Source organism: Grus americana, chromosome 1, assembly GCF_028858705.1.
Source record: "Grus americana isolate bGruAme1 chromosome 1, bGruAme1.mat, whole genome shotgun sequence".
In the NCBI taxonomy this organism is placed as follows: domain Eukaryota; kingdom Metazoa; phylum Chordata; class Aves; order Gruiformes; family Gruidae; genus Grus; species Grus americana.
The window spans coordinates 132265192-132329330 of NC_072852.1; the positions used below are offsets into that span (position 1 = coordinate 132265192).

The window sequence follows — 64139 nt, forward strand, 5'->3', positions numbered from 1 at the left end:
AGCGTGACTCTCAGGCAAGCGCTCCCTGGGCCATTGTGTTTCCTTCCCAGCCCACTGCCATACTACTTCCCTGGCTGTCTGCCTCTCCTGAGCGCTCCCACTCCTCTCAGGCATGTTTTTCGCTGTTACTACCAGTTTACGGCTTCCAGTCTGCCTTTTCCTGTGTCCTCCTGATAAACTGTCCTGAGCCTCGGTTTGTGAGAAGTTACTCAGAAGGGCATCTCTCTCTGGAAAATGCTTATTCCATCCAACCTTCAGCTCCATTGTGTTAGTTCGTGGGTTCACAGACCATTCTGTGGAAGAGCTGGGACTGCCGTTAGGAGAAGGGTTAACAAAACCAGTCGTTGAGAAATGATGCAAATATGGTTAATTCTACACCTTATTGGTTGAAAACTCAAGTTGTTCCATAGACCAACATGCATTTAATATAAATATACAAAATTTGTATAGCGGTGGCCTTTGGAAGCAATGGAGGGGAATCGCATTCAAAAGGTTAAGAACACGAGTACTTTTGTGAGTGGCATAGCTTCACTGAAATCACACATAGTAAAACAGGCATGTTTAAAGGATCCAGTTGATAAACAGCTTTTGTAACATTGTATTTTTCTATGTTCACTTAGTATACTGTGTACAATACAGACCTAAATTTTATTGAGTTGGCATGGAAATTGGCAGTGCAACTAAAAAGGAATGCAACTAAAATACACACTCTGTATTTTATTGCTAGAAAGTTTATCACAAGAAAACCATCAAAGAAAAAGACAATTTTATAGAATGCAGAAGATAGATATTCTAAGTGAACTGCCAGCTCTACTGTTTTTACTTGCATAACTTGAATTTGCCCCTGACAGAAAGGCAAAGTTAATCCTTGTTCCCATGGAATGAAACTGTTGCGGACTGTGAAGTGTTGCAGGGAGAGATCGCATTTTGCGTTTTGAAAATTAAGGCATTTGGGATTAAAGAGTTCCACTTTAAAATGGTTCAGGAGGTAGTACAGGTACTGATATGCTTTTTACCACTGCTTGTTTTTTCTTACAGCCACATATTAAGCTAAAGTAGTGACTAAGGCAAAATGCCGTACAGTAATCGGATTAGTGCACGGTATCCATACGTTGTTACATAACAGTGTAACTATCAGAGTTTAGAAGTCAGGGCTGAGGTGTACCTTAATGGGAGGGTATGGGTGGACCTCAAAAGGGCATATATCAATGAATGTTAGTAAAGGATATAGATCAGTCATCATGCAAAACTATCTAAACCCATGCAAAAACTTTTGACAGAAGAAAAATCTCATAAGCATAATAATACAGATTAAATGTAATTTTGCAAGTAAATACAAAAAAGAATGTGTTAATAATACATTAATTAAGATATTACCAAATTCAGTTAGCGGCTTAATAGCATAGGCGTATTTTTCTAGACATAATAAATACACTTATCTTAAAATTAATTATCGACATGTCTAATAATTAATATCTTCAACTTTGATCTATTATTGAAGTAGATATGTGATTATTCAGCTATTACCATAGAAGACACATTGCAAAATAAAAGTAAAACCAGTCTTAGCAACACTTTCAAAAGCTCTGATGTTAGAAGGGTTTGCAGGGCTTCAGGGAAATTGTACCTGATCACAGCTCATTGCAGGCTCACACCTAAAATCAGCTAAGATATGGATTTTGACATGAAGAGGTGATAAATTTTGCCAGTTTGAAGACAATACAATCAGAACATGGCTTGGTTGGGTAAGTGTTTCAGCCTTGAGGAGAGCAAACAGGTTTTTAGATATGTTTTGAGTAGTATTCTAGTAGTCACTAGATTTTTGGGCATTGCGATGGGCTAAACAGAAGAAAGGAAGGCTGGAATAAAACATGATTCTGCAAACGTTTATGTGCCAGTGTAACTTGAAATGAAGGGGTGCTTTCATGGAGTACCTCAATGTTTACAGAATGAGCGCCCAAGTCTAGCTGAGAATTTAAAGTATATACAAGGATGCACGAAAGAAGAAATAGATGAATAAAGATGAAATAGATGGTCCATTAAGCACTTATGCAGGTTAGGAGATTGCTTCTGGAGGGAATATAAACATCAGAGTAAAGAAGAAATCTGAGACACAAGAGGACAGATACAGAGACTGGCACACCACAGAAATATATATAGCACTGGTTGAAAATGAAAGACAAATATGTTTTCATTTACCTTACTAATATTATGAAAAAAATCTCAATATATGGGGAAAATTCAGTTAATGGGAATTATGGAGGAATGTAATATATGTGATCTTTTAAACTGAAACCCAAACAAGAAAAGAGGAAAAGCTTCCATCCTTGCTGTGCCTAGAAAAGAAAAGAGCAGTGTTACACAATTTTCTTGATAGATTTTTATGTTCCAATTACAGTACAAAAGAGTCTTGCTTTATTTAAATAGAAATGAGGTCAAAATATTCTGTTAAGGTTCAGAATTTGTTTGCAGTATTTAACCTGGTTACCAAAAATACATGCTGGAAAGGCGGGATTTTGACTCTTCAGACAAAAGAAATTTGTTTTTAAGTCACTGTTCATATGAACAATGTAAGTAAAGGAAAAGCACAAACATTCATAGAAATGTGCCTTTACTAGGTTAATCTGCTACATAAAGCAGTTGTACATGCTTTTTAACAATTTGTTAATTACTAGTGCTGATCTATTAGAAAACAAATGACAGGTTTTTCTTAATTGCTATCAATTTCCAGCATTTACCCATCCATTGTAATTCTGTTAGGCACATTACAACTGGAATTACATCTGAAAGAAGGTCCTCCAAAGCTGTTGCACTCCAAGGGGAAATGAGTGTTGGACTCTAAAGAAAACAGAGGAAAAGGAGAAACTTGAGAAATGTGGCTCGATATTATTCTAGAATACAGTTCTGTAAGAATATTGGTTTGGGGCTTCAGCTACTCATTTTAGCTGATAGTCTTGCTTGCTCACCTGTTGGGTTTTGCATCCTCTGCAGTTGTTTAGAAGTTATATGTGAGAAAAAGCATGGAATATCTACTGCAGAGTAGCTATTCAGCATTAGTTCCTATGTTGGGATCCCTTTACAACTTTAAAAGTCTGTCCTTGAAAAAGGGTTTACCTAAATGGCAGGAAAAAAAGAACTCAGTCAGTGAAGGAGGAGAGCACACAAGGGAAGCTAATGACAAACAGTTGTTGTGGAGGGTTTTTTTGTTTTAAATTACCTGTGAAGCCCCTATGTACATGATCCCCTATTCTACTGCAGAATGCAAAATAAATATAAAATAGTTTCAGTCTAACAAGTATTGTTTCATGCTGATTGTAACCTGAAGTAAATGCACATTATAGCACTAGACCTATCAAGTCTGAACCCCAAAACTTGTAGGTCAGCCTTGAATCCTGGGGAAAGAAGTGCACTTATCTTAAGTCAAAGTGAGATAACACTTTGGAGAAGACAAAGTAGCTTGTAGTTCATTGTTTAACAGACTGTTAAAGCCTGTAGCATTTCTATTCACCTATGCATATGTGTTATTTAGCTCTTCTGAATAATAAGAATGTCTTGCACAGGATGAACTGATGAGGATATCACCATAACGGTCCACCTGGACTCTACAGATGGTTGAAGTAGCCCCTGAATTGCTTCATCATACAGCGTAGCGCTCAGTTAAACCAGCACTGATGTTGTTCTGCCTCAAGAACCTGGCTGTAAGGAGCTGCTTCATGATCACATAGCTCTCCATGCAGTGGATAAACTGTAATCTTGACCAGCGTCCCAGTGCTACAAATCCCCTCTGCCCCTTGTCAGCCAGAGCACCTCTGGCTCAGAACTACCCATGACAAAGCAGTGGTTTTGCCTTACAGAGATCAGTTTATATTAGCAACCTGAGCTAAGAACATTTCCTTTCTTCCTCATAAAAATAATCAGTTTGAGAGTTGGCTGCAATAAAGCTGTGAACATCTTCATGGATACTCTAGTCAGAGTATGAAGATTATGGCCTAGCACCTCACTGATAGTTGGTGGGCATGGGAAACACAGAGCAGCCTGCAGTTCTCAAAAGTCATTTTCAGGACAGATGATTTTCAAGCACCACTTTTAGCTTCAGATCTTGAGAACTGAACTGTACTTCAAGGGGCTACCATCTGTATTGCACAGCCTGATGGGACTGAATGAAGCAGCCTAATAGTTATAGTTTCTTTTTTCAGATTTGTTATTATCCTTGGATAGAAGATATTGCCAGTCCACAGTCCTACTTTGTATGGGTGTAAAGTACGATGTGAAGATTTTGAAAAATATTTTGTATACTTTCCTAAGAGAAACTGTTTATGCTATTTTTAATACTTGATATTTGATATTGCATCAGGAAACATCTAGAAATTAGCAGGTGGAGGACTTTACTGGTATTTCTGTGCCAACACTGATTTCTTTGGCAATTTCTCTCTGAACAGGTACAATATTTGTATGGCAGGAGGCCACAGATGATTGAAAAATGTTCCTGTAGCAGATCTGATTCAATAAAAGTAAGGTTTGATATAGATCATGTTTGACTACTTGATAGATAGCTATGACTAGTAGATTTATTCATATCTTCACCATGGAAAGTTTTCATTCTTAATTGTCTTATTTTTCAGAACATCGGAGGTATGAGAAGCTAAGGATTTTTTTCTATATGACTCATGAGAACTAAGATAAGTGTCCTGATATTGATTCAAACTTTAAAAATCTTCACACCCACAGTTTATCAATCTTCATCTTTTATTTTCTGTTCAGCAGATACAAACCAAAGATAGCAACTGATCAATCACATATGATTCAGCAGGTTGGTGCAGTTGTCCTTGAATTTGGTCATTTTTTATGTAAAGGCATTCATTTCTTCGTAAGGCCCTTGATATTCTGCTTCCTCAAGCCCATTGCCTCATCTCCCTTGTTCTGGGTGCATCTTTCTACCAGGCAGATTTTTCATATCTCAACCACGTCTTTATTCCTGTTAATATGCCATTTAGATGAGGAATCATCAGAAATTAGTCTTTATTCTCTTTGTTAGACTTCAGATGATTGCTCTACTCAAGTCTACTACATTTGCTCTCACAGCAGGACCATAGCTGTGTGTGACTTGATTACCTGCACAGCTGCAATTTTGTTTCATGCTTTATTACAAGAGATAAGTACATTGCTTTGTCTGATGCTGAGTCCCCGAGTCCTCTGGTATATCTGTACCTAGTTCCGGTACACCTTTGGGTCAGATGGGTACAACGACAGAATTCCTTACTGTACATCAGGTGAGGTCTTAATCTGACCGTTGAAGACAAGGGCTAATAGTGTTCAGCAGAGGTAATCAACTGCGGGGATGGCCTTCATCAAAAGAAGTCTGTTATGGGATTGAAAAAGATAATAGATGCCTATTCAAGTTATCCTGATTTGTGAAAACGATGAGTAGTCTTTCTGTTCAAAATTTCACCAATGATTCAGTCAGTTCCTATTTTGTCAAGCTTGTTTGCCCAGAACAATACCTGATGGTGCAATGTCATGTTTTTTGTTTCTTTTCCAAATGGTGCTGAATCATTATAGCAGACAGGATGTTTACAAAATCAGCATGTCATTTAAAATTCATATTCCCTTCAAAATCTGCCAGTACCCTTGCTCTTTCTAATGGTATCAGCTTTGCCAGATATAGTGGCTAAAATTTCCCAGGAGAAAAGTGGAAACAAATTTGTTGCTTGTACGTCATCATCACGTTTCAGTTACTCAAAACATTTTGGTAAGTAAGAATTTTACAGAATATGAAGCATCAGAGAATATGGCTTTTGGGTAGTTCAGTGGTCAAAGCTATGATGTTCTAGCATTTGTGTGGGTTATAGTCATAATGCAGTTTTTAGAACTTAATACAAATTCTTAGATGATGCTAACAACGCTATTAAAAGATGCTGGAACTCTGAAATTTAGAACAAGGTCACTGGCAGCCTCTAATGAGACCATCTTCTTAATACAAGGCTAATTATTTCTTGATGGAACAGTCTGTGATAATAATCACCATGCTTTTATATGGAAAAGAAAGAGAGCATGCAGGAGTTGAATTAATATTTAGCAGCTCAGAAATGTCACAGAAACAAAATCAGCTAATTTAGATATGTTTGTTGATTTCCTGTCCACTAGATAACAGCAAACATTTTTGCATGCTAATTTATGTCATTTATTATTTAAATAGCCCGATGTTACTGTTGTTGGCACTTTCAAGAGACAGTGCTTATTTTTTTCTTGATATTGAGAAACATGTAGATTGGGGAAACTGGGAGAAACAATCGAACAGTAGATGATACTTCCTCAAACAACTGTTCTTTTGACAAAACAGCTGAGGTCTGATATTCTTTCTGCAATCTAGGATTCAAAATTATTTTCACTTTAAAGTAACAGTAAGATTGGTCTCTGATGCCTGGTAATTGTTAGGTCCACTGTATTTAAAATTTTTCTAGTTCTGTCTAAGCTCACAGGATGGGGTACCATTGCTAAAAGTCTCTGTCTTTCATCAAGCCTATGTGCCAAATCATTCTTACATGGAGTAGATACATACTAAAGGGAAAAGAGCCCAAAAGTGCAAACAAAATCTGTGTGAGTTAGAAAATGGATGGTGTTATTTTTTTCCAGGATCCTCTATGTTAGTCCTCTGATAAATCTGTCTGATAGCAGGTTTCTTATTTTTAAATCTTAGTCAATAACTTAGGTGTGTTGAATGAAGAGAATAGTTGCAACAATTGTACTGTGACTTTGATTTTCATATTCTTCACCAAAGAATTCAAATGAAGGCAGTGAGAGGAATTAACCAAATACTTGGTATTGTGGGCCCACTGTTCTTACCTGGTAATAAACTGTAATTTCTAGAGCTAAAATTAAGATAGGGAAGCAAAGTTTTGCATTGCCAAAGATCTATAATACGTTGCAACTACTTGGTAATTTGAAGCAGAACTCCAGGAATGTATTTTTTAACTTTTTACTTTAAAGAAATATTGTTTGAAGTGAGCTGATGTTGTGACTGCTCCTTTGCTGACTTGCATTTTCAATTGTATTACATTGTTTGCATTACATTAAAACATTTTGGACTCTAATAGAAAAAATATTTTTCTTTTGGGAGTCTCAGGGAAGTTATATCTGTGCTTACAAGGTTTCTCAAAAAGCAAAACATTTAAGTAAGTGTATTAAGTAGTGACAGCTTAAAGAAACAATTCTGACATTAGACAGTGAACTATCTCAGTCAAGAAGTAAGATACATACATGTTTCTCTTAACCATCAACTTTGCTTTCAAAACTAATTAGCTGTTCCAGGAAGCATGTTAATTAGACAAGCTTCTAGGAGGGCAACAAAAGTATATTTTTGACTATATTGGGATTTTCCTACTTTAAATAAATACATTGTTACTATGTCTTTTGGATCGCTGCACATGAGACATCATAATTTTATGCAGTGCGTGTCAATGTACCTGGTCCTAACTTGCCAGGCATTGAATCCATCATCTGAAATGCACATATGCCTCATTATTTACTTACTAAATCATCTGCTGCACATATTTAGCAGATGAATCTGCAAGTCATGGGGCTGTGCATCCCAATGGTTATTCAAAGGAAATGGTACTCGGCAAAATAATGGTAAACGTGTCTATTTTTCCCTTTTAAATCTACTCAGATCTGCATTTTCTGATATTAGTGATAAATTTGGGTTTACTCCTTATATCCCCACAATTTAATACAGTTTAGGTGTGGTAGTTTATGGGTGTTAGGTATGTGACAGAGGTAGATTCTTCTCCTGTTCACACGCCACTGAGACTATCTATTAAATTACTTGTCACTGCTATGAAAATTTGTTGAAGGAAACCGCGTTAGGCTGGTATTTCTTAGGCATAGTTGCAAGATGATGAGATTATAAAATGTAAGCAATGGCCTACCTTTGCTAAATTAATGACACATGGAAGAAAGAACTGTGTCTTCCAGAGCTGGTTTGTAATATAAATTGAAATAAATTCATATACAAGACCATGTTACAAAAATCTATTGCCTCTTTCATTGCCTTCTAGTACTTTTGTTGTAAATATGAACCTTCACAAGGAGGTTTGTAAAGTCACTTCTCTGACTCCAGCTTTGCTTTAACATGGTCTCAAACACCCAGAAGGCAGGAAGGACTTTAGACTGTAGCAGCAAACTCCTCCATTCTAGGCAAAAGACAGGTCTGTGAGCCCTGTTGTGACCTCTGCCATGTTTCAAGTGCAAGAGTCTTCCTGTGCCTCAAAATATTTGACGTCAGCCACGCTCAGCCTTTCTGAGGAACAGGCCAAGGGCTCTCCTTGGAATGAGCTGATTGCTATATGTACCTCTGTCAGGCTTGACCTAGCACAAATGCATATGCCTGTTGCATGCCTAGTTGTGTGTCCATCTTGTCATGAGTAGTCTGCAAGCTGCTGCAGCAAGTCTTCAGCTTTATCAGCTGCTTCCAGAGCACAGCACTTTTGGGAAAGAGGGCAGCAGAGAGTGAGTCACAGGCTTAAGGAAGTGATCTAGGTGGTCATCTTCCTCTTTGAGATACTTGAAATAAAAAGAGTGATTGGTCAAATAAGTTAAAGTCAAGGGAAATCCTCTCTGAAATCACTATTCCAACCACTAGTTGTTATAAATATCTTTGACACTATTTTTGAAAATTGTTGATCTTCTCCTAAAAGCTGCAAGTAGCAGCAGCAAGTGGCCAGTACAGTATTGCCCATAGTGACACTGCCATTGTCACCGTTAGTGCTGTGGGTCAGGTGGAGAACAGGTACAGCAGAGGAGTGAATAAGAGGAAGGTTCACTCTGGTGAAGCTGCAGTGAAGAGGGGGCTGCCCTGCTGGGAATGGAGACATGAGGCTGTGCCCCATACATGACGTGCTGTGGCAGATCTTCGGTAGCCTTCACTGAAGACGGTACTCCAGTCGGCGTGTGCACGACTGTGTAATAATGTTTCACTTCCCTCATGAGCTATAGCAACTCGCCCCCACACTCTCCCTTTAGCATCTCTTCATCCATGCACCATAAGGCTCAGCAGCTGGCCGTGATGGCTTCATGCAGCCAGAAGCCCTCCTCCCCATGCGCATGGCTGTCCCACATGGAGGAACGCTACACCGAGACAAGTTGAGAAGTTGAGAAGTTGAGTATGAGCCAGCAGTGTGCTCTCATGGCCAAGAAGGCCAATGGTATCCTGGGGTGCATTAAGAAGAGCTTGGCCAGCAGGTCGAGGGAGGTTATCCTCCCCCTCTACTCTGCCCTGGTGAGGCCACATCTGGAATATTGTGTCCAGTTCTGGGCTCCCCAGGTCAAGAAAGACAGGGAACTACTGGAGAGAGACCAGCGGAGGGCTACAAGGATGATGAGGGGACTGGAGCATCTCCCTCATGAGGAAAGGCTGAGAGAGCTGGGTCTGTTTAGCCTGGAGAAGAGAAGACTGAGAGGGGGATCTGATCAACACTTATAAATATCTAAAGGGTGAATGTTAAGAGGATGAGGCCAGACTCTTCTCAGTGGTGCCGAGTGACAGGACAAGGGGCGGCAGGCACAAACTGGAACACAGGAAGTTCCATCTCAATATGAGGAAAAACTTCTTGACTTTCAGGGTGACTGAGCACTGGAACAGGCTGCCCAGAGAGGCTGTGGAGTCCCCTTCTCTGGAGATCTTCTCTGCACAATCCTGTGCAACCTGCTGTAGGTGATCCTGCTTTAGCAGGGGGGTTGGACTAGATGATCTCCAGAGGTCCCTTCCAACCCCTACCACTCTGTGATTCTGTGGGACCCCAGGGCAGCTGCTGAGTGAGTTTGCTCCTGACCTGGCAGCAATACAGTCGCGTTGGTGTGGCATTCACCTCCCCTTGTTAGTTCCTACAAGGTGAGTTCTTCGTGATTATGTCTCCATAATTCTTTCTTTCTCCGGTGTGGCAGTAGGGAAGCACACACTGCCCCAAACACCATGGGAGGAGTTGTGCGTTACCTTCTGCCGCCATACGCCTGGCGCTTGTGAAAAGCCCAGAACGACAGGGAGAGGGAGGGCAGGAAAAAGACCCAAAGGTGTGTTCCCTCAACACCTCCTGCTTGACACTTGAGCCCTGGTTTTATGATGGTCAAGTGTCACAGGGGACCAAGTTACAGGGTGAATCAAACTCTATATTTAGCAAGAACAACTGGAAGCTATGACAGGAATTCCCTTTTACACTTTGCTTCTCAGCCGAGTCCCACTCCAGCCCGGAGCAGCTCTCCGTGCCGTCCGGGCTGAAAGCATCGGAGCTATTTCAGACACATTAAAAGGATCACAGTCAATACCTCAGCTGGTAGAAGAAGGTACCTCTTTCAGCATCGAAAGGAGGTGCACGTACTCACTTGACGGTTTGGAGCTTTTCTTATATAAATAAATTAGTAAGCTAATCTTGAAGGGGGTCAATTAAAAACTTGAAAGACCCTTATGAAAAGTCTTTAATAAGTGCTGCGAGGTGACTACAATAGTGGTGGGTTTCTGCTTATTTTAATGTCTCGTGCAGCGTACCAGCGTATTCAGAGCAGATTCTTATAGTTATTGCTTCATAGTCTGTGGGGATCTTTAAAGATTTAAACCAGAAAATCGCTTAAATACCTAGTGACTCAGAAGCGTAACTGTGTGTTAACTCGAATACTGTAGTACAGGGGTACATGCTTATTGTTTTCTCTATGTTTGTTATAGCTTGTGAAATATTACATGGGGGGTTTGATGGTAAGAGAGGTGTTCTTTCACTGTAAGCTTGACAGGTAACTGCAGCGGAGACAACTGCATTACAGAAAATGTGATCGCATTTGCCTAGAGCGTGTAGTAAGTTTTTGTGTAACAGGCTGGAAGCTGCAAAGTGGGGGTTTCTCTTCTTTCTTTGTACTAGCTGGGTCTCACAGTAGTGTAGTTCCTGTCAAAGCCTTTTAATAAGAGAATACACTGCAGTTCTGTGTCCAAAACGCCCGTTGTGCTTGATGCCGTGAGTGCGGCGGGGGGAAAGGACAGCTTCCAGCTGGGGCGGGGGGAGGGCTCTTTCTGCTGTTTGTGTGCTACTGTACATCTCTTGTGCGGATTACAAAAGGTGGCATTATGATATCTCATCGTATTTCAAGCAAATTGAATAATTCGGCTTATTATCTTCCTTCAGCCCTGTCAGAAATTATTTTTAGCAGAGGGACAGAAGATAGGTCCTTTGTTTCACAAAGTTTCTTTTCAAAACACTCATTTATTTCACTGTAGTTGTCCTGTATTTCACAAGTAGTCCTGTTTGTGAGCACCTTCACTGCGAAGCAAGGGAATTTGCAGGGGGAATTCTGGCATAAACCGGGTCCAAACTGAACGAACGTTGCCGCTGCTTTCTAAGCGTGGCTCGGCATGCAGCCCATAAAAGGTAAAAGGTAAGGTGCGGGGAGGCCAGAAGGACACCGGGGAGCACAGGCTGCGTGCGTCTGCGTTCCTCTGGCTGCCTACGTGTGAAACCCTGCTGTGGAAATGAGGGTGAAGAGTGATTTTTTTCAAGTTTGCAGAGCTGATTGGAATGCCAGAAATAACTTAATACAATCAGCGCAGCGCTCTCGACTCTCTCTCTGAGACGCGTGGCAAAAGAACAAAGGAATTTATAAAAGTGAAGTAATCACTTCAGTAATAGATGCATCTGTTATCCAAGGTTCATTTTCCTGGGGCTGATGGTCAGTATTGCTCTGAAGGGAAACTCAAGGAAGGGAGGGAAGGGGAGAGAGCCAGAGAAGATTGTCTATTTTTACTCGGTAGCGTGCTGTTGTCCTGATTTCTCTGACGGTAATGAGGACAGCACGAACTGGTAGGAAAATCACCTCCTCCAAAAGCAGTCCTACACAATTGTATCATGCACCCGTCTTTAGGAACCGGTGTCTGATTGCAATCATTTCGAACGCAGACTTCTTGTGAACCCAGAGCACCTCACTGAGGAGCACTATTGCTGTGCTTGCTTTTGGAGTTGAGATTCAATGTAAATCTTTGCCCGTTTAGCTCTAGGTGGTCCAAGAAGTGTATATCGGTGTTTTTGCAATGCACAGGCACGCAAGATGGAGAAGTACATCTTAGCGTGAATTTCTTTGTGACGGTGTTTAGAAAGTAGATCCATGGTGGTTAAAATGTTTTATGTTAATTTCCTGTGCTTTTGTTTCCATTTTTCATTCTGATTAGAAAGAGGAGAAGATGATAAGAAAAATTAATTAAACTTTTCTGTATTATGAGTCCTATCTTTCCAATAAACCAGGGGAATGTTTTGTATTTATCTTTGGAATACAAGCGCTGGTTAACAGCACAGGTTCTATGCATAGTAAAGACTTTCAAAAACTAAAGAGATAAAGTGCAGTAAATCTTTTTGACTCTTTGAAATGTGTGCAAATTCTGTCATGAACTTCAGTGGCTGAGATTTCATTGCCCAAAGTGAATTCTGAAGTTTTTAAAACTACCTCTCATTTTAAGATCGTAAATGTAAATGTGAAGCCACAATATAAACCTCACTGGAAGCATGCTGGGTTTATTTTGTACGGTGGCAATTTTTCTGATTTATTACTTTAGTGGAAGCAATTTAAACCCGAAGCAACCGATGAAGGTGACGTCCTCTGACAATGCTGTGTTGGTTTGGACAGCACTCTTTCCAGCTGAGAGTGCGATCAGAGGGAGACCTCTTATGGCAGGTCATTTTTTACATTAAGTTCTGTTCAGCATAATGCGCAGATTTGAAGCCAATGTGAGAATAAGCAAGAGCAAGTCTTCCATGCAGCTCTGATGATACAATTTCAGGCTGATATTCCAGGCTGAAGCCAACCTACAACAACATCTATACTTTTCTTCGGTACTGCCTCCACATGACAGTTATGCTCTTTGGAGTACCAAAGTCTTTGACCCACTTTTGATTTCTCAGTGTATTTCTACCACTCTCTCCTATGTCATTTATTACTTTTCTCAATATTTTCCTTCTCATCTCAGGTTAAATACAGTAGCAAAAATATGCTGTAGTTTGGTTGCGATCAATGAGTTCTCTGGTGAACTCATTTCTCACCTTTTAGTATTGCTATCTTAGTTTGTATTTTAATGGTTAAATAACCAGACTTTGATGAAGGTCTAGTCCAGTTAAAATCTTAGTTGTTCTCAGTGAAAGAATAAAAGGCTGAGATGATGTTTCAATTAATCTGACAATAAAATTTCTTGCTTGGTTTTTTTTTAACCTTTACAGAATCTTTTGACTTTGGTGTATTTCCCTTTCTTATTGTATATTAATACTGTATCAGCTGATATTTCTCCACCTGCATAAAATTATATGAAAAACTCTGTTCTTTTTTATCTTGATGAATCTATATGACCTAGAACTTTGAAGAGAGGCTACTTTGTGCCCTAGCAACTGTCAAAGAGAACTTTACAGTTTGACCATCTTGATCATTTTCAGTGTATAGGCATTAAAGATTTGCAAGGATTTGGGAGGCGGAAAATGGTCGTGTCTGCATTTATCAATGTTTCATAGCAAGTTATACTTTATTTGAAAGGAGGTTTAAACTGAGAGGTCTAATAATTCCCACGTACACACTGTGACAGAGATAATCATACATTGTTTATCCTCCAATGCTTCCCTCAATTCTTGCTCATTTCACAATGCCGTTAAGGTTTGAGAGATTCCTTATCTCTACTCATTATTGTTTTTAATGTGAAAGAGATAGCTCCATTTGTGGCTATGAAAGATTAATTGGAGAAGCTCAGGTGTTCTGTCTCCTCCTGATATTCAGAAGGAATACCTAAGCAACTCTGAAACTGAGATGGAAACAGGAGCTGGGCAGATGAAATGGATGCCTGTCAAGAGGCAGCATGGGTTAAGTTCTAGCTTATCTCCCTTAGCTATCGGAATGTCGGAGCCTGTAACACTTTCCCATTTTGCTTGCAGGGATAAGCCTCTGTCTTAAAAATGTCAAAACAGCCAGCGTCACATGTCAAAGCCATTCAGGTAAGAGACAGTATTTATGTTTCTAATATAATAAAATAATAAATCTCAACCTCCATTTCTTGGCAAACTGCATTTTTGCTCAGACAAAACACCGCAGAAGTGCTAACTGGGGATTATTCTTTTAAAGTGAAAAGCTTGGTAGATATGAAAGCACTGAAAAAGTTTGACCTGAAGAGTATCTTATAATCTGAGCTGTTAAAAAACTGAATCAGATACATTGGTTGATCGCTTGCTTGCATTATCTTTCCAGTGTTAGGTCACGCTTGTTGGTGGATCAGCTAAGCAAAACACGTTCATACATCTGCATGACTGATCAGCATTATGAGTAAAACTAATTCTTGCAACTGTCAGATTTTCCACAGAGTTAATATAATGCTGGAAGAATTATAGCCTAAAAAGATGGCATAGGTATTGTGAAGTTGTTCATGTCTGCATTCTTTTAGGAGAAGAACCCCACAACTTCCAATATTTGTTTAAGAAACAAGAGAATTTAAGACAAATGTTGATGTTTTCATTTAAAACATTCTTGTATGTCACATATATCCTCAAAGGGTATATGCTCATAAGGATGAAGTTGGTTGTTACATACTTGTAAAAGAAACAGCTGGAGAATTATCCCAACATCAGCGTGAAGTATCATCATGAAGAGTGTATTTAGCTCATGCTATCATTGATTCTTGTCAAAAGGCCAAATTACCTCCTGAACTGCAAAATTTTACAGAATTTTCATGTATTTTATAAAATGCACTTGCAATGAAATTTTACACTGACTTCAGGTTCCCTTGAAATTACATAAGAAACACAAAATGGAATTTCTAAAGTCTGAACTGTCTTCTGTTTCTTCAAGATAATACTAACTCAATGGATTGGAGTATCAAGAAGATTAATTACCCAGTAGCTAGACAGCATACTGAAGTTACAAGGCACTGTAAAAATGCTAATTCTCTTTATCATCATCAGCTCTACTGGAACAAGCATGCAAACTACTGGACTCTAATTCAGTTGAAATTAGCAGAAGTTTGCCATTGATTTCACTCAGTTCAAATTTTCATCCCTCTTTTACAGTGATTACTGAAATGTTTGTATGATTAATGAAAAAATGTAGATAATTTATAGCTCAAAAGTATTTACATTTAAACTCCATAGGCACATACAAGCATTTTTAAGGAATGAATTTGGTTTACTTTTTTCCTTAAAGTAAAGAAGTAGTTATAGACTCCTTTTTATTTTTATGATGACTTTCCAACTTCTAAATGCAAAAAAAATAAAAAAAAGCTTCTACCTTGTCCACTTAAAAAGTGCATTAAGTTAAGCACTAAGTTCAATATTCTAAGAAACTTTAATTTTTGCAAAGGTAATTTGAATCATGAGAAAAATTACAGCACAAACATTAAAATAAATCTATTAAACATTTTGTCAAAGGTTGCTCCAGCAGGGAGACTTGCACTTCAATTGATGCCTGTTATGCTCTGAGCACTCTCAGAACCATGACTCAAAATGTCACATTAATTTTATACATTGTGATTCATATATTATGATCCTTTGCCAGTATGTGCTATTATAGTAGAACCAACATCCCTTGGAGAATGTCCATCGTGCTGCAGCGATGGAAATGTAATGACACTTTACTAACTGAAGTATTTCATGGTACTCCATGTCAGAAGTGGCTTCTTGCTGATGCTAAAATCTTCACTTGCCAACAGCCACTAAATACAGATGTGGGAGAGTTAAAGGTAGCGACTGGTTCCCAAGAGTGGTTCGGGGTGACAGAGGACCAAAGTACTGTTAATTCCTGGTAACATTCATTGCTGGCTTCCCCCTCTCAGTGTGTTAAAGCTTGTGTACAGCTCTGGCTGAAAATTATTTTACCTACAAACACCACTCTTAGCTTTCCCTAGAGGTAAGGGGTTTCCTTTTTTTTTTCTGAATTACATTCAGTTTTCTCTGTAGTTCCTTTATTATTTTTTTTTAACTTGAATATGTTTATACTGAAGTGGCTTCCCAGCTCATCCAGTTGTCCTTCTGGACAGCTAGGAATGGCTGTGATGCTGTGGAGAACTTAGCCGTGACACTCCTCAACTCATGCAGGACTGCCGGTAATTCCAAGGCCCGACACCAGTTCCTGATCTGAATGCCCTGTCTCTAGTAAATAGAAAGAAGACCACAAACACATCTCTAAATACCAGTTTAATCGAGTCAAACCATCCATATATGTTGTATGTCATGCTTACAGATATTTTTCCTTCAATCTGTTGAGGAAGACCTTAGTCCAGTACATCAGTACGCATAGGTACTCATTATGAAAACTGCAATGACATCCAAAATATAGAATCATAGAATCTTTAAGGTTGGAAAAGACCTCTAAGATCATCAAGTCCAACCGTCAACCCAACACCACCATGTCTACTAAACCATGTCCCAACGTGCCAAATATGGTAGGCACTTTCCAGAAACAAAGGAAGATGCAAACCCAGTAGTTTTAATAATTAGTATGATTAAAAATAATAATCACACCTAGAAAGTCTGTCTAAAGCAATTATAATTTAGGATTTCAGGATTTTGGAACAAAAAATTTCCTGTTTAGCATTTCACTGGATGGGGAGCAAGCAAGAAAGAGATTGCTGAAGCTCCCACCTCCATCCGAGCAAACAGGTGACAAGAGCCCTGCAACATATTTTAAAAATGAAATTACAAACTCGTGCTGATCGCAGCACAACATAGTCCTTACAGAGCTATACTGGGGGATGGAATTTGGTCTGCTGTTCACTCATATGGCTGCTCATCTGTGGGAGGCGAGCGGCACTGGATTAAGATTTACAGCTCAGGACTCTGGTACCTCTGGTCAGGAACTGTTTGGAAATCAGTCATACTTTCATTTCATACTAGAAATATTTTAATTTATAGTATTAGTTGTCAGATCCATACAGTGTTAAAATATGTCTTAAAGGCTGCTTGTTTTATCAAGTTAATATTTCATGTCTGCATATGTCTTGTCCAAACTCTGACGTGAATGCACTTATTGCAGATAAAATAGTTCAAACCACTTCAACGTGACACAGATTACTGCGAAAATGCCAAAGCAGACCAAAGAGCGGTTTATTTAATTTAATTAGCGGTCTGGCACTTAGGAGTTCATTTTTGTTTCCTGAACCATTTTTAGTCCCAGTTGGTCTGTCAATCACAGTCGGAAATGCAAGGGCCGGGTATCAGAATTACCGTGCTGTGGTAGGCCCTGGGTGGGCACGGGAGGCTGGCTTCTGCTCTTACTGACTCCAGGGGGAAGGAATGCCTGACTTCAAAACGAGCACCAAGACGACAGAGAACTCTTAATGTTTCAACTCTGCAAACTTGTATGACCACACTAGCTGTACAGTGCAGAGAAGTTTCATATTCCAGAAAAAAAGAAGCTGCCTGGAGGTACCAGGGCCTGGCGGGGGAGATGTTTAACATTAAAAATTAGCAGAGTTGGTTTTTTCTACTCCTAAATGAAATAATGGGTTAAGTACTGCGAGGCTGAAAATGCCCTGTCTCCTGGGAACTTAGGAACTGCAGGTGAAAGGTTTCACAATATCTAAACCAATGCTTAGTGAAAAAGCATGATGAAATGAATACCCAGTTGTCTATACAGTACGTGGCCTACAGACATTTGCCAGCCCCTCTGAAATGGCAGCATCACCTTGCATAAATAAAATAAAGGCAACTAGATAAACAGCATACAGCGAAAGGTGCTTATTTCTTGGCAAATGGATTCTTAATTTGCTCAACAATTGCTTAATTTGATTGCAGCTGTCAGAACAGTTGTTAGTGAAAACAATGGGCTGTTTCCCTGTGGTTACCCAACCTGGGGCACGATCTGCAAGACCACAATTTGAGCAGAAGGATGGGATTATTCATCTTCATTTAACGCAAATCAGTCAGATGGTAAACTACAATAACAGAGCTCGCTGTTGGAAGGTTCTCTGTTTCCGCTCCATAACATTACCAATTCCCCCCCGGTTTTACCAGTGGGAGTCATGGTATTTTGATGACATTTCCTAGGAGCAGCTTCTCTTCTGAGATCACGAGATAAGAATAGGTATAAATTGTGCATTTAGTTGATCACACCATTTGACTTTTAAAGTAATTCAGGCTGGGTCACATCAGGAAATACACATTTTAGTTGCTCTTTCCTAAACCATGTTTTCTGCCATTCTTTTCTCAAAAATACTTACTTTTGAGGTGTCTATTACAAGCCCCATTTATGTTATGGCTACTGGCTTTCTGCCACGGATAAAAAGTCAGACTGATGATGTCGTGTGGGTATCATTCTGGAGGGAGTTTGCTAAAGCCGGGGGCCAGCGGTCTGTCCGGCGTTGGGGCCAGCTCAGCCTGCCTCACGCCGTGAGCCCCTGCTGCAGACCCGGCTGGGGCGGCTGGGCAAAACCCAGCAGCGGCTGGAGGGTCAAAAAGCCCTCTGCTTTCCCCACAGGTCCTCTTTGCAACCGAGAGGCGTATTTCTAGGACTAAGGCATTGCATTTGTAGTTTGTAGCACCCGTGGGTAAATTTCGTTGGTAAAATCACATTTTAAACATTTGTGGTGTAGCTGGCTCAGGACAGGCTTTCCTTCCAGCTACCTGTGATCCAATGAAGTGAGAAGTGGTGTCACTGGCGGAGGGAGAGTGGTCCAGTAGCTCAGGTGTTATTGTAGGATTTGGGTGATTTACACTTAAATGCTGATTCTGTCCCTCACTTTCTGTTTGACCTTGAACAAATCGAAGCAGACCCAGATGCTTGGAGACACTTTGGTGTCTAGTACTCATTTGTTTGAAGTCCAATGAAATCAGGGAGCATTAGACTAAAATGCAGAACTTCAAAAGCTTTCTAGGTATCTTTTTTTTTTTTTTTACTTTCCATCTTTAAAATGGAGATGAAAGCACTTCTCTTTCCCATGGGAGTGGTGTGATGTTGCACGCATTGAAGGCATAAGTGCTCGGAAACCGCAATAATGTCTATACTCTTGTCCCAACCCTTTTGAGTTTTGCCATTTACCAACTGTATGCCTATTTATCGGTCACTATTATATGCATCAAATTTTCCTTCTCACAGGCTAATATTAACATCCCAATGGGAGCATTTCGACCTGGTGCAGGGCACCCTCATAGAAGAAAAGAACTTACACCTGAAGAAGTGGAGGAGGTAAGAAAAAAAGGGGTGTAGATTTTTTTTTCCCCCCAGGACAATCCCTGCCATTGATGGAAGAAAGCCTTTTAATCAATCTTACAGCACTACATACCAATATCATGTAACACAGCTGAACACGCACTGATCCTTCATGGAAATAACTGGCCACCTACTAAATACTTCATATATACATTGTTCTGGTTTTGATACCAAGGCACCTACGGGAATTTAAACTGTTTCAAAGGTGTGTAGCTCTGCTTCAACAGCAGGATGATATCTGCTGTCAGGAAGGAGACAGGATTTCACCAGCAGTATTTATCTAGATGGGAGTTGATGGAATGCATCATGAAAAGTTATAGTAAGGCTTTGGAAGAATATACTGTTACCTGCTGCCCTGTGGTGGGATTTATTGTTACCGCTTGACAATATTGGAAGAGGTTTTCAAACCTGCCATTTTTTGGGAATATTTATCAACAAGGAGAAATTTAATATGGAGACTGTAGAATTGCAAATTTAAAAGAGAAATTGTGAACCCATTTACCTGCATAAGAGTGAAAATACTCCATTTTAGATTGACTTCTGTGTTTGCATGCCTGTATTTTGCAGGGAGTATTTAACACTGAGTTTTTAACATGAAGTCAAATTTATACCTTAACCAACACCGATCACAAAGGTTAAAATTAAACACGAGTATCATATTTCTGGATGATATTAAAGCATCTTATTTACCATGAACTTCTATAATAAATAAGAACTAAAACCAACGGTGGAGGAAAAGGCAGTGGGATACTCCAAATAAGAAAAAACCTCAAGTAAAGATGGGTGCGTATGGTTCCTGGACAGCTGGCTAAGTTTGATCTTCTAGTGCCCACCCAAGAACGGGTCCTGCTGTGCCAGAGCTGTGGATGCTGCTCAGAGCCAAGGGCAGGAAAGGCTCAAAGCGACCCCATAGAACTCTGCTAGGCCGAGAGGACTTGCTGCCGCGCGGGCGAAGAAAAGCTGTCGTGGCTGGAGGGAGTCTGGCCTCAGGCAGAGCAGAGCCGTGAGGATGAGGAGGGAGGTGGACAGCCACTTCTTTCCAGGCATGCAGCGGCACTGCTGGTGGTTCAGCCCCCAACAAGAAGCAGCCAGATTAGTTTTGGACAAATCATCAGCTCCCTCTGACCTGGTACTGGCACTTAAAACGATCAGGTTCTGTTATCTAAGAGCTAATTCTTCCTGTTCTGTCTAAATCAGACAGATTTTTTTCTGAATTGCAACTTATTTGATATAAATAGTGCTCTGTTTACAGAGAACTTTCCTGAAGAAATCAGAACTGACTTAATTCTTAAGAAGAAGAATTTTAAAAACCCAAAACCAAACATACAAAGTGACCTTGAACACATATTGTGACTTTCTCCCTTGGAAAGAAATGAAAGCGTATTCTCTCTGCAGTAATTAAACTGGTGAAGGAATGCATGTTATTAAGCAGAAACTAATATAGCATGTGTGAACTCTGGTAGTATTTGAGAAATAAAATAAATGACTAGTGCTGATAATTAGACTTGGTTGGGTAATTGAATATTACTTTGCTTCTCAGTTATGTGAATACTATATTTGAGACCGACATTATGGAATGAAAGTTCTTGGCCCCGGTTTTATAGCCAATATGCAACCAAAGCAACAGGAGTAAAAACTACAGAATTAGATTCTTGTAATAGGAATAGAATAAAAACACTACCTGTAGACTTATCTTTTCAGCTTTCTCATCTCATTAAGTTTCGCAATACAGCTCGTGATTCTTTAGATCAGCTTTAGACAAATACAACTTTTGCTAGCAGTGCTTAGCATTTTTCACTATATTTTAAAACCTTGGCAAAGGAGATGAGGGAAATATTGGTCTTACTCAAAGGGATGGTGGAGTCAGAAGGGAACACGCATTTTTGAAGGTTAACGGAGTGGACATGTTAACATGCAAAAGAAATAGGGGGGTGGGAATTTCAGAAAATAACTCTTCTTCAGTTAGAGCATTTCCATGCAGATATTTGTTAACTCTTGTTGTATATCTAAGTTACTCTTCGGACCTCCGTCAATAAGACTGAAAGCCAAGGTCTGGTTTCAGCTATGCATTGCACACGCGGTAGGTGATATAGGGAGGGGTGCAATCATAAATAGCACACACCTGAGATTAGAAGGGAAAGCTGACATCGATTTATGGAGCACAAAGTCTCCAAAACACAGTCAAAATTTGCACCATTTGTACTATGAGAAGGAATGGTATTGTAGGTGACTTGAAATAATATTTTTAACACAGTATCTGCTATGGGAGATTGGGGGATGATAGTTTTTCCTGATTATTCAGATTAGCTAGCTGTGCGAGAAAACTGTCAAAGGAAACAATGGCTTAAAGATCAGACAGGAAGAAAATGTCAGTTTTCTAAAATTCCTTGTTTATTTCCTGCTTGACATTGCAAAAAGTCTACTTCCTCATTAGCATGTGGTTCATTAGTCAACAGAAAAAAGGAGGGTTTACTGGCCAATAATATTTGACAGATAACTTTTTGATTTTAAAAATGAAATCAAATATTAAGAATTGACTGTTAAAGGTCAATACACCTTTCCAAAAAGGCTAATGAATCTGAATACTGAATTAACTCCAAAAAGGCCACCCCAAGAGGATATTCACAGAGTAATCAAAAAAGAAAAAATAATTTCATTGTGAAATTATTTACGGTAGAATATTACTTCATCTCTAAACCTACATGATTCCCCCTCTATGCCAGCTTTATAAAATACAGAACAGGCTGGATGAACCTTAAAGTCCCTACTGGAAAACTACTCCTTCAAAATGTTGCTCAGTATGGAATAGAAATTGTCTAGAATACATAGCAGTAGTACAGCTGAGGAAGTACCAAGGACTGAAATACTTTGGTCCATCGGGAAATTAGCTGAGATGCTTGCTATTGTGTAAGTGCTGTTATTTAGCCTGAATTTTTACAGTGTCAGCAAAACAGCTGTCAGGCACTACCCTAATTCAAGCATAAAATGACAAAAACCCTTCTGGTCTTACAACTGAGGTTAAGAAAAATTAAACATCAACTTGAACTGAGTTTGGGTGGAGCTTTTAAGGGATTTCCATTGGGATTGCATTTAGTATAAAAACATCCTTTCCAATTTCCCAGGTAACTGACCGTATGCTCATAGTCAAGAGATTGCTATTGTGGCAGTAAGGTCACTGGTCTCCTGTTTTGCAGAGTGTTCCTGCTTCAACAGAGGAGGAGAAAGACAAGAAACATCTCCCAGGAGCTAAGAAACTACCAGGTCCTGCTGTCAACTTGTCAGAGATTCAGAACATAAAGAGCGAGCTGAAATTTGTCCCCAAAGCTGAACAGTAGCTGGAACAAACAGGTGAGTAAAAGAGAGGTTCTTAGCATGGCTCTGGGAGAAGCAGGCTGATACAGAAGCCTCTTTGTGTCAAAAGATGGCTTTCCAATTGCTTCAAAGGACCTGTGATCACACCCCATATTTCAAAGACAAAATATGAGAAGAAACGGTCATAATCCTTGGAATTCTCTGTTATTTCAAACACGGAGCATGTATAAGGCTATAGCAAATAATATATAGCACCCATCAACCAGCCTAACAGAAAGTGTGTTCGGCTACTAGGAATATTGAAGCCATCTTAAAAATACCAACTTCTTGCTTCACAAGCACAAGTTCCAGTTTTATGGAATATAGGACTTGTACACACTAACTACGAATAAATGTATTACAATGAAATAAATTTATTGCAGTGATGGAGAAGTAGGTCAGTATTTTTAAAAAGCTCCTTTGGAACATTAGATATTTGATATTCTTTTATTTCTGTAATTCAAAACTGACATGCTAATGGCTTCATGTATTTGATCACACAAATGTACCCAGTGCCACTTGTGGCAACCAAGGACTTGCTGTATGTCTGTGTGGAGCTCGGAAATATGATATGGGACCTTGGAGAGATCTGTGCTCCTCTGGAGCGGCAGCTGGAGACCAGGCAGGGACCCTCAGGCGCTGCAGACAGCACCAGACACCTATGGGTTGAGCCACTGGTCTATGAGTAGCACCATAGCTCATACTTGATCTTATTTTGCTTAATGTCCAGACGGAGATCAGTGATGAGTGGTGTCCCTTGGGGGTCCATGCTGGGACCAGTACTGTTTAACATCGTTGGCGGTGACATAGTGGGATCAAGTGCACCCTCAGCAAGTTTGCAGATGACACCAAGCTGAGTGGTGCGGCTGACACACCTGCGGGTTGGGATGTCATTCAGAGAGACGTGGACAAGTTCGAGAAATGAACTTCATGAGGTTCAACAATGCCAAATGCAAGGTCCTGCACCGGCGTTGGGGCATCCCCCAGTATCAATACGGACTGGGGGATGAAGGGATTGAGAGTAGCCCCACAGAGAAGGACTTGGGGTGGATGAAAACCTGGACATGAGCCAGCAGTGTGCGCTTGCAGCCCAAAAAGCCAATTGCATCCTGGGCTGCATCAAAAGAGGCGTGACCAGCAGGTCGAGGGAGGTGATTCTGCCCCTCTACTTTGCTCTTGTGAGACCCCACCTGGAGTACTGTGTCCAGCTCTGGGGGCTCCGGTACAAGAAAGACATAGACTTGTTGGAGCAGGTCCAGACAAGGGCCACAAAATTGATCAGTGGGGTGGAGCACCTCTCCTATGAGGACAGTCTGAGAGAGTTGGGGTTGTTCAGCCTAGAGAAGAGAAGACTCCAGGGAGACCTTATAGCAGCCTTCCAGTACCTGAAGGGGCCTACAGGAAAGCTGGAGGGGGACTGTTTACAAGGGCATGGAGTAACAGGACAAGGGGTAATGGGTTTAAGCTGAAGGAGAGGGGATTTAAATTAGATATTAGGAAAAAATTCTTCACTGTGACAGTGGTGAGGCACTGGAACAGGTTGCCCAGAGAAGCTGTGGCTTCCCCCTCCCTGGCAGTGTTCAAGGCCAGGATGGATGGGGCTTTGGGCAGCCTGGTCTAGTGGAGGGTGTCCCTGCCCATGGCAGGGGGGTTGGAACTAGATGGTCTTTGAGGTCCCTTCCAACCCAAACCAGTCTATGATTCTATGATTATTTTATTCAAAAGGAAATATTCAGCACTTCAACACAGATTTCAGAATCATTTCCATCTGATTTCAAACCAAGCCTATAAGCCTCCATTGTTCTACATTCTGAGCCTTAAAGAAATTAATGATCATTTCTGTCCGTGAAATTATCCTCTGATATTCTTTGAAAGGCGTGAGTCAATAAAGATGCATCAGGCAGTTACAATGAAAATTCCGCTGTACAGAGAATTTTCAATACAAAACTATCCTGGCTACTGTAAGAAAAAGACAGTTGTGTCACACAGTAGTCATCTGAATTGCCAGTTGTGCCTATTGACACAAGTCCTTTTTGTCACGAAGAGAGGCAGAGGAACTAAGCTGAGTAGAACATCATCTGGAATTTACTGCACCGAAACATAAATGAAGAACAGAAGAAAACAGTGCAAAATGATTCTGGGAACGCAGAAGCGCTATGGACCAGGAGTGTTGAAAGAAATGGTGTATAATCTGAGCCCTGCAACACACTGCAACATTAACTTACTCTAACATACAGCGTAAATATGCCATTTAGAAGGAAAAAGTGTTATTTTTTTCTTGCTTTTACCCTGCTGTGTCATAATGTTCCTGTTATTTAAAAAAAACAATGGAGTCTTTCTCTTCAGAAAACGGAAAAAGGAAAATTAACATTTTGTAAAATGTAACATTGTAGTCATCGCATTAAAGCAGTGCCCAGAGAAATATGAATTTTTAATGTGAGGCTTTAAGGAGGTTTTTCTCTCTAAGAGATATTTAGACATAAATTTAACCCCATATTTATTCTTACATGATTGCTATTTTCAACATTTAAAACAGTTTTTTAATATTTAGCTTTCTGAGAGTCTGACAGAAACATTTAGGGTGTGCACTGAGATTCACCCTAAAGAAAAGATTTCTACAGAAAGGTCATCAAAGTAAAGGACATCTTGAAACCTATGAGGTCATTATGAAGTAATTTCTGTCTCCATCCTTCTTTTGATGTTGTATTGGTTATCATGTTCTGACAGTGACACAGATTTCTAGATTTTGGACAGTACAGTCACAGATCATATCTGAAACGTAGTTACTAGAAGAGTTGCAGACACAGTACTCACTGGAGACTAGGAGCTTAGGTTTGGTTGCAGTGCAGAAGTAAGCATGTGAATAAATTCTACGTAAAATCGAGATGTACATCAATCGCCACATCCAGCAGCCTTGAATGGTACCAAATCTAAGGATTGTCCCCTATAGAGGACATTCATCAGTTCATTTGTTTTAGGTATGACCTGCAGCCTTGTACAAAATGCGATATAGTTAGTGAAATGTTTCATGACTGGCCATGCCAAGGCAGCGAAGATTATCTTTATTTGCGAGAAATCCACTCTCACGCCTGCCTAATACTTTGCTTCATCTCCAAGAAGGGGTTACCGATCATCCTTTGGATGTGATGCTCTCTAAAGAATGGTAAACTGACTGGTCAATAGAATATGCCTGTGCAGAGTGTGTACTGATAAATGAGGGTGTTCTTTGGTTTTCACAGTTTGGAAATTAATTCTCTGTCACATTAGTACAATAAACTCTTCAGATATTCACTGTCGAGGGATTTCCCTTTGTTAGTATTTATATATTTCTTGTGGTACTCTGTAGGAAATACCCTGGTAGAATAACTGGTAAAATAACTCCAAATTCTCCAGATAATTTCCATTATGCTGTGATCCTATAACATGATATCATAAAAAGATAAAAAAAAATACAAAAATATGTCAAAAATACAAAAAAATTTACAACTACAATTATTTCTAACACTTCCTCCTAGTATTGTCATTTTTCATCAGATAGTTTCAGTAAATTGCAAGTCAACATGATCAGTTTCGGTTTAATTTTGATCCATGTTTTCTTGCTCAGTTTTACAGAGTGCAAACCCATCAGCAAAAATAAGGAACCTGCAAAACAGTAGGTTGGTTGATTATTTACAAACCCATTCCTACCTAATTTACACTTCAGAGTAACTTCTGTTAAATATCTTTGGTCTTGCTCTTTCACCAAATTAGGAAACATGAACAGACTTGCTACGATCGTAGTTGTGAGTCTAACAGTTTGTGGGAGGGATATAATTAGTGAGATGTCATGAGGCTGGATCCACTGAAGGTCATAAAGTGCTTATCAGTTCAGATATTCCTGTAGTCATCCCCTGCTGTTGGTCTATCATCTATAATTAACTAATTAGCATATTCTTCTTTGTCATAAAGAATTTTTTTCTTCCACAGACCTGTAGATGATGTTTGATGCAGCTAGTTTTAATATACAACATGAGTTGTGATTCATTTTCCTTTTCCTCATCTGCAATTTTTTTTTTTTGCTCCTCCCCTCACACATGCACATTTCTGCATCCACAGGAGCGAAACATATGCAAAATAAAATAATAACAAAATAGCTGATCAGCTAAATATATGTCCTATTGAATAAGGAATGGTAGGAAGCATTTAATTTGTGACAAATGGAGCCTGCTGTGGCTGAGATTTATTGCTGGGTGTTGTGATATCTCATGCGATAACCAGGATGGCGATTGTACCTGAAAATGGACCTGAGCACAAACTGGCATTTCAGCTGAGAATATATATAATTTTATACATATATATAATTGCAGCAAGTTACTGCTGCAACTGATGTTCATTTGTCATTCCGTACCCCTCCACATTTTGGGTCCTGAAGTGCGGGGGTTTGTGTAACAAGGCTTTTTGCAAGGCCCCATGAAGGGCCGTGGAGCCCGAATGCTGGACTTCGGTTTTAAAGCACCTAAACCTTCAGCTACCGTGTCAAGTCTTTTCCTCTTGACGGAGACTTTCATACTTACTGAAGAAACTTCTCAAAAGGCAAAAAGGGGAATTTACTGCCTTGAAGTTACAAAAAGGTCTGTTGTGGACATACGGGGAGCACTCCTGGCGCTGTGCGCTGGTCGTGTTTGGAGAAAGGGCTTGTCAGGATCCCCGTTGCAATGGCGATGAGATGGTTTCTTGAGGTGTGAGAAACCATGCAGCGGGTACTTGTAGATAAATTGTCGTCTGCACCTGGAACTCTACTGGGGAGGGTGGTTTAATTGCAGAAGGTAGTTCTGTTGTCAGGTGACAGAAGCAAAGGAGTTGTATTTTGAGGGTGGAAGGATAAACAGCTAACAAAAGCTTCCCAGGACAGCTTAGCCTTTGCATTACTTGCAGCATTACCTCCTCTATAACATATTGGGAATCCTGCCCTGCATAAAATGAGGAATCTTGTCAGCAGAGCAGCCTCTGAGATTGGCATCACTTGGGGAAGTAAGAGAGAGAAAGGGGGGGAAAAAAAAAGAAGCCCCTTAGGGAATAGAGCTCTTATATCCATACTTACAAGATATTCCTTGGTGTTGCTATTAATTATTTACAAAAAAATGTCAATTACCCTGTGGCCCGTCCCACTCAGGGTGAGGGTGAGGTTAACTTTTTAATTCTCTGCGTGGTAATCAGAAATAATGACAATTACTTTAGAGGTTCGAACCAATCATAAATTTACTTAAAACTCAGTGGAACTACAAAAGATAGAGGCTTGGCAAAAGTCATAACAATGCTCAAAACTTAGCAGAACTATTAAAGGTAAGGGTTTAGCAAAACACGTGACGATATTACCCTAATGTGCCAAAAATTAAGTTAGAGACAAAGAGAGTGATAGAGAGGAAAAGAAAGAGAGAAAGAAAAGAGAGAGAAAAGAGAAAACATATCACCACCCTTGGATCCAGCGATGTTCTCTGCTCGTAGTTGTAGTCTTCAGGTGGCGGGCGCGCGCCGAAAACTTATGTTTCTCCTTTTTATAACCCGATGTGCCCGCCCCATAGGCGGGGGTCTGTCATCACTGAGCAGGCGCAGTATGTGCTCAGGAACGTTCAGAAATGTTCTAGAAATGAGTCGGTGGGTTGTGGGGGTCCTGGGGGTCTCACTGCCCCCCACCCCCCCCTTCAGGGCTGACCAAGTGAGTGGTGATCTGTCTCAGGCACATGGTGCGCAGGGCACAGATGGTCATTGTTTACGTGTTTCAGTAATAGAGTGGTCTCACAAGACGTTATCCTGCCTCCGCAGGCTCCGTTCTTCGTCAACAGTCCCTGGTCATCATCAGCCCATCCCCGTCCATGTCAAGACGGGTGTTTGTGACATTCGCTTGTTATCAGGGCCTTACACCCTGGGTTAAAAATACACATTATAACTTTGTCCACTGAGTACTGTGGATTTTAATTTCAGTTTCATGCTATATATTGCTCTCAAGCTGCATCTCAGTTAACAGTAGCCATCTACCTCTCCCAGTGTCCCTGCTCTGACACACAGTTCAATGATTGTCTCCTATTCCTGTGCTCACATGGACTGGAGGGATACAGGTGAACTGCTGTACAGCTACAAGCAAAGTTACTGCCATTTTCTCCAGAAACACACCCAGTGCTTTGCTAATAGAGGAACTCTGACATGCTGTGAGCTCTTGGAACAGCCCCAATTTTGAGAAAGTGTGTTCATTTGATTAAGCCCACGTAGCCAGCCCTTGTGTGAGAGAGGGGAATCTTACATCCAGAGGATGCCAAGGTAGATCAGGAGCTCAGATCTCCTTAGCTGGAATGGGAGCAATGGGGTGAAGGAGGAGGACGTGCTGCAAGAATTTCTGCAGGAGCCTTCTGACAGAGGCGGCTTGGGGTCATCTCATCAGTGGACATAAGTACCTGAAGGGAGGGTGCACAGAGGACAGGGCCAGGCTCTTCTCAGTGGTGCCCAGTGATGGGCCATCCCTGGACCCACTCACTGGCCTGTGCTAATTTCAAAGTCCTTCTTCTGGTTTTCTATCCTTGGTTTCCTACCATCCTGCTGTCTTTGGTTCAGAACTCCCAGATTAGCAGCGCTTGGGGATTTCATGGCTAGCCATCAATTTTGCCAGGTCACTTCTGTCTGTAAAATTGTCCTAAGAAACTAGGTATTTGAGGGGGTTTTAGGATTTTTTTAACAGCACATTTAAGGTTCTTTTGGTTTGCCTTCCAGGTTTTTTGAGTCTACTTATGTCATGCTTTCAGACTTTAAAAAAGAAGAACTAGAAACTTATTTTCAAAGAGAAAACTGGAATCTCCAGGACATAATTTAATATCAGAGGAACGTTTGGAATCATGTTATCTCCTTGAGCAAAAGAAAAGTTATTCATGTTTTGTTTCCCAGAGTTTCTGTGTTCAGAAGTAAAAATTTAGTTCATTGTCTCTAACGTGGCCTGCAGCTGTCCATCATGAACTGGGAGTCTCTTCTCCAGCATCGATGCCATGCTGTGGTAAGCCCCCAGCATGTCATTCCTCAGGCCTTTGCAAGTCGAGGAGAGGTTTCCTTCTCGTTCTCTTGTTGAACGGTGGAAGTGAGGAGGAAAGCAGATTGGAGAGACTCTGCTTTCTAAATGCCTAAGAAAGCAGAGTCTCTGAAGGTATGTGTTAGAGGTTGATTTTACCGAGTAAAGAACAGGGCATATTCTTATGAATAACAAATGCTTCTGCATAAACTACTCAGGAAAAGATTGTGGTTTTCGATTTTGAAAACTGACTAATAACTTCAAAACAAACACTGAAAAATCAGAAACCATTTTGCTCCAAAGCAAACTACAAGAATGGATACTTGTATTTTTTCAAAATGTAAAATATGCAAAAAAAAAGTCTTTTATTTCCAAACTATGTCATCAAGCAGAACATTTTTATTACTGGAAGAGACAAGCACAAAGTAATAACTCAAAGAACTCTCTACTAATTTTTAGAACATGAGCATGTCATTTACTTCTCTACCTTCACCATACTCAAGAGAATTTGCAGACACATAGAGACAGACAGGCCTCTACACACAGACAGAAGAAATTTCTTCATCGAGCCTCTTGCTTTGAAACAATAATGCCCTTAAAGTAATGAAATACTTCCCACTCTAGCAATCTGGTCCCGCAAATCTCTGCTCCATTCTGGAGTGAGAACCGTCAGTTTCTGGGAGAAAATTCCAAGTATTTTGTTTGGAAGCTGAAAATTCTCTTAAAAAAAAAAAAAGTCACTCCTATTTAAAAACTGCTTTCCTGTGATCACTCTGTTCATTGCTTGGTCCTGAACTTTTATTGTCAGACTCCTATACAGAAACCCCTATGTTTCCCTCAGTGCTGTTCATGACAGATTTTTGTAAGAACTAAACTTTTCAGTCAATTCCCTGAGTTAGATGCAATTTCTGGGGTGACATCCCTCAAATAAAGCTCAGAAAGATAGTAGGCCTCCTGAAGATGCCAGGTGTGGAGGCATCGGTGAAGCGTGAAGATGGGATACAGTCAGCAGCCTTTTTCTTGCTCATCTCTGCTATATGCATTAAGAGGTAGTATGAATGAACTGCAGCATTGAACAATAAGTACCAGTGGAATGTATTCCTCTTGGAAATCTCAGAACAAGGTATCAGGAATCCCTAAAACTTCAGGTATTTGCTGTGTGAACAGATCCTGGTATTTAGAGAGGGCCCTATGACTTAAATGACGCTCACCCCGAGGCACACACATATAAATCCATTCAGAACTAATTGTAACCAGGGAACCGTGGGTATTAGAAACCATTTGGAGAGCAGGAAAGAGCTCATACTGACCACTATTAGAGAGTTATCAGTGAGATGAGGGTGATGCTGTTTGTACCTGGGAACTGTCCCGCCAGTGTTAGGTATGCCTGGAGCGCTCAGACACTGTAATGACAGGCATCATCAGGAACCCAAAATAATAAGCAATTCCAGTCTCTCTAACCTTATGCAGTTCAAAATGTATTCAGCACAAAGGTTTTCAAGTGCCTACATCAGAGTAAAAAGGCTAACTGCTTTTGCATACATGAAGTGCAACTTCCTACGTTATTAACAGCTCAGATTGTTTTATCAAATCTACATAAATTGTAGCCAATTAAGCTGACAGCATGATCTGAAATTTCACTGCTCTGATGTGATAATCAAATGAATTTTCTTCTAAATTTAGTGCCTCATCATTTTGTTTTATAGTTTTTATTCGTTTCATTTGATAAAAGACTACCTAATTATGTTTTCACAGCCTTGTTCTCAAAAACCACATAAATTACTGCGTCACTGTACTTTGCCATCTCTTGCAGAGACGGCTTGATATTACAAGAACCTTGTGACCCCTGTCTGGGAGCAGGCCATCTACGAGTGTCATGAGCCCTACTCCGTACTTAGGCTTCCGCCTGCTTCGGCCACCAAATTGCTCCTTGTGTGCCTTGTTTTAAAAAACGTAGCTCTTTTTGGTGACAAGGCTACCTCTCTTTCACATTTGTTTGCAAATCCTTCTGAGAATAAATAACATTGTATAATGGTAGAGCTCACCATATATAGGTAGAACATTGTCTATACGTAGAGCTCACCATTACAGCGGTCCCAACATCTGTTGCCCAGTCGGCAACACCACTGAGGAAATGTTAAGCTGCAGATGTTATTGGATTTTGCTGTCCCTATCTGCTGCCATTTTAACTTCCTAATTCCCCTTTGACTTGCAGCTGCAGTCTCAAATACACTGTATTTCTATGCACTAAGAGGACAAAGCACACAGCATAAATAAGCATTTCCTACAGAAATATGTATTGGTTTTACTCTCAGTGTTGGTCATGCTTTATTTTTCACATTTGATTTGCTGCAGGTTGTGGCTAGTTGAAAGGAAACTCAGCTGAACTAACCTTTACTTGAACTTGGGAACAAGTATAAAGTCTGGTTTTGTCTCCCTCCATTTAGTGGTTATATTAGTATGGCTGTATTTGTTTCTGACCGCAAATGGCTGAGCTCCATGTACAGACATGGATTCAATAAAAGCAGAATAAAACCCTCAGTCTTGGTGTTCAGAACTTACTCCTCCACTTTGCTAAAGTTGCTGTAGTATTGCCTTTTAATTTAATAATTCAGTTATTCAACTGATAAAAAAAAAAATCGAGTCCTTCAGCTTTTAACTGTCCCGGGTCTTTGTTCCTGTTTGTTGCCTTGGAGCGAACCTCGTCTTAAAATTGCTGTTACTCCTGCACAGCCTTGCAGAGCCTTTCATGGTACAGGAACGTAATCTCGGAGCAAACAATAGCTGCGGCCGTGATTGCACTTAGGGAAGAAGAGGGCGATGGCCGTACTTGCCCTGCTTCCTAGCAAATGAGCCACGGGAGTAGCAGGCTAACCAGCCCACGTCCGCTGCCGCGTTAGTGCATTTTAACAGTGGCCATAGCAGCAATACTGATGCGCACAAGGAGAGAGCAGGACTGGCAAAATTGCTTTTACAGAGGTAACATCAAAGAACAAAAAACTTCCCCCAAAGCCAAACCGCTCCTGTTCTGAGGGAAGGATGATGACAATAACTAGATGGTGTTATTTCAAGGCTTTGAAAGGTGCTGCCTTTATATATAAGATGAAACCAACACAAAGTGTGTACTGAAATGGAAGAAAATACAAATCCAAAGACTTGAAACCAAACATTTCAGCTGAAAGAGGCAGAATATGAGGAAAACCAAACCTCCAGTTGTTTCTGTGTTTGCAAATCATGCCGTTCTTGAGTGCAGTATCCTTCCCAAAGATTGTCAAAGGCCAGTATAGAGTATGTCCTCTGCTGCAATTAGTTAAGGATCTCAGACCTTAGTTAGGCATTTAATTAAGGATCTCAGACCCTTCACTTTTTAATTTCTCAATTTCCTTGGTTTTCTGGTTTTGTCTGATAATAGTTGAATTGATCTGTTTCTTCAGGCTTTGAATAGAAGTATTTATTCTGGAAAAATTGTAATCTTTCTCCCTTTTAGTTCTCAAGACAAGAAGAGCTCTCTGTGAAGACAAGAGGCATATTTTCAGTTTTTCAGTCCATTTTGCGGAAAGTAAAGGGAATTCAGATAGATATATCTCACGTGTACCTTTTTTTTTTCCAGTTTAAGCCATTCATTCAAAAAGTACCAAATTAGGCAATGATGTAGTACTGCAGTCCTTTCCACTCTTTATACGCTTTTCTTATTTTTCTTCTTAAGTCTGGCATGGAATAGATTTGCTATTATATTACTTCTGGGGCAAAGGAGTTCTGCTAATTTAAGGAGCAGCTAAGTGTTTGTCAAGTTACTGCAGTGTAACATATTAGCAGACAACGCCTGCATCACTGTTGATCATGTGCATGCTTCAAAGTCTTTTGAGAAACAAGTAGAAACCTCAGGGAAGATGTTCATGTTCTGCTTCACATGTGTGGAGAATAAGAGGTTGAACCTGGCCAACCACCACAGCTCAGCTGACAAGCAGTAGCTTGCTGGGTCATGGGGCAACTTGGTCACATGTCCAAGTGCGAAGTTATTTGCAGTTTGGTTGAAATTAATCTGTTTCCCTAAGGCAGGATGAGAAATAGAGCAATTAGCTCCAACTTCTTCAATGCCTTACTTTAATAGACACCATACAGGTGACTGGAGAATGGCTCCCAGAGAAGCTTGCGCTGACCTGAGGCTAAAGACCTCATCTTTGAGCTGAAGATTGACCATCCTTCAGTGAAGGAAAGTCTTTGGGACCCCGCCTGCAATGAGAGTTTGGCATCTAACCATTTCTGTCAAGGCAAGCCCGTGGCATGAAAATAACGTGCAATGGCATTAGAGTGCCTTGAGCCAATGGAGTGTTCCTTCCCTCACCAGTGTCTGGGATTTTATGAACCGCACAGGGATCAGGTAATTTGGGGCAGAATGATGTAGGTAGCTGTTGCTGGTAGCCGTGGAAGATGGCAGAACAACGCATTGCACCGCTGTGTACTCGTTTGCCTCAGAGAGGCACTACAAGCTCCACGTCTCCCAGAGTCTCTCGTTACCATGGAGGTGATCCTCTTGCGTGATCTACCAGGGCATAGAACTGCCCGGACTCCACCTTCTGTTAAACACCTACTGGCTGGCTGGTTTCACCATTAAAGAGGGCAGCTGAAGTGCCCCAGACCCTGGGGACAGGCAGGCAGGAGTGGCGAATAGATGGCCCAGAGCCTATGGCACCACCTTCTACTTGATTGCTGTGTCCCAAGGGGTAGATGAAGTCTAGCATTGTCTTCCCCTGCCAAGGTACATCAGCATTGCTCAGGGAGAAGTCCTGGTCCCTCCCAAGAGGAAACTGGCTGTAAGGAGACATACAAGGTTACAAAGAGAAGAAAGGGAGGTGGAGACCCCTGTCTCACCCATAATCTCCAGTGTCTCTGATCACGCAGGTCTATTCAGAGACCTCCTTCCTTGCAGAAACCTGCTCTTCTGGCATCTCAAGAAGGTGGCGCTGCATACACTGTTAAGAAACCTTGAGCCACTTGTGTAAGCAGCGTTGTCAAGCTTGTGTGGAGAGCTGTTTAGATACAGCTAATAGAAAAATTGAAATCAATCAGATTGTCTGCTCTGGGGCTTCAGCAATGTCCTGAGTAGGAGGATCCAGGAGCCATTTCCCCTCACACTGGATTTACAGTGTGAACCATCTCCTTCAGATTCTCCTCTGAGTACTTTTTTTAAAAAACAAGAACAATTGAAAACATGCAAGAGAAGGAACATGCTGGTGGCCCCTCCCTTCTGCCTTGGCTCAGCGATTATCACACATACCCAGCCAGGATGCGTGAATAAAGCAGGTCAATTCCTTCTTCTCCTCAAAAGGATTAAAACCCACATTTCTTGCCTCCCTGGAGACTGCAGACTACCTTGGCAGGAGGGACCCTTTGCTAAAGCTAGGCTGCTGTGCAGAAATGAATTAAAATTAAGCTGTAGACAAGTGAGCCTGATGGCAGCTTAGCAATGTGGAGCTCAGTTGGCAGTAGGGAAACCTGCTTCCACATGCCTTAGCCTGGGGATTGCTGTGTACCTTCTCAAAAGACTAATTTGTGTAGCAACAGTTTCCTCCAGCTGCGCTTTAAAAGAAACCAAGGCAGCGGGTGCTATGTTTTTGTACGAAGCCTGATGCAATTAGGTAGGTGCTGAGGAGGAAGGTCTTTGTGGAAACGCAACAAGTTTCTGGGTGCTGCTCAGGGTTACGTGTCTCTCAGGTACTCAGCTGAGCAGGTTTATCCAAACTCAGGTATTTGTAGATGGGCACGAGCACAGTTTGAGGTTACGGTGTAGCTGGACCATGGTTTTGAGGATCACAGCTTTGGAGTTAAGCACCTAAGTCCCATTTAGGCATCTAAATTGCTGGGACACTGTTCCCTCAGTACTAAGGAGCACAATCCCATTGGCACTCAGTGGGAACTACGCTCCTAAATCGCTTCAGTGCTCCTCAAAATCCCTCTCCAAAATTGAATATGCAAATTGCATATTGTTCATCATTAAGAGTGAACGGGCCTCTGCATCCTTCTGCAATCAGACCCAGGACTCGTACTGATACAGCTGCGCAAGTGCTCCGACAGGAACCCGTACGTTCTGGGAAGAGCCTTTCTGCAGAGCCGAGCAAAAGAAATCTTTTCCACAGAAACTGTAGACCATGTTGGTGCAAATTCAAAACGAAAAACTAATTGGTCTTGGATGCATGGTTTTTAACAGCAGGTGATTCCTTTCACCTTTTCCTTCTGTTTCTCTGTGGAAAACATACTTTTTTTTTTCCAGTTTGTTTAGTCAAAAATCAGTTTTGTGTTGTGAAACACGGTGTCATGGGAAAGTTTAGTTCTCCCATATATCTTCCACTCAATCCTAATACCTGATTTCTAAATGCTTGCCTGTCACATATTGCAAAATCAAGTATTAACAGTCTAGTCTTGTACAGACAACATGCTGTAATGCCTTCATTTATGTTTTGAAGAAATCTGTTTATTCCATGGGAAGAAATGGGCTTACGTTTGAAGCTCTAATAAATGACAAAACCCTATAAACCCAACATATATAGACTGGTTACTGATGTGAAAGATCTTCACGTGTACTGTACCTGTGTGTATCAAATATTAAATGACTCGACAATAAGCTTTCCAAAGAAGAGACAATTACCACGCTACCTGCAGTAGCTTTGAAGAAGCCAGATGACGTAAGGAATTAAGCATATCTTGCATGGACCAGATGTCAGCATACAGAGTTTTCTGATACAGTCAGTTATGTGTCAAGTTAAATTAGCAGCCTGAGTATGATGTCTTGCCTTCATGCTTATCCATCTCTGAAGAGATCCTCTGGGTTATGTACAAAAGGGATGTCAAATTTCCTGAGCTGATTAAGACCTCTCGCTTTTCCACGGCAAGGAGGCCACGAAATCCAGGACAAGAGTGTTAAATATTCAGAAAAGGCTGCAGAGAGTGTGGGTTAGGGAAAGACTATGCTGGGTTTTGACAGTTAGCAATCACTTTCCTACGACCCTTCCTTTTCCTCCTGTTTGCTCTATTTTTTCAACATATTTTGCTTCATATGAAGTGCTAAGCATTTCAGAAAAAGTATTTGCAAAGTGCACAGAGATGTCAGTCTCGATTTGAATATTTTGAGAATAAAACCATAGCCAACTTCCATCTCTTCTGTAACTATATTTGCGGGGATGTGACTGTTGTCTCCCGCTCTCTCCTTTTACTGCACACGCCAGAATTACACTGAAAGAAAACAGGTGGATGAATAGTACCACGATTAATCACGGTTCCATCGTGCTATGATGTTATCTGTAGGCATATCAGATGTACACTATATTTATATGGACAACACCCACTCATATATTATGAATTCTGTTGAGAACAACCATATGACCAGGAGAAAGCAGCATTTTTAGAAACTGTAACTGGCACAGAGAGTCAAACGTGGGCTATTTGCAGTACAGCCTGGGTAAGGTGGCAGAAAAGGCAGAATTCACGATGTATAAACTGGATATCGCCGCCCAAATAGAGAGCGCCAAGATGTCTACTTTCTTGCTTGGAGAGGACCCCCTTCTCAGTGCCTCCAAGATCACAGAGCTCGCTGCTAATGCATTAAAAGCAAAGAAATCAACCTGAGAGAGTTTAGGGGTGGATATTGCTTCAGCAGCACTTGACTTGTCCCAACCCCATCAGCCCCATGTTCAACGTCCTTGTTCCCGCAACCCAGCCGTACTGAAGCGGTGAGCCACGCGACTCCCCACCAGCCTCACCGTTGAGGAGAAACCATCTCACCGCCTTCACACCTCAGCGAGGGCCGCTCGGCATCGCGCCGGCTGGCTGGGATCCCTGGGCACACCTGCTCTTTTAGTTGAAGAGCAGCGCGGAGCAGTGAGGTTTGCCTCGCTGAGTTTCAAACTGCCCGAGTGCCGGTGAAATCCCTGAAAAATCCTGAAAGAGCTGAAATTACGGCAGAGCTACGTCACTTTGCCGAGACTTTCAAACGAACCCGAGGTCCCGGCAAAGCCCTCGCTAGGGTTTAGCTCTAGGCGGCTACTGAAGCGAAGCGGGACGGTTCCCTACGTAACTTTGCCGTTTAGTTTTGAAGCGGTGAGCTTCAGCGGGCGGCAGCTGAGGGGCGTCTGCAGGACGGTGCCCCCTCCCCCGGTTGCCGGGGCCGGCGGGTGCGGGCGCTGCGGGCGGTGCTGGCTCCGGCGGGTGGCGGGGAGGCGCCATCGGCCGCCCCCGGAACGGCACGGCCCCGGCACGGCACGGCCCCGGGCACAGCACGGCACGGCCCCGGGCACGGCCACGGCACGGCACGGCACGGCACGGCCCCGGGCACAGCACGGCAGGAGGGAGAAGGCACCGCGCCGGGCAAGGGTTTCTTGGGTTTTAAGTGCCAAGGAGCTTTTTGTCTTTACGAGCAAAGGCCTCGGGGCACCATCTCCCTCTGTACAAAAGGGATTTGCGAACGTCAAACCGCTGTGTTTCCCCTCTCGCGCTGTGACAGCAGAAGCGGGCAGGCCGTGCTGCTGTCCTTCTGGGTTTCCCTGGCTACCGCAGAAATGCGCTTTTTTACTTCCCCCACCCTCTTCTCGATAGTAACCTAAAGGAACAATGTGTCCTGCGGCTCCTTCAGCCACGTGAAGTGCTAAAATGCCCGACTCTTTTCTGACAGTCATTTCTCTGCTTGTGCCTGCTGGCTTTGTCATTAATAAAGGCTTTTTTTCCCTTTTTTTTTTTTTAATTTTTCTTTCTTTTCTTTCTTTTTCTATCCTTTCTTTTTCTTTTCTCCCCCCCCCCCCTCCCCCCCAAGCATTAGTTTGGAATTGTGTTTTTACCCGCTCTGTGTCATGACTCTAATACAGAACATTGCCCAAACGGTTAACGATGAATCTAGTTTCTTTACACTGTTGGTTGGGTTGTTGGTAGGGTTTGGGGGGCTTTTGGGGGTTTTTTTGGTGGAAAAGAAGGGAAAATAATTGTTACAGTGAGATAAATCACAGCCAAAACATATATGTAAATACTGCGTCGTGACAGTAACTCTTCAGGGAAACTAGAGGGCAGACTTCTAAAATACTTCAAGATCTGTAAAGCCGCAGATAGGTACTTCATCGTCTTCCCCAAAAAAACGTTAAGTGTCTAACTCCTAGGGGTTTTGCATGTTTAACCAGCTAAATGCTTTCAAAATACTGTCCTGAGGTGGCTCAGGAAGCCTGTTGCATAACAATAATAGTCCTTGCTGCGTGTCAGTAGCCAAGCAGCTCCTATTGTAAGTAAGTCTGCTAATTATTCTACCCAGTATAACTGAGTTGCCATTTCCTTATCCCTCCCTTCATCTCCAAGTTTTGTCATGAATTGTGTCTTAGTGTGTACTAGAAATCACTTTGGACTGGACAGGGTTTTATTATTATTACATATGTGAGTATTGCTTAGCATCTGCATGGGCTTTGGCTTCTGACTCGTTCATTGCGGGATGTTTACAAAGACCCTTGCAGTGGCAGAGAAAAATGGAAAGAAGTGAACCCTCATGGTCAAATTGCCAAGAAGGAAATGAAATTAATAGAAAATTTATTTAGATTTTTTTTTTAAATTTCTTATGTGCAGTCTTTGAGTCTGGGGCAGATCAGGAGTACAGTATAATTTTTATGGCTTGGAGTTGTCAAAATGAATCTTGAAGGGCAGCATTAAAGTGTTCGGCATCACACACCTGAATGAAGGTGGAGATCAATGCAGCAGGAGACTGAGATGAGGTGGAGGCTGCGGAACCAATATGTTATACTGGAGACCTGGGCCCTGCCCTCAGCTGGACCACGACGGTGCAGGAATAGCTGGGGTTAAACCAACCTAACTGTCTCCAGCAGCTTCTGGATGTTAGGAGTGTTGAGCAGGAATTTGAGTTTCCAAGTCTGGCAGACCTGAAGCTGTCAGCCCTTGGAAGCCCCCGTCAAAGAGCTGCACCAGCCTCTTGGCAGGTTGCCGGCGAGCCAGCATGGGGGCTGATAAGAAACTGCCCAGATCAGTCATGCTCAATGTTCCATGTTGCATCAGGAGAATTGCTGAAAGCAAGATGTTTCCATAAAAAGTTACACTTTCAAAGCATAAACCTTTCCCAGTGGAGAAATGTTCCATCAGAAAATGTTGGACTGGTTTGACTCTTGGCATACTCTAAGGTACAAAAGCTCATTGCATTTTAAATAAACTTCAGCAGCCTCAGTCCATGCCAACTCTCAAACAACAAATCAAGCAAACTCGCCTTTTTCTTCCGTAATTATCCAACCTAATAATTCTGTTGTCATTTTCCCCTTTTGCTTCACTGAAGGAAGAAAGGTTGTGTTTGCAGTGCGCCAAGATGCTATTTGCTTCCAGTTTCACTGCCCTGGAATTTGAAAATCATAAACAGTCATAATATAAATATATGTAGCTTTAATCCCAAATTACGTACGTACAAACGGCACCAAAATTCAATTACCTTCAGGACACACATGATCCGACTTTGTTTTATAAAACATTTTTTTGACATAGTCCTTTGTAAAACCAGCACGAAATGCACATTTTCTTCAGGGACAAATGAAAGACAAAGTCTGCCTTGCCAAGGTTTGAACACATGGCTTTTGGAAGTCTAACCGGTTAACACCTAATGCTTAGACCTTTCCCCTCAAACATTAAAGTTGCATGAGAGATGGAGAGTATTTGCAGTGAAAAATGAATGGCAGAGCTGGCACCCTGGAGGATATGTGAATTCTGAAGAATAATAAAATAAAAATGTTCAGACAATGTTAAAGTCTGGTAGGAACTGAAAAAGCAGGCAGCATGGAAGTTAAGGGCTAGTGTTTATGTGTTTGTCAGTGCAGACGAATTAACATACTGTACAGCCTGCCTTATATTGTGTTACCTGAAAACTGCTATACAATTTTCCCCTGACCATCTGATATCTGCAAAATTATGTGTGGTTACAAAAGTAACACAGTAATGCTGATTCATCTTTTGTACATATCAGTACATCTCTGAACTAACCTACCTCGCCTTAAGTATAGGGGAAAGAAAATTTGGTACCTGTATCTTAACTTTTGGGTGTGAATAACCACTATTAGGCTACATGTTCAGTCTTCACTGATTAACTGATGCTTATGTGAGTCATTTATCAACTTAATATCTTTTTAATATGTGCTTTTTATCATTCAGTTCCACATCTTTTTTTTTTTTTTTTTAAAGGAAAAAGCCATCGACTCCACAAATGTCAGTAGGCAAGAAAGACCAATGGCACTTTAGAAATGTCATTAGTGAGGGCATGGACTTGTGGACTCCTTAGGAATCAGCAGTGTGCCAGATATCTCACTTTTTGCAGCCTTTGCCCCTGCAACTCTACCATCTCCTGCAAAATAAAAATTCAGAATCTCTTGCTTAAAAAATTTTATTTAAAAAATACAAATATTTTTCCTTAACTCCTCTCAGTATGTGAAAACCATGCAGACACCAAGCAGTGCTGCTTATCACTGGGTATGTGTCTCTGGAGAAAATGCCAGCTTATCAGGGAGGGGTGTATTAAGTGGCAGCATTCAGATTTGTGAGAAAGTTTTGTCCATAATTTTGAGGAAAGCTTCAATATTTGATTGGAGAGTTAGCACCAAATGAAGTGCCAGTGTAAAAGAAATCTGAGGCAAGTGCCTTCCTCCGGAATCTCTTTCATGTAGTAAAACAACTTACTTGAAAATCATTGTTCATCATTTAATCATATAGCACAGCTATACATTTTAGAGTTCCTATGGCATGAAACAGCATGATCTTGAGGGTGATAGCCCACTCCTACAAAGGCTTTTATTGCACTGTTTGAGGGACTACAATAAGATTGCTGAAGGCATTCGACTGGAAGAGTCTTTACGCTACCATAAAAATGATTTTCAATTTCCTGAGAAAGAATCAAAATTTTTAAAGTAAATCAGGCAGTTTTGGTGTGAAGCCTTGTTTTGTTAGATTTCCAACTTGCTGTCCACCCTGAATAACAAATAACATTTCTAATTACTTCCAATACCTGTTGTGCAGCAACTTCAAACCCTTGATACTATGGGTAAGGTGGAGACCCAGGCCATTAAGATTGTTACAAAATTTTATAGTCCAAGCTACTGACCGAGGCTTTAGAAGGCTGCAAGATGCGACACCAAAGGTCCTCCTTTGCTGCTGAGGTGAAGCTTCCACCGGAGTGAATGGGACTGCCACGGGAGCAGGCAGCAAGGCTCTGAGAAGTGCAAAATGCCTTTAGTGGCCCTGCTTGTGCTGCCCTACGTGGGACAGGGGAGGGTTTGAATTTTTCAGAGCCGTAGTGCTTGCGGTGGGTTAGCCCACGATCCAACCTGAAGGCAGCGACCCCCACGCTCATAAGTCACTTTTGAAACAATCCAGGAATTCTGTGCTTTAGCTTTATAATAATTTGCCAGTGTTTAATCCAGTTTACACAGTGCAATACCAGCCATTGTGTTCTTACCTCTTGTACTTTAGCTGCACACACCTGTGAGGCATTCCCCCCCCCCCCAGTTATCTCTGTGGTGGGCTACCAAGCGCTGACTGTAGGGAGTCTCTGCAGCAAGAGCACTCACCACCATATACATTTTCTCCTAGCTGGAAACTTTGCTTTCAGAGACACATCCTGGTTGAGAAACCCCAGTCATGCAATTAACTCTCAGCAGGTGCATTTCATATTGCATCAATGAGTGCCTCCTTACAGAGCCTTCATCACTCAGAACAACAAAGATGTCCCGTTGTTTCAAATGTCACAGCTTTTTTGGACTTTTTCTTTTAGTAGCTGATTTTTATTGCTGCTTTTTTTATCAATCATTATTTTCTTTCTGGTGGTGCTTAGCCTGGTCCCTTCCGTACATATCTTTCTCCTGTAGACATCACAATTACCAGTCCATAAGGGGACCTAGCAACATCTTTTCATTTTCACGGTGCACCACCACCCAGGTGCATTTCTACTGGCTATTTTTGCCCTGTGCCTGTAAGCTGCTAAGTGGTTTTGGTTATCATTGGAGAAATCAATGGGATTTGTAGCACCTTGAAGGAGGTAATAAGCACTTTGCGGGATCAGCTTGTAGGCCTGGGCTTCCTTACTGACGAATTTGCTACGACAACAATTCCTGAAGTTTGACCACCTCTGTTAGCCTTTGTGTTGAGAATCTGAATTGCTATTACGGCAAACAAAAATGAAATAAAACTAAATTGTCCTGGAAAACCCTTTCTAATCTCAGTGCCATACCTTTTTTACCACTTAAGCTCTTTAAGTCACACGGCTTCATTAAGAGACTATTTGGGCATACTTGCTAGTACAATCAGGGTGGTACCTTAAAAAGGGGACCAAGCCCTTGAGCGATGCCTACACTGGGAATCAAATGCTTTGTGAAGAAGACCCGGTATGGGTGAATGAGAATAGCTTAATATAAACTCAGAGAACAATTTTGCCCCTAAATTGATTAATAATTACAGAGAATACTAATTATAAGCAGACACCTGCATGAACCTAGCAGGGCTTAGTAAAGTGCCACAGAGGAAAAACTTTTTTTTTCTCTTCAGAAGGCAGTAATGTCAAAGGTAGCAGGTACTGCAGCGTAGTTCTCATTAACAGAGGTAGAAGGAGCCACTGCAGCTCCTCATCAACAACTTTCATCACAGCGTTTCATATGTACTGCTTGATCTTTGCTTCCCATTACGAATCACAGATGACCTCATATGCTCCCAAAGCAATTGAAGGTGGGTCTGTGAAACCTTTTTATAGGGATGGCACTTTAGGTTATGAGAAGTTGGAGGGAAAATGTTAATGAAAAAGCAGAAAATTAAAATGAGAACTTGAATTTAATGTGAGGTAAACATATGTTACAGCCACTGTGCTTTAAGACATGTAAACTGTGGAGAGAAAATGTTAAGGGTAGCTCCAGAAAATGTCACAGCAGCAGTAGCAATAGCAATAACAGGAAGTATATCAGAGTTAGTATAGGGGGGTTTTTTTGTAATACCATTTTGAAGTGTTATACACAATTAGTCCTTAAAAATAAGTCTCTTTATGAACTGCTCAGATATGATAAACTTCAAGATATCATATGCTTTCCCAACTTTAAGAAAAGATTTTTATCCCTATAAACAACAATTTTATATTAGCGTCTGTAGTGAATCCATAAGCAAAAGAATGTGCTCATTAAGGTGCTACTTCATCTAAATGATAGCTAGCAGAACATAGCATGTTGTTTTAGGCAGCTTTCTGATCTCGCCCAAGAGGTGCCCAAACAAAAGAAAAAAAATTACTGATATGGCTGAGGAGACAGAGTTCGGAACACATTTCCACACGCTAGAGACTGTAACGTTGGTAACACATTACAAATCCTAAATCTTTTGAATTAGTACTAGTCAGGAAATAGAGACATTTGTTATGGAAAGAAGTTCTTTCTTCTTCACTGGAAATATTGGTCCTTCAGGGAACTGATAGACTTCTGTGCTTACACAATACTTGGTCATTTGCTTTAGAAAGTTAAAAAGTATCTGATGTACAGAATGTAAAGAAGCCACGCTGCTGCTTCAGCCGGCTTCAGCCAGGAGTCTGTGCTCAAACCTCACCATGAATAATATTCTCATGTATGATTTGTTCATGTGTTCTCTTGTTCATGCTTATTAACTCTCTGGGAACCACTTGCATGAATCGGCCGCTGTGCCCAAGTAGTTGCCATCTCCAAATAACTAAGGGAACAACCTAGCAACCATGCACAGTTTAATATTGCTGCACTGAACCAAAAATCCTCCAAAGAGCTTCAGACACATATTGATATCTAATCTGGGTTTTTTTACAACTTAAGCTGTTATGGCAGCCATTAGGTCAGTGCAACACCAGTCTTCTTAATTGTGTTATGCCGGCTAAGTACCCAATTTATATCCTTCAGAAATGCCACAGATTTGTTCCTTATTTGGCAGGATATACATGTGCTGCCATAACATATTGATCTGAAAGGCCTCCATTCGATAGCTGTCACTTCAGAGCCACTGGGCTAAATTGTCTCTCTTTTGCAAGTTCCTTTGCTGACAAAGCTTTGTGTCAGTGTAGGTAACAAGAAATTTTGACAACTGTATAACATGAGGAATGGTTTTACTTGAATGGGTTTTTTTGTCTCAAATAAAAAGGTCTGTTGTGGTTGACTAGACGTGCTGTTACACAGTACTCAATTGCAGCTCACTTGGGCACGCACTGCTGAACCACAAACAGTGGAAAGGGTCAAAACTATCCTTAGTTCCCCATGTCATACTGTCTGAAGACAGACGTAATTTGAGGAACAACATATGTATGAGAAATTGAGCATATGGCTTTCAATAATTTTTATGGTGAAGACAAGCAAAGGTCATTATCAAAAAGATTATTTTTGTATTTCAGTGCAAGAGACATCCTTTTTGTTTAACATTCTATGTCAGACAAATCTAAGAAATAGAAGTTCTGACCTTTTTTTGTTTTGAAACTGTGTGTATGTGTGTGTGCAACCTGAATCTCCATGTTTTTGCTGCTTCCCCACATATTTCAATTGACCATAGATAAAGAGCAGAAATGTAGGAGAAATATATACAAAAATCTTTCCAGTATTTCACAGAAGCACGGACTGGATGAGGTTGGAAAGGACCTCTTGAGGTCATCTGGTCCAGCTCCTCTGCTCAAGTGGGCCACCTAGAGGGGCCACCTAGAGCAGGGTGCCCAGAACCACACCCAGAAAATGTAAATGACAGTAAATATATTTTAAAAGATACATGAGAGATGCTCAGATATACGAGAGTTGCTATTATTATCCTGACAGAAACGTAACAAATATGTTGAAATAATTTGCAAAAAGCATGCAAGAAAGCATGGTTTAATTTAAAGTAGGCCCTTTCATTTAGTCAACCAGGTACCACTGGGAGGGAGCCAAAGGATGAACTCCCCTTTGCAACCTAAACCCTCTCTCTGATGTCCCGTCACGGTACTAATACATTCACCTGGAGCACGCTTGACTTCCTACTGATTCTTCTGCCATCTGTGTGGACAGTGATTCCAGATACGATATAAATATTAAAGTAGTTGCACAGGGGAAGATGATCTTATTAAGTAGTGCCCACTGACGGGAAGTGAGGGCAGACGAATTACAGTAGGTGCCTTGGCACTTCAGGTCACCATCTCTGGATGGACAAGGATTTTACCAGATGCGTAGGAGAACTAGGGAGTCAAAGGAGACAGTCAAGTTTTATTTCACATTCCCTAGAGAAATCAAAGAAGACATGTCCTTGGATTTACCTTTTTCCCAAGTTTTTCCTCCTGAAGATCAGTGTGTTTGTAATTCTAGGCTAATTCTGCTCCAGACTAACAAAAGTTCATGAACCCTGTCCCCTTCTTACCTTACTGAAACGGACACCCTTTTCATTCCCAGGGTGCTATTTGCTAGGAATGCCCAGATGTCATTTACAAATTGTGGGAACAAAAATCTTTCCTGGGTCTCCTAACTCCATAGGAAGTTATTACCTTCATTGCTCACTTGTACTTCTGAAGAGGCATTTTTTGACCATTTTTATCAAAATTTTTGATCATTTTTATCAAAATGAGTGCAAAATTTTGTCCGAGCAGCCATGCTTGTTGTCCATGTGCAATAACCAAGGTATGTAATGAATGCTTTTGGCTGGTTATAATTAGATTTTTGCATGATTTAAATCATGCTTCACAGCTTGGTTAAACAGTATTGTAAAGAAAAGACCCAGTTTTCCAACTGTAACCCCCACACACACCCTGTTCGCTCCCAAATAGAGGACTCTTGCTGTCTTTTCTTAAATGTTGCACAGATGACTGTGATATAGTGGTGAGTAAGAGATCTATAAATGGGTTCTGGTGAGGAGTAAACATCATGTGGTCGTTCACTTTGGAAGCTTGTTGAGTGGGAGGCATTTACTGAACCTTGGGGCACTTGCTGTAATCACTGATTTTCTATGAGGTGTTAATGGGATATGTCTTTTCTCCTTTGTAAAGTTACTTCTTGTAGCACAGGCTGCCTTAACAGAATCTTAGGGTTAAATATATAAGGCTGGAAGCTGTTCAAATAAAGACAAATTTTATTTAGCCTTCAGGTGATTCATGCACACTCTTTAATTATGTAATATTAGCGCCGAATGTGATCATTTTATTGTATATAAGGAGATACAGCCAAAATCTGGATTCATTTCATGTTTCATCTTCCTTCAGCTAACATGTTGTATAAGAACAGAAAATACTGACAGTTGGAATTACTGGTCCTTTTTTTAGAGTAAATCTTTTATCTGCTTGCAGTTAACCAGTTTGGGCATATTTTCAGGGAATAAAAGGGAGATGCAACATTACAAACAGTAATTTGGGGGAAAAAAATAAGTGAGATTTTGCAATTCATTAATTTATTTAGATTTATTTTTGAGGTTGCATCTATGTTGAATAGCACATAAATGAAATAATTTCTTACATTAAAATAGCCATTGCTTTTTCCTGTGGTTAGAAAACTCAGGGACCCAACCTTTTTTGTCCCAGAAGCTAATACTGGCATCACACCGACTGCAGTCACAGCCCTGCAGATTCTCAGACAGGGAACAGAGAAAGTCTTGAGGGCTGAAAAACACTCTAATTCCATGATTTTTAAAAAAAGCTCCTAAACATGCGCTTATGTCCATCCTTAATCAGAACAACATTTAAGCTTTCGCTGTCAAGTACATCCTTTTCTGTTTTCTTTAAAACGGCAGAGTGTTGTTCAGTAGAATAAGGTTGATTGGAGTGTCAAGGGAGGCGCTGGTAGATAAGCTGCAGCCGCTGAAAGAATAACCAGGGAACATAACTGTGAGGATTATTAATGTACCATAAGCAACCTATTTTTGAGTTTACAGACTCCCATTGATCTCTGGAGGAGTTCGAGGTCTAAAAATAATGTGCCTTTGGGAGTTGGGAGAGAGAGAATTGGAGCCGGACGGAGGGAGGTCTGAGTGGATTGGAGCGTCATGGGGAGATAATAGAGGGTCCGCTGACTGCAAAGGGAGTTCAGGTAGCAATTATAAGCAACCACAGAGCAGAGAGTACACCTGAGAGAAAGATAATATTATTAGCGGGTGTTAAAATAGCACTGCTTGCAAGCGGTGTGCTTTTTAGACAAAATTTGAGAACAGTGGGCTTGATTTTCCTCAGCACCTGAGCACTGAGGCAAGGTTTATCATCATGACAATTTGTTTGCTCCTGTATTTGGATGGCAAGTGGCAGGGTTCTTGGGCACTATGTGGGGTTTTTTTTTTTTTCTTCTGCTGCTAATTAACTACTCTTGTAGGTGCATTGCCTCCTAGAACACTGGGTTTCCTTTGACTAGAGCTGCTATGTCTCGGTTGTGACTGGGAGAACTGCAGACAGTAGACCTCTTGGTGGGTCCACTGCCTAGTGGGAGTCCTGTTCTGTGAGAAGGGGAAGAAGAGAGGTGCTTGCTCAGCTGGATGGGATATGATGCCAGCTGGGACCTTTCAGCCCTGAGATCATAAATGTATTAAGTGATATTAATTTCAGTGGGAGCTGGGTGTCAAAGGTCTGGGATCTGTGAGGAAATGAAGGGAGGACAAAGGAGTATTTGAAGAAATGGAGCATGTGCCTAAAAGTAATCCCAGCAGCCAGATTACTTGGATTATTAGCAACACAATAATGCAGTATATAACACTTTGTTGTTTTAGTTTGCAAATTCACTGACAGTTCCACAGCAAAGCAGGGGCAAGCAGTGACCTTGCACCTGGCCCACGAATCCACCCTGGCCCTCATGAGTGGAGGACAGCTTCCCCTGGGACAAAGGAAGCCTTTTCCCAGACTCACAGACTGGCTGAGGCTTGAGAGCACCTCTGGAGACCGTCCAGTCCGACGCCCTGCTCAGGACAGGGTCACTGCTCAGGGACGTGTCCAGTCAGGTTTTGAATATCTCCAAAGAAGGAGACTCCACAACGTCTCTGGGCAGCCTGTGCCAGTGTTTGACCACCCCAACAGTAAAAGTAGTTTTGTTTCCTGTTTAAATTCCCTGTATTTCAACTTGTGCCTGTTGTCTCCTGTCCTGTCACTGGGAACCATTGAGGAACGTCTGGCTCCATCTTCTTTGTATCCTTATCACCAAGATCCCTGGGGGCTTGGTGTGCGCAGCACAGTGTGGCTGGTACTACGAGCTCAGGTAATAAGGAAAGGCTAAATTACTTGGAGAAGATAAGCATGGAGCTCCCAGGCAGGGCAGATTTCTCCTCCAGGATGACACTCACAGGAAACGCGGCCTTACCATCTAAGACGCTGAATCTGCTAGAAAGGTATAAAAAATATCATGTAATCCTAAAAACCAGAATGCTGAATTACAGCTGTCCTCCACGCCGCAAACCTGCCCAGATGCGTTTGGAGGCAGAACCTGGCACTGGCCTCTTTCAGCAGAAGGATCAGAAAACAGTCGTGACACCGAGGACCACGTTACACTCGGAGGTGACTGCTGCGCTCCGCTCACCCTCCCTCTCTTCTGATCCTGGGCTCGAGCGCTCGGGTTTAATCACAGCTAGCAATGTTTTATCCGCCCACCACTAGAAAACAGTCACCTTGTGATATGCAGGAACAGGCACAGAACAGTTTGAAAGAGAAAGGAGAATACTCGACTGAAACACAAGGAGAGCGTGTGTAGGCAGGCGGTAATTATATAGGACGGGATTACACGTGCGTGCATATCCTGGGGAGCCACCAAATGCAGCCTTAAAGTTGGATTTTGTTTTTGAGATCAGGAAGATAAGTACCTAAAATTACCTCATTGGAAGGAAATTTCAGCTGAAACAAAATAGTACATTGCCTTACTGAATCAGGCTACGAGACGATTACGTTGTTTGATTGCTGATGGCCGCAGAGTGTGTTAGGAGCACCACATGTGGTTTTATGACCTCTTTCCCTTGGACAACGACACCCCCTCACTTTTTTTCAAGTCAAGTTAATTAACTTTTGACTTCTTTATTCAAAAGTCGCCAACACTTTCAAGCAGTTAGTGTAAGCCATGGCAGGGTTTCTCTTAATAGCACCTCTTTTCTCCAGGGAAGTGTTTCTTCTGAAAGCTAAGCAATTCCAGCCTTTTGAATGTCCCTCCGATATTTGTTCAGATGTGTACAGCCTACGCACACATTCAGGAGCACAGCAAAAACTCACTTTATGTAACACGTCGTGAAATACAGAAGGTTGTCATGCTTTTCTCTGTCTTGTGGCTTTTTCCTCTACTTTCTAAGCATTTGTTAAAGATTCACAAGTTCAATAAAATTTACCAAAAATAGAGATATTCCTCCACCTCAAATACTTACATCTTAGCTGATTAAACATATATGCTGAGAAAGTTAGTGTTTTGAACTTTTGAAAGTTAATTGAAAAACCTGTTTTCCTCAGTATTGAGCTGTCTGGAACCACCAATATCAACAGCAACCATGGAGATCCCTTAACTTCAAAGAGAACAGGAATAGACCATATGCTGGGCTCCAAATTAGCTGTGACTATGCAGGAAAGAGTCGCTGTGGGCAGGTCAATGGAAATTGCTCATCATTCCCCAAACAGCAGCTAAATACTACCCCCCCACATACACACTTTAAATAAGTAAATAAATTAACTCCAGTGGGATTTATACAAACAGCACAGAAAATACTATGCTACCATGTCTAGAATACTGTCTTCAGTGCTGGTCAGTCATGAAAATTAAAGCAGAAATAGGGGAGGAGTGGAGCTGTGACAGAAGCAGGAGGACCAGATGCACTACCAAAAGAAGAGAGGCTGAAAATCCCTGGGACTGTTCAGTTTGGACAGGAGACAGAGAAGGAGACTCGCTACCAGTAAGGACTTTAATGGCCAGAACAGAGAAAGCAAGAGAAGAGGATAATCAAAAAGTGGCTGCAAAAAATAATTTAAAAAATACTATATATACATAATGTATACACCAGTGGTAAAATTAAATACTATTTTGATTTTTGTTCAATTGATGCATCCCTAGTACCTGCAGCGTGTGCCGCAGGGCAGGATTTGCCTCCTGTGCCAGGCGAAGCGGTGCCGGGGCTGAGTCCAAGGGTCCGGGAGGGCTGGTCCCTGCTCGCCCCAGGGCAGGGGCAGCCCAGGAGCATCGTGTTCCCCCCCTGCCCCGCGCCTGCCAGGCAGCCTGGGGGGCTTGGGTCGCAGCTACCCTGTACTGAGGGCAAAACTCCAGTCTTTAAAGGCCCGAGCTCTTAACAGTCATGAAGTTTCATCAGAGGAAGATTTGGAGTGTAGGCGGAAAAAGCTAGTGGATCGAAAAGATTTGTTTCACGCCCACTCTGTATTCCCCGAGCCGGGGTGTAAACAAGTACACTCCGTGAAAGCAAAATTGCGGGTGTGAGGAATATACTCCCCCTCACAACTGACAGGTACTTTTCTGCATGCTCTGAAAATACCTGTGAGTGCACTGATAAATGATTAATTTCTGGTCTTGTATTTGTCACCCAGGTCTGACAAGAGAAACCGAATGGATTCCAATGAATGGAGATAATTTGAAATATTTTATATATTTGTATGAAGACTATGAACTTCCTAACTCTGCAATACCCCATAGGAAGCACCTTCTTTGTGCATTTATACCAACACTTTCTTGTCCATTTTGTTTAACATAGGAAAGTACTGCTGAAACAAAACAGAACAAGCAATGAATGTGTATATATTCAGGAATTATTTTGACTTGAGAACAGTTTAATTTGAAGTTAGAGCAGAAGTAGAATAATTTTTTTTAAATTAATTATTTCCAATTGATTTGGTTTCTTTCCTTTTGAGAAAAAAAATCAATATGGACAAAAGTTTTAAAATTATTTGACAAAATGCAGAATAAATGAGGAATGTAACATTTAATTTCCTGTTGTATTCCTGGTTATAGAACAGGAATCATGTATCGTGTAATAAAGGAAATAAAAATATTAAAAGGGATGGTCTTTCTGATGAGTTTAGCTAACTTCTTTTGCTATAGAGCCAAAGTATTTCTTTTTCTTGAGAATCTAAAATGCACTGGTGTTCTGATATTTATGCATCACCTTTACTTTATGTAATGAAAATACAAGATGTGAGCTAGCTGACAGAAAAGCTGCAACCTTTATTCAAATAAACAGGTCAACCAGCCTTGATGGAACATAGTCCTGAATATAGGTTGAAGGACCACTGTCTTCAAAAGCCCAAAAGAAATACAGATGCTGAGTAAAAATCACATATGATCACACCACCTCTTACATACGATGATTAATCCCTAACACTTGTTTTATATGGACTGTACATAAATAAAGATTGTTTGATGCATATTCTATTTTTGGAAATGAAATCTTATTGTTAGAGAAATTTAATACACTGTGTCTCCTTGGGTCTCTCTTGTGTTGTTTACTGTGAAGGGATAAGAGGAGCTGTTTTGTAATGATATTCTTCTGTTGATTGAAAACTATTCTACATGCTCTGAAACTCTCTGCCTGGCTCTTGTTTATTCAATTAAAATAAAGATAATTATTCTGGTTAGAAAACAGATTTCAGGTTGAATATTGCTAACAATGACATTCATTTAAAACTTGTTTGCTAGATCAAACAATACGAAAGCTAACTGGCAATATTTTTGTATTTTAAGTTTCACATATATTTGCATGGCTTTGTACAGGAAAGTAGCTCTACTCGCTGCAGCTCAATTAAAAGGACATTCTTGTGTTTTTTACTTTCACTATGCAATACCAACATTGCTTACTATCCTGCTTCATCCTTATACGCTCATGGCTGATATCCCTTAATGCGTTCCTTGGAGGTGAACGTCCCCAAAAGCCAGGTTGAAATGAAAGTGTCAAGAGGCAGAATGCATCAGGAGCACCTTTCATTTACATACCGATAAGATTAGCGTGTCTATTCAATCAAAGATGAACAACTTCCCCCCCACAAACACACACTGCATTATCAGTCACTGATATTGGACTGCGTTGTTCCTGCCAGTGTGGAAGTGATAAAAAGAGGAGAAAACACAATCCCTTGAGCCAAAAGCATGTTGAAGGCAAGATGAGTCAGGGCCTCAGCTTTTATTATTCTTTACTCTCTTTACTCATTTCAGAGAGCTGCAGAAAGGTAAAGCCACGTTTTTTCCCCTCCTTTCACAGTCAGGAAATTTCACAGTGGGAATTCCAGGGGATGGGGAGAGCTAGGACCACATCCCAGCCATCACGTCTGAACGTGAAAAGATAAAACCCCATCCCTGACACAGACGCGTGCTTCTTTTCTTTTACCAGATTTCAACTCCTTGCCACAAATTGGAGGGGTACCACCAGTGGCCGCTGAAACATCTTAATGGTGGGGAGGGGCTAGGCAGAAGCAAAGAACGTTTTTTCTTAGCTTCATTTTTGTTTGAAACAAAATTTCGAAATATATATAATTTTAAACCATCTCGAGGCTGACAGCTATGGGTTGTGGGGATCAGTGAGGACCCCAAGTTAGGTCTTAGCACTGCAAGGAATCTTTATTAAAGCATAAAATCAGCAATTCAATCCTAGAAAAAAGAAGGCGGCTCTCTGTGTCTCAGCTAGCAAACTGTTAACAACCGGTCTGAACCATCATGTGCTAGTGATGTTACTTTTCATCTAAGTCTTGTGAAAGAGTCTGGCTGTAGGGCAGACACAGACCAGTGAAAGACGCCCCAAGCCACTCTGCAGCCTGTTACTTCTGGCATGGAAAATTTTGCCCCCCAGATGTTTTCGTTTAGCACAAATTTAGGGAAAAATTGAGATTTTACAATGAAGGATGAGCACAAGAAATACATAATAACAGATCATGCTGAAACCATGCCTATTTCATGCGGGTACGTGCCAGCCTTTGTTGGTATGAACCGAACTCACAAACAGCTATATATTGACACCTCACTAATGAGATGATACATGACCACCCCTTGGCAGTGAAGCCAGAGGGATGGTTGCAGCAAAATAAACAGTTATCACAACTGAGCCCCTCCACCCCACAGCCCCTAACCTGCCTAACCCATAAAATAAAGCAAAATAGCTGGATTTCAATGCCATCCCTACGCTCTGGTCGCCGCGTAGTGCTGGCGTGACAGTAAATCAAAGGGACAGTATTGCTCTGGTGTCACTAAGCTCCATGCATGCAAAGCAGAGGAAGAGTTTATTTTGTTAACTCCCTACCCAGTTCTCTGCACTGTAATTTTTTTTTTCATTCCAATGCCGAAAGAAAGACCTCTTTAATTGAACGTATTTTTCTGAGAAACTGCTCAACAATGTGGTGGAGACATGTTCTGTTAGAAAACTAGAAATAGTTATTGTGCTGTGCCCACGGCAAAGAGTTTGGTCTAATGAGACAGCAAGACCCCGACATATTCTGAGAGGCTTTTAATCGTCGGCCACTGAACAAAAACACGCTCTGAAGATTTCTCTGATCATCCGCACAGAAAAATGCAAACACATTTAACTTAGAGGTAAAGACAAAGGTAGAGATAAAATAATAATTACTGTTAACTGGAAAACTTGTGGTGAGTTTGAATGCATTTCAATTGAAATTGGTTTAATCGCTTTGAATTAAAAGATTATAATGCTCCCGCATTTCTAAGACAAATAGTTACTGGCCTTAAAACTCTGGAGGCTTGGCTTTACAGGTAACTGGAATTACAGAACTAAACTGACAGTTTTGCATTTTCTCTGATGGCGTAAGCTATTATTTTTAGTAGTAAAAGGAATGTCCCACTGTACTGCTTTACCTACTGTACCAGCAAAACATCTGTAGTTACATGCAACTGTGTTTATAGACGTGAATTCCCAAAATCAAAGTCTTGAGATGCAGTTCATTGAGTTCAGTGGCATCTTACCAGGACTGTGCTCAGTGCAATCACAAGGGTGCTAAAGATGGCCCTTTTATTTATCTCTTGTTCCATGCCGTCTGTAAATTATTTATGGGAAGATGTAATAAAAACCCAGTACTTTGGCCATTTTGTATTATAAAAAAATTGATGTTGAGAGAAGAGAATCAGAGAAGGCTGTCCAAGGAAAGTAGTTGTATTTTTCTTGGTAATAGCTTTAGGGCCAAAATGTTGAAACAATTTTCTTTTGCCCTTGTGACTAAGTCTTGGTTTCCCTAATGTGTGCACATTTAATTTGAATGAGTTTTTACTTCATAAGTGAAGCAGATTAAGTAATGTGCTTGGCAAAAAAAATCCTAATATTGATATACAAGCTTCCTAGTACTACTGGTGCAGGAATAATTACAAAGGAAACTCCCCCAAATGCCAGTTTTTCAGCCCTCAAAAAGTACTGCAGCTTTGCTCCTTACTTTATACCCCAAGAATAAACCGTTCTCTAGAGACAAAAAACTAAAGGTTGGATATAAGATCAGTCAAACTTGGTAAAATCCAATGTTCCTGAGTCTTTGGAAGCAGTCTAAAGGCATTTATAAAATAAATGCATCTGTTCATATGTTATACTCACTTCCCACTACATTACTTTACCGTAACTATGAAGTGGATGTTTTCAAAGATATCCTACAGAAGATTGGTGACTAACTACAAGTGCAACAGCAAAGTGCAATAGCAAAGTGACAGTGTTCTGGCCCTGATACCAACTGTGGGTTTCATATGCACCACTGGTTGATAAATCTTGTCTGCTAACTAATTAAATTTGATTTTGTCTGGATGTCGTACTGTGAAAAGTGACCTAATCCTTTGCTCTATTTTTAGTGAAACTGGAATTCTATTTGTCTTTCTCACAGATGCCGCGTTCTTAGTAAATGTTTTTTACAGGTACTACAATAGTTTCTATTCAGAGTATTCTTTGTCTAATACAGTGGTGCTTCATCTAATACTTAACGACTTTCCTAGCTGATCATTTGCAGGGTCAGAATGGGTCTTAACAGATCTCCCTCCTATCAGGAGACTGATAATGCAAGCCCTAACCTGAGCAGAAATGCAGAAGTCAGCCTGTAGCTGAACTGGGCTTTGCAATGACACAGCACACAGTAATTTGTGTCCTCCTTAGCACATACATAGGTGTTGACTATGCAGCCCCCCTGTACTTGGCATGGGTGAGGCTGCACCTTAAGTCCTGTGTTCAGTTTTGGGCCCCTCACTACAAGAAGGACATTGAGGTGCTGGAGCATGTCCAGAGAAGGGCAGCGAAGCTGGTGAAGGGTCTAGAGCACAAGTCTTATGAGGAGCGGAGCGGCTGAGGGAACTGGGGTTGTTTAGCCTGGAGAGAAGGAGGCTGAGGGGAGACCTTATCGCTCTCTACAACTACCTGAAAGCAGGTTGTAGCCAGGGGGGTGTTGGTCTCTTCTCCCAAGTGACTAGTGAAAGGACAAGAGGAAATGGCCTCAAGTTGCACCAGGGGAGGTTTAGATCAGATATTAGGAAAAAGTTCTTCACCAAATATCTATATCCATCAATCATTTGACCAGGCTGCCCAGGGAAGTGGTTGAGTCACCATCCCTGGAGGTATTTAAAAGACACGTAGATGTGGTGCTTAGGGACATGGTTTAGTGGTGGACTTGGCAGTGCTAGGTTAATGGTTGGACTCGATGGTCTTAAAGGTCTTTTCCAAACTGAACGATTCTATGATTTGGAGTTTGGACACAAGGGGCAGGACTCATATGCTTCCTTAGACATGGGGAGGATCCATATGAGTAGAAGGACTCAAAGAGTGCAGTGAGTGAACATAAAAGGGGTCAACTCCTAGAGACTGAGAAGGGGAAGGTGGGAATGAGAGGCAGAAGAAGGCATATATGTAGATTTCTGCTTTGAGAAACAAGCCAGGGAGCAAGAGTGATTTCAGGGCTACAAAGATCCCTGCTGCCGTCCTGTTTCTTTCCTCCTGCTCAAATTTTCTAACAGGCAGCTCAGCAGGGACACTGGAGCAGGCCCAGCAGGCTGGAGAAAGGTATGTGCTGGGGATGATGGAGATACTGGAGAAAGGTATGTGCATGAACGATGAATGCTTAGAGGAAGACCAAAGACTTGAGGATACATCTCAGGGCCCTTTGGAGCTGTACTGTTACTGAACTCAGGAGAGCTACCTTGCTCCTTGCTCCCCACCAATAGTCCTGGTGAGTGCTGAGGTGCTGATTTGGAGATGCAGAGTGAGTGATGGAAGAAGTTGGGGGGGTTGAATAATTAGGGCTCTACTTCTCAGTGTTGCTGGTTACCCTTACAGTTGCTTCCAATGCTGGCCCCAGCCTGGTGGCTGTATCTAGAATTGAGAAAATCAGGAGAATATCCAAATTCATACAGAAACGAGGGTAAGAGAACAAATTCTTAACTTTCACTGCACAGTCAAGTAGCAAAGGCACACACACAAAAAATCAAATAAAGCACTCTGGCCTGTGAAACACAGTGTCCTCCTCTTCCCTCTTTCCATGACAGCCACGTGTCACCGGAGCTGGGGTATGGTTTACCAGTCCTCTGGCTTTCACAATGTTCTCAGCACTTCTCGCATGCTTCCTGCATGCACATCCATGCGCTCATCCTCCGTTTTTATTGCTGAAGGTTAGTGAGGATAAATGAAAGCCTCCAATGCCACTTTCTATGGCCAGTTTAGATCTCTCAGATAATCTCCCGTGAGGTCACCCACCTCTTCTAAATGTCATGCACGCATGTGATCTGAAAGTCTTCACAGGCTGTCCTCACGCCTGAATGACATCCCAGTGACTCAGGCACTAACGCTCCAAATGAGGCCACGTCTTAATTCCCTGCTTTGACTGTTTCTCCAATAAAATGCCGCTGACCATCCTCACGCTGAGAGCTATCAAGCAGGTCAGTGCGAGGGGGGAGAGCTTTGTGGAGATCGGGAAAATGACACTGGACAGCACCACACGGTTGAGAAAATTCAGTCAGCATCAAATTCATATAGTCATTGTGACACAAATGGGACATCTGGGCTCTTCCCTGGCCTTTGAGAAGCGAGGACGGAGCTCTGCCTACGCCGCGTGTCTGGCAAGGCAAGCGAAAGCTGCATGTGCTGCAGTCATGTTGCTGACCTACAGCCAAGGTCCAGGTCATCTGCTGGTGCAGTGCAGCACCACACCACCCGTGTCATTGAAGCTATGCTGGTTTGCACCAGCAGTCACTTTTGTCTGCAGCCTCGGAGAATCAGGGGGAGAGAGAGAGACACTCGGAAAGGCGTAGGCTGCAAGGGAGGAAAAAAGAGAAACATCATCCTTCACCCTGCGGAGGGCGAACTTCATTTCCTGGATTGGTATTTCATGTATAAAGCCCACGGCTCACCAGCGCTCACATGGAGAAGGGCCTCAGCAGATCATGGGCTCTGGAGGAGCCTGGGGAAGAGCGTGATTCAGAAAGGCATCAGGTGGGACCGCAGACTCCCAAACTCCAGCCCCCTGCGGTGGCAGCAGGCCAAGGTGGCAGGGAGGGAGGACCAGGGGCCTCCCCTCCCCTGCCCTCCCCTCCCCTTCCCTCCAGCGGGATCCAGGCTCTGCCAGCCTGGTCTCTCCCATGGCCCGGGCCCGCTGTCCTGCGGTCCTGCAGGGAGCTGCTCACATCCATGGGGAAGCAGCCCCGGGGTGCCCAGGATTTCTAGTCCTTCCCCAGAAAGCAGGGACTATCCCAGCCCTCTGAGAGCTTCTTTAGTTTGGCTGTGTTTTCCACCGCAAAGTCATCCTGGCCTGCTTGAGCAGCGAGTGAACCAGCACATCAGGAAAGTGATTTTGCATTGCAGGGTGGCATGGTTATTTCAGGAAATGCAGAGGCATTATTCCTCCAGAATTTGGCTCATTGTATCCGAGCATTCACACCGGCATTGCATCGCCCAGCAAATCTTTTCCAAGAGCAGCTTCCAACTCTGCAAGGGGGTGTCTCTCCTGCACCTGTATCCACTTGGTGCGGGACAGGATGAGTCTGACAGAAGAACATGGCTGTTGTTGCATTCTTGCTTATTGATTTTTTTTGGTTTACTGATATTTTACATGCCTTGCTCCTCTTCAAGGAAAAACAACCAAAGGAAAGGCAGATTCAGAAATGCAAATTCCTAATAACCTAATATCCAGAACAAGAACTATTTCTACTCTTCAAATTTCAAGTAAGATGGAAAACTACCCACTTTGTTTATCTTTATGTGAAGCAGGGGAGAAAAAGAAAAAAGAAAAAACAACTCTGACGTCAATGGTGGTGGAGTTCATTTCCATACTACTCCAGTCAGTTGTCAAAAATGCTTTCTTTGTGGATTGATCTCAGCAGAAGTGCTCAAGTCGTGACATCCCTGGGGAGCAGCTTTTTAAACAGCAGTGGTGTTGGGCAGTGACCTTCCAAAGGCTCTTCCTGTGATGAGAGGCAGTGCTTTCAGACAGACACTTTGCACGCCCTTTGTCCTGTACATTTTCAGCTTACTGACATGCTCAGTAAATTTTCCAAACAGAGCAATTATGGTGTCTCCAAAGCATCACACACCAGCACATGTCCCAAGCTTTTTCCTCTTTAAGGCTTTTGTTTTTCAGCAAAGAAACTCTATTTAGAAAATCACTTGTGTGAATCACCAAGGCCTGATAAGATACATGCCTCATAGTTCAGTGGACTTTATTCTTATCATGAGCAGAAGATCCTAGAGTACAGCACTCAGAGGGATTCAAAAGACTATCTAATCCACTTCCTTGCCTCCAAGCCCAAGCAGCTATACTTGTGTAATTCCAGGCAGATTTGTAGGGAATATATTCTTTACAGCATACTTTAAAGATCCATCCGTGATGGCAACCCTACACCTCCCTAGGCAACCTATCCCAGCATTTTGTTATCTTTATTGTTAGAAAGTGTATCCTGATTAAAAGCTGGTATTATTGGCTTGCATGAATGTAACATATGTGTGATATTACATGTGATGCCTGTGCAGGAAACATACAACCTGAGTAGAGCAATCAAATTAGAAAATTACGTCAGTCCTATACATTTCCATCCTAGGGGTGAGAAAGCCAACCTTGTACTTCCCAAGGCATGATTAACCTGCATGCAAGGAGCTCTTAAGTGGGGGCCTTGGTCTTTTGTGATTCTTCTAGGTCAGATGACAAAAATAATGAGTCTTAAAAGAAGATGAGGTTGTTCTTGCGGAACTCAAGCAAGAGCTAAAGGATCCTGGTCAAGAGAAGAATTAGTAACTCCCAGTCATGTGATGCTTCACCTTCTCATACCCCTATACAGACCAAAACCAAAACCAGGCAGAAAAGGAAGAGGAGAAATGACTAAAAATTTAAAAGTCAACCCCCAAACCACTGCACCAGACAGAGAGTATAGTTCAGCACACAGTTTATTGCCTTCACATGCAAGTAGCTCAGGTGAGTATGGAAGCGATTGGTGTTACTAGAAATTATGTAATTCCAATGAAGAGTCAGTATGAGAAGACTCAGGGCACAAAATTTGATAATAGCTTCCCCAGCAATTCTCCTGGTTGGGATTTTTGGTCATGATGAAATGAAAGGTAGGTATAAGAAGTAATTGCCAGGGAGCATTTCTTGTTTGAATAATCTTAGGAAGCTGAGATGAGACCAGAAGCTAAGATGAGTTGAAGCATTTCTGGAGCTACAGATTACTACATATAGTTGTGTAGTGGATGTAGATGGACTGCAATAGTTTTGGAAAACCTAGATCTTTTTCTTCTTAGTACAAAATTTCACCACTAATATGAATCCCAAGAAAATCCTTTTCTCTCCCCTCCAGCCAGGTTTATTATATGAGAAAGTAATTCTAACTTCCCAGCAGACCATTACCATCCAACACATCAACCCCATCCAAAAGGATAAGCAGCATGAAGGCATCCATTTTGCATAAGCTTTCAAAAATAACGTGCTGAAATGGGCCAAGAGGAGAAGAACTTTACTCCTCCATCCTTACACAGAAGTACCATAGTGATGCCTGCTTTTACGGCAGTACAGGCTTGCACAGGAAGCCAACGTTAAATAGTTTAAGGTTGAATAGCTTGGCTCCCCTTGGAGCTAGCATCTGTGACCTTTAGAAGACTGTGCAAACCAGAAGCTGGTAAATATTTGTTTCTAAGAGGAACCCAAACAATTAAGGGCAACAAGATTTATTGGCAGCAGTGACTTAGAGCAGTGGCCTCGTGGGAGGGCAGTTGCCAGCACTTTCTGAGTTTCTAAAGTGCCCATTGCACACAATGCTGCCCTGAACCAAGTTGGACAGTTTGGTGTCACCTTGATAACAGAATCACTGCATTTTAGTAAGTAGGAAGGACGTTGTCATGAGGGGCAATGGCCATTAGAGTTGTTTAGCTGCCTGAAGGGATCTCGGCCTCTAACTGCTCTTTCTGCCTTTGAAAATGCCCTCAACACTTTTGTTCCTGATGTCTTAGTGATGCCTATTTATTCTCTCTGTTCATCTTAGTAGGTGAGAATTTCAGTGTTTGTGAAACTACAAATGGTCTATAGGAACTTAGGTTCTCTGCAGTACCTCTTTTCTGGAGGTTGTGGTAATGTGTTGTAATTCTGGAGGCTGTGGAAACGTGATATTTTCTCCAGTAACTCATTTCTGAAAATATGAGGAAGATCAGGAGAAAGCCGTATCTGCTTAGCTGAAAACAAAAAAAACCCCAAACTCTCAAAACCCCCTTTTTATCATTTAATGAAAATATTTCCAGAGCAGGAAACAATCCTGCAAGCCTATCTGCTTCTGAAGTAACCCAGGTGAAATCAGCGGTAGCGACAGCAAGGGCAGCCATGCAACGCTGGTGGCTGAAGACTCTGCTCCCTAAAGCCTCAGTGAAGGCTGCAGCACGGGAGCGTCTGAGCAGAGATTGCTGCTGCCCTTCCCCAGCCTTGCTCACTACAGCCTGCTCACCCCATACAGACAGCTGATGTAATGTCTACACATCGAGAGTTAACACATTAAAAATAACGTGCTGTGTGTAGACGCTCATCAGGTTCTCTGCAACAGCAGATGAGGGGCTCAGTTGTAAAGGGTTTGATCTTTAATACAACTTTTATTCCAACAGGACCATTGGGAACTGAATACACCCTGCATAGCAGGTGAGAATCTGGTATATAAGGCTGAAAAATTAAGCTGAGACAGATACTTTGGCCCCCAAAACTTCTCTGTGCTAAGAACATTGCCTTTCTGCTTGTACCAGAGTTGATGGTAAAATTTCTATTGGCTTCAAAGGAATGAAAACCAGCTCCTATTTCCATACAACTCTGTAAACTTTGAACTGGAAAATACTTATTAGATCACAAAGCTTATTTGAAGAAAATTGCAAAATACAACCCCCTGCAGAAGATCTGTCAGACTTTTAACAGCTGATTTGTTTTGTAAAAGGCAAATAAACCTGCTTGGTGAAAAATGGACAGGTGATTTGTATGGTGATTGCTTTCATTTTCTTTTTATTATTTCTCCTTACAGCCTCTTAACCACAGTCAGGAGTACTAGAAATATCAGGGTGTGCAGTCTGCTTGCATAGATTGCTTGTTATTTTACACGTACAGCTGGTGGGTGTCAGAAGTGAGTGGATATGGCTATTTCAAGGCATCTCCTAAACTTGAATGTTTTCTTTTCAAGGGAGTGTAATCATCCAGCCCTGGAAATGATATTAGGGTGCTGATGTTGGGAAGTATGGGAGAATATACTTAATGCAATCTATCTTTTTAAAAACTTTTGCTTAGGTAGTGTAATGGAAGTGCTATACTAGCAGCACACAGTAGCTCCCTGCATAGTGATGGGCTGGAAGTCTGCCTCAGACCTAGTTTGTGAAGCTAATATATTAATTTTGAGGGGTTTTTTAACCAGGGCTGTAGGCACATTCATATGTTACTGTGAGCTAAGTGAAGGTGTAAGCACAGAGATTATCTAGTCCTCTAAATATATAAACCTACTTACCTTTCAAATCAGGTTTCCTCTGACCAGATTTATCATTTCCTCACGAAGTCCTTCACGAACTTCTCCAACATGAGTCTCTCCCACGGGCTACAGTCCTTCACAAACTGCTCCTGCGTGGTCTCTCCCACGGGGTGCAGACCTTCAGGAGCAAACTGCTCCAGCGTGGGATCCCCCACGGGGTCACAAGTCCTGCCAGCAAACCTGCCCTGGCGTGGGCTCCTCTCTCCATGGGGCCACAGGTCCTGCCAGGAGCCTGCTCCAGCGGGGGCTTCCCATGGGCCACAGCCTCCTTCAGGTGCCTCCACCTGCTCCAGCGTGGGGTCCTCCACGGGCTGCAGGTGGAATCTCTACACCCCCTCATCCTTCCTCCATGGGCTGCAGGGGACAGCCTGCTTCACCATGGTCTTCACCACGGGCTGCAGGGGGATCTCTGCTCCGGCGCCTGGAGCTCCTCCTCCCCCTCCTTCTGCACTGACCTTGGTGTCTGCAGAGTTTCTTACATCTTCTCACTCCTCTCTCTGGCTGCAAAAGCTCTCCCTAACTTGTTTTTTTCCCTTCTTAAATATGTTATCACTGATTGGCTTGGCCTTGGCCAGCGGCGGGTCTGTCTTGGAGCCGGCTGGCATTGGCTCTATCAGACACAGGGGCAGCTTCTAGCAGCTTCTCACAGAAGCCACCCCTGTTGCCCCCCCCCCCCCCCCCGCCCACTACCAAAACCTTGCCACGCAAACTCAACACAATAGTGCAAATTAAGGAAATTTTCTTTGGGGTAACTTGCTTGTTGGACCAAAGACTGGAAGAGGCCAGAAGGTAGGGAAGCCATGGTTGTACCCTATCGAGATGGTCAGCGTTGGCCTAAACTACTGTATTTCTGTAATTGCACGACCTCCTGAAAGTACTAGTAATGTCATTAGTTGTAATTTTAAAGAATTTGAAGCATGTACATTTATTTTTAATCTCCTTTCCCTTTCAACGATAGGAAATCAAATTTACACCATTGTATGGTAGCTCCATTTAACCACATTTCTCATTTAACTCCAGCTCTCGTTTGCATCCTCCCCTTTGACATGACCACTGTCAGGATCAGAAGAGGTTCCTAGACATCAGTGCTGCCTCCAGGAATGGGGGAAGATGATGCAACCGGACCAGTTTTGTGTGTGTGAGGACTCTGGATTTTCTGGAAGGAGCACGGCATCCTGCTGAAGCATCTTTCCCACCCTCGCCCCAGAAATCTCTTTACTGCAGGAGTTTTACCAGCCCCCTTGAGAGGGCATCTCTGGCTGACCCGCGTCCCTCAGGAGGGCATGTGCTTACCCCAGATGCATGGCTTGGTACCTCAGCAAGGCTGGAGGGGCCCATCCAAGGGCTGCTGACTTCTAACGTCAGACAAAGCCCACGGTTCTGCTGAGAGACGCCTAGTGCCCTTGAGAGAGGAGCCACCTGGGAGACCAATGGACAGATAAGTCTTTGCAGTATTGGGAAGCTGGTTTGCTCTTAGGCATTTTAAACTTTATTCTTCCCCCCAAAGGGTATCACAGGTTTTGGGTCCATCTGCCCTATGCTTTCCTCTTTACCTGTCTACTATTTCATTTCTTTGGTGTGACAGAAGAGCTAACATACAGCAATGACTTTTCCACTTCAGGCAAAACCCAAAGGTCCCCTGAAAACTCTGCCACTGTACCAAGAAAAGA

General features: G+C 41.8%; 1 protein-coding gene across 8 annotated transcripts; it reads left to right on the forward strand.

Moving 5' to 3' along the window:
• The first annotated feature begins 10220 nt into the window (after positions 1–10220).
• On the forward strand, positions 10221–52120 carry SMPX (small muscle protein X-linked). Of its 8 annotated transcripts, none has more exons than XM_054821068.1 (5): positions 10221–10360; positions 13938–13997; positions 19084–19173; positions 22392–22545; positions 51072–52120. In XM_054821068.1, exons 2-4 carry the CDS (start codon positions 13959–13961, stop codon positions 22530–22532), a joined length of 270 nt encoding a protein of 89 aa, XP_054677043.1. In that variant the 5' UTR covers positions 10221–10360; positions 13938–13958; the 3' UTR covers positions 22533–22545; positions 51072–52120. The 8 variants fall into 8 exon arrangements, with proteins under 8 accessions (XP_054677043.1, XP_054677034.1, XP_054676980.1 ...); XM_054821059.1 differs by having other exon boundaries at positions 10228–10410; XM_054821005.1 differs by having other exon boundaries at positions 10228–10380.
• Positions 52121–64139: the final 12019 nt, after the last annotated feature.

Coding starts and splice junctions, on each gene's coding strand:
- SMPX (XM_054821068.1), top strand. CDS start 13,959: ATGTCAAAACAGCCAGCGTCACATGTCAAAGCCATTCAG. Junction 13,998..19,083: donor CACATGTCAAAGCCATTCAG/GTAAGAGACAGT, acceptor TCCTTCTCACAG/GCTAATATTAACATCCCAAT. Junction 19,174..22,391: donor CACCTGAAGAAGTGGAGGAG/GTAAGAAAAAAA, acceptor CCTGTTTTGCAG/AGTGTTCCTGCTTCAACAGA.